This window comes from Oryza brachyantha, chromosome 2, assembly GCF_000231095.2.
Source record: "Oryza brachyantha chromosome 2, ObraRS2, whole genome shotgun sequence".
Classification (NCBI taxonomy): Eukaryota; Viridiplantae; Streptophyta; class Magnoliopsida; order Poales; family Poaceae; genus Oryza; species Oryza brachyantha.
This window is the reverse complement of record NC_023164.2, coordinates 5,024,219-5,094,194: the sequence shown is the minus strand read 5'-3', so window position 1 is coordinate 5,094,194 and position 69,976 is coordinate 5,024,219. Positions and strand designations below refer to the sequence as shown.

At 39.0% G+C, this 69,976-nt stretch overlaps 8 protein-coding genes across 9 annotated transcripts; 4 read left to right on the top strand and 4 right to left on the bottom strand.

The window, feature by feature from the left end:
* The first annotated feature begins 7,584 nt into the window (after positions 1-7,584).
* Positions 7,585-15,612, top strand: LOC102707935 (probable serine/threonine-protein kinase SIS8). Of its 2 annotated transcripts, XR_001549658.2 has the most exons (13): positions 7,896-8,780; positions 9,203-9,306; positions 9,392-10,233; positions 11,413-11,453; positions 11,900-11,968; positions 12,053-12,153; positions 12,274-12,352; positions 12,439-12,537; positions 13,474-13,542; positions 14,587-14,636; positions 14,722-14,898; positions 15,000-15,136; positions 15,210-15,592. XR_001549658.2 is itself a non-coding variant. In XM_006648400.3 (12 exons), the coding sequence occupies exons 1-12, from the start codon at positions 7,896-7,898 to the stop codon at positions 15,082-15,084; spliced, it is 2,601 nt and encodes an 866-aa protein (XP_006648463.3). In that variant the 5' UTR covers positions 7,585-7,895; the 3' UTR covers positions 15,085-15,612. The 2 variants fall into 2 exon arrangements, 1 of the variants encoding a protein (XP_006648463.3); XM_006648400.3 differs by having other exon boundaries at positions 7,585-8,780; positions 15,000-15,612.
* Positions 15,613-17,465: 1,853 nt separating this feature from the next.
* LOC102720301 (elongation factor 1-gamma 2) lies at positions 17,466-20,217 on the bottom strand. The gene is made up of 8 exons (XM_006647014.3): positions 20,121-20,217; positions 19,960-20,009; positions 19,351-19,500; positions 19,218-19,278; positions 19,078-19,130; positions 18,900-19,001; positions 18,320-18,821; positions 17,466-18,033 (listed from the first exon to the last, which is right to left on the bottom strand). Exons 2-8 carry the CDS (start codon positions 19,966-19,968, stop codon positions 17,654-17,656), a joined length of 1,257 nt encoding a protein of 418 aa, XP_006647077.1. The 5' UTR covers positions 19,969-20,009; positions 20,121-20,217; the 3' UTR covers positions 17,466-17,653.
* A 5,466-nt stretch (positions 20,218-25,683) lies between these two features.
* LOC107303587 (protein CYTOKININ-RESPONSIVE GATA TRANSCRIPTION FACTOR 1-like) lies at positions 25,684-30,850 on the top strand. Its single transcript, XM_040520853.1, has 6 exons — positions 25,684-26,006; positions 26,095-26,165; positions 28,361-28,466; positions 28,562-29,170; positions 29,310-29,687; positions 29,925-30,850. The coding sequence occupies exons 4-6, from the start codon at positions 28,961-28,963 to the stop codon at positions 30,381-30,383; spliced, it is 1,047 nt and encodes a 348-aa protein (XP_040376787.1). The 5' UTR covers positions 25,684-26,006; positions 26,095-26,165; positions 28,361-28,466; positions 28,562-28,960; the 3' UTR covers positions 30,384-30,850.
* Positions 30,851-38,571: 7,721 nt separating this feature from the next.
* LOC102707376 (cytokinin dehydrogenase 6-like) lies at positions 38,572-40,345 on the bottom strand. Its single transcript, XM_040520380.1, has 3 exons — positions 39,745-40,345; positions 39,261-39,667; positions 38,572-39,147 (listed from the first exon to the last, which is right to left on the bottom strand). Exons 1-3 carry the CDS (start codon positions 40,343-40,345, stop codon positions 38,572-38,574), a joined length of 1,584 nt encoding a protein of 527 aa, XP_040376314.1.
* A 4,079-nt stretch (positions 40,346-44,424) lies between these two features.
* LOC102707095 (cytokinin dehydrogenase 6-like) lies at positions 44,425-45,374 on the bottom strand. Its single transcript, XM_040520379.1, has 3 exons — positions 45,243-45,374; positions 44,820-45,064; positions 44,425-44,752 (listed from the first exon to the last, which is right to left on the bottom strand). Exons 1-3 carry the CDS (start codon positions 45,372-45,374, stop codon positions 44,425-44,427), a joined length of 705 nt encoding a protein of 234 aa, XP_040376313.1.
* A 5,066-nt stretch (positions 45,375-50,440) lies between these two features.
* LOC107303502 (CASP-like protein 2D1) lies at positions 50,441-53,040 on the top strand. The gene is made up of 3 exons (XM_040520253.1): positions 50,441-50,745; positions 51,591-51,702; positions 52,742-53,040. Exons 1-3 carry the CDS (start codon positions 50,540-50,542, stop codon positions 53,018-53,020), a joined length of 597 nt encoding a protein of 198 aa, XP_040376187.1. The 5' UTR covers positions 50,441-50,539; the 3' UTR covers positions 53,021-53,040.
* A 626-nt stretch (positions 53,041-53,666) lies between these two features.
* Positions 53,667-57,602, bottom strand: LOC102720018 (tetraspanin-2-like). The gene is made up of 2 exons (XM_040520852.1): positions 56,973-57,602; positions 53,667-54,353 (listed from the first exon to the last, which is right to left on the bottom strand). The coding sequence occupies exons 1-2, from the start codon at positions 57,477-57,479 to the stop codon at positions 54,048-54,050; spliced, it is 813 nt and encodes a 270-aa protein (XP_040376786.1). The 5' UTR covers positions 57,480-57,602; the 3' UTR covers positions 53,667-54,047.
* Positions 57,603-63,266: 5,664 nt separating this feature from the next.
* On the top strand, positions 63,267-67,691 carry LOC102706817 (putative GPI-anchor transamidase). The gene is made up of 10 exons (XM_006648397.2): positions 63,267-63,637; positions 63,864-63,905; positions 63,997-64,141; positions 64,351-64,580; positions 64,726-64,783; positions 66,113-66,190; positions 66,294-66,382; positions 66,901-66,982; positions 67,062-67,241; positions 67,309-67,691. The coding sequence occupies exons 1-10, from the start codon at positions 63,441-63,443 to the stop codon at positions 67,444-67,446; spliced, it is 1,239 nt and encodes a 412-aa protein (XP_006648460.2). The 5' UTR covers positions 63,267-63,440; the 3' UTR covers positions 67,447-67,691.
* Positions 67,692-69,976: the final 2,285 nt, after the last annotated feature.

The following is a 69,976-nucleotide window of genomic DNA, read 5'->3' as shown; positions in this document are numbered from 1 at the left end:
ATAGATTTCCTCTTTGCAATGCGCTAGTGTGATTTTCTAATTCTGTGACAACATACCGGCATTGTGCTACTATCATAAGAAACATCTTCCATGACAGGTCCAAGTATATATAGTCTACATATCAAAGGGACATGCCAATTGACATGAGTTTATATATACAGCACTACCGATTCGAATCCATTGGCAACAAGACCTGGAAGGGTTTACCTCAAATTGAGCAGTTCCTCTCTCAAACAGGTTTACCTGCCAAATGCTGCAGAGTCATACATCACAAAATAATGCCAGGATATCATACCATGTAATAAAGGAACTGCAAAACCAACTGCACAGTGACAAGTCAGCAACAACACAATAGGAACAAATGTGTAAATTTCTTCCCAGGTCAAGTGCCAGTGAAGTGAGGGCACATGAAAATGACTGGAATCAGGCAGCAGTTGTCAGCCACAATCCATCGTTGTTCATCTAGAATGGTTTCATGGTGACAGGAAACTGGCAGGAGACTTCAGATACAAACATCAGAGATTGACTGCAATTCGTTATGACAATGTAAAATAGCACGAGCTTTCACATGTTAATGGTAGAATCATTCTTTATTTTGACCTTGAATATTAACAGGATTGCTGGGGGAAAAAGAGACAGTTATGAACATAAACCGTTTAGAAATGGTTCACATAAAAAATAAATGTCAGGTAGCGAAAGATTTTGACATGCAGAGAATTTTGCATTGAACAATTTTGTGGCACGATCCCATTGTGAAATATCTGCATCAGTGCATGTACATCCAAACAACATGCTTTATATACAACCCAAAATTCATCCTTCTATCGCGGTTACTCAATTTCCATCCACTATATAGAAATCTAAATCAGGTTTTCCTTCATGAGGCTTATAATTGAATCTGTCATAAGTTAGGCACTTGACTTCATATAACGTTTTGACAGGATAGAGATCCAGAGATGAAATGAATCATCAATAACTGACAGCGAATGTCAGCAGAAGGGAAATGAGTAGGATGCCACAGGGTTAGGGTATGTGACTTGTTTGCATGTCTGTTTTCGCACTTCCATACTTTTCTTTCCTTGAAATCCAAGAAGGCAAAAACAAATCAATGCCATTCATGCTCTGGATACATAAAGTCGTATGTGTATCGTATCATACCAAACCACTCATTATCGTTAAATATGAAAATGTTGGCCAGTTGGCCACTGGGTGCAGATCTCTTCCACATCATAAAAGTCAGGTTATTCATCCTGAAAAGATTTACTTATTGTTTTATGTCCTTATCCTGCCCAGCCAGTGACCAAAAGATACATAGTTGTATTAGAGAAAGTTCGAGGATTAACTGCACAAAGCATGTAACAAAGTGTTGGAATTGGATTGTGGGCCTTAGCCCATAGAAGAAATAACTCCTAAGACAATTTTAAAAGAGAAAATTGCAAGAATACCATTATAATTTTGTAAAATTGCAAATATGTCATCCTGACCAACATGTCATTGACTCATACGGGCCCCGTATGTCGTTGAGATACCAATGACATATCTCTAACTTTGCAAAATTATAATGACACGTTTGTAAATTTTCCATCTTAAAACCTCACCTTACGAAAGGTATACATATGAACTTTAGTCACACCTTACTTATTCTAGAAAAGGAGACCTCCTTATATAAAAGAGTGGCATCCTAACCATTAATGGTCAACCAAAATAGGCTCTTCGTGTTTGCTTGCATAGCAGATGTGGCTTCCTTGTGCAGTTTTGTTTTGCCATAAATCTTACCGGGTTTATCTAGAGTATGTTTTGAAACTCTTGTTTATCTGGTTTGCATGGAGTCCGGATAGATTACGCGTGATTTATCTAGTTAGGTTATAAGTTGTTGAGATAATTTAGATGTCTTAATCACACGTCATGATCTATCTATAAATATTTGAGTCGATACTCCCACACAATATATGTGAAAACATCTAAGGTTTGCTACCTCCTCTATAATGTGCCGTCACAAGTCGTCTATTCCGTCTCGCTTGCCAACGTGCACCGGTAGATCGAAAGAGCAGATCTCCATAACCGTCGTCTTTGACGTTTTGCACTAAGAGGGTGATTAATGTTTTTGGGAAGCGCTACACACAACCGCTCGCTATTCGTCCACCATGGTGCATCTTTCTTCTTTGGTTGCAATGCGATGTCTTCAACGTTTGCCGCTACGTAGGGTGCATGCGACAACTGCTACAACCACTCTAGTTTAGAACCCGATTCCGAATCGGCCATATATTTCAGCGATGTTTCTTGCATTCGATCTATTCCCGTTTAGTCCTCAATTTACATGTTTAGTCAGATCAGATAGTCATGGGTTATCTATGGAGTGAATTAAATCTACGTATATTTATATTTACAACAATAAGAACCCATGTATTACCAAGTTTAATTACTTGCAGACCAAATCTGAGTCATATGCAATGCATACTGTCATCTGAAAGTCCAGAATTGAATCTGAAGCTTTACCTGAGAATAATTGGATTAAGAATATTATGGGGATTATAACAGTCCAGGTCCTAGAAGAGTTCCTTGAGTTCTTTTTAACTTCTCGCTGAAGATGAGCAGCGAGGTAGGTAGGTCGCCTGTCGTCGAAGCCATCGAGCGCGACGTCGCTCGTACGCCGGCGGGAAGACCGACCACCGGAGCGTGCGAGGACGACGTAAGCGTAGTAGCCGCCGTCGAGGGCACAGGGGGAGACATGGGAAGGGAGGAGGCAGGCAAGGAGGGATTAAGGGCAGCGCCTGGCCTGACCTTGGTGCTAGGGATGCCGGCGCAGAGGTCGCCGGAGGCGGCGCGGCGGCACTCGGTGGAGGAGCGAGACGGCGGGATGAAGCCCACGACGAAATTCCCATTTTCTTCTTCCCGTCTTCGGGCCGTAAATCAATTCAACGCGGGGGTGAGGGCACAAAAAAGTCCGGGTGAATTGGGGGCCCAAATTTTGCCAAGGAATTAACAAATTCTACTGGATGTGTTTATGTCATCAAGCACGTTATCTTTTTACTATGCATATGTTTATAGGAAAAAAAATTAAATTTGAAATTTGGAGTTTATTTTAGGAGTTTTTTATTATTGTTTATTTCCCAGTCTTGACTTTTAGATCGCTAAAAATACATATAAAAGTTACTTCCATAAATTATTTTACGTTTGTAAATATGTCGTTCAACTTAATCCTCCAATAAACCAAAAGATGTGCACCACGCTGCCATGCTCCATGCACTATGGCATACTCACTCATTAATATTCTCTCCGTCTCACGTTATAAGATTTTCTGGCATTGCCTCATTTGTGTACTAATGAATCTAGACATATATATATACAAAACATATACATCGTTATATGGATGAATCTAGGCAACTTATAATATGAAACGGAGGAAGCAGATAATATTGTTGGCTTTTAGACACATGTTTTATCATTCTTATTAAAAGTCTTACGTATTATTTTTTTAGTTCGTCGTGTATTGATTTATTGTTATCTGCATTTTACACATAACTATTCTTCTTTTACATATTTACACAAAGTTTCCAAGTAATACAAATAATCAAGCTAGTATAAAAAAACCGACGACATCTTATACTATATAAGTGGAGGTATTACTTGTTTATGTACGTCCCCTGTGTACACAAATTTGAAGGTTCAACAAAAATAGATCATTCTAATATAGGCGTATGCCATGCAAATGTTTCTACATTATAAATCATATAGGACCAAAGGTGGACACATGACTTCATCCATTACAAACATGTTGCGTACAAATATTACGCATTTATGGTTGCATTATATATAACACCCTCATCTTTTTATATCTGTTTATGCTTATAAGCCAAAATTTTAATTTTAAATTTTAAATTTGGAGCCGATTTTTGTTATTTCTATCGTATTTTATTTTCCATCATTGATTTTTAGCTTTTTAAGAACACGTATATAAAAATTTTATTCATAAATTATTTTTATTTGTAAATATGTCATTTGATATTTTCCCTGAAAAATCAAACCAATCACCCATAAGTATAGAAGTTTAGTGAGCTTAAAAACATTTTCCGTTGTCCTATACATTTTTTATATGTTATCAGTATAGATGGACGTGCTTAGAACTGGTGCGACTTTCATGTAATAGAACAAAATAGTGCAGCATGCCCTCGGAGAAAGAAATAGTGCAGTATGAACTTCCCTAGAAATTTTTGATGTGCGGATCATGTCTCTTTCACTTCGTATGCAAGTGTATTGGATCACACTAACCATTAATTGACCCCTCTTTCTCTCTCAATTTATTTTTGTTTCATAGATAATTCAGGTGCTTTCTTTGCTAATACCTTCATCTATTCGCTTCTGTTTATCTTCTATTTATACTTAAAGCTAATATTTTTAAATTTTCAGTTTAAATTTGAAGTATATTTTTAGGTTTTTATATTACTTTATTTTTTGGCTTAGATCACTAAGAACACCTATAAAGTTTTATTCATAAATTATTATTATTATTATTATTATGTCGTTTGGTATTTTTTTAAACAATCACCCCAACTACCCTTTTAATAGTTTAAGTGATCAATAGGTCGAGGCAACTTGTGTATTACTATTTGCTCAAGACAAAATAGGTCGGCTATGGATACAAATATATACATACGAACCCGTGTACACAAGTCAACTTGCAATCGCATGTGCACATAAGCACGCTTGAACCAATCAATAATTACATAGATTAATACCCAACTAGGAGCTACTACCATTACCATCTCACATGTAGCTGACAGCCATGCATGAGCCAGGATGTCACTGGCTCCCACCTGCATTTTCACTCACCAGAAGTTTTTAGATAGCTATATTTGAAGAATTATATCTTATATTTTTGTCAGTGGTAGTGCTTAAGATGAGCTGCCACACCGACGATCTAATGATAATAAGCATTGCATACTTTTTCATATGTACAAGTAAATTTTATAGTAGTGCTAACAACTAGATGCAGTAACATACTAAGAGCCAGTGTATATAATAGATTAACTATAAGATTTATTTCATATTTTCTTCTTCTAATTTTTTTCTCTCACTTATATATTCAATGCATTTATAAAGAAACATGGACAGAGCTAACTACGAGAACAAACCATCCTCACTTTTCATTTTCTCCCCCTTCATATATGGTTAGCACTTCACTAGATCATCCATATATGACATTCTCTATATCTCTTTAGAGGACGAAGAGAGATCATTCAAATATGAAGGTTCTTTCTCCTAATATGGATGACATCTAAAAATAGATAATATGATAACCGTTCTATTGGAGCTTAATTTGTAGTCGTCATCCTCTATTTTCAAGATAGAGGATAGGATAGATGAGCTGTTAGAGATATTCTTATAGCTAACTCCATCCATTTTTATATTTGATACCATTTATTTTGTATCTAAACTTTATCATTCATGTTATTTATTTTTTCGTAAATATGCAAAGTTACATGTCTTGCTTAAAATAAAGCAACAGAAGAGAGCCCACGGTGTATACGCGGCCAATGAATGTGGGTGTCTGCATGGCTTCCAAATTGGCCGTTGAAAGTCAAATCTGGCTGGGCTTGATACTTGCCGGCTAATGAATGCAACTCACCGTCGCCAGGAGGCAACCACTTTTCATTTTGTGCAGGGCTGAAAAACGAAAGGCAAAAAGAATGGAGGCTAAAACGGGGACAGATCGATCTTGGAGTAGGAGAGGATCAGAGGCATATCATTCGTCCATCTCTTAACGACATAAAAATAAAAAAAACAAACTTAATAAAACCCTAAAATTAACTTTTATATCGTTAAGAATATATATATAAGTTTATTCATAGATTATCAATAGTAGGTTTAGATGAAACCTAGGAACCGTAAATGATAGGTTTGAAGGTTTGATCTTTGATCTAGGCATGAACACCACAAAACTCCATATAAAAGTATAAATTCATAGCAAATATTCTTTTTATTTCATATTATAAGACCTTTTGATCTCGTCTAATTTATAAAATATATATATAGAAGATTATAATATAGAACGGAGGGAGTACATAGTTAAGGAGACGGAAAGCTTAATAATTGTGGCTGTTAGGATTTGAACCCTGATGGGTGGAGTTAACTCACGACTCTACCATCACCCTACATGTACTTCCTTCACATACACACGATTTTTTTAACAGGTTGAATATGTGTTAACTTGATAATTACTATGCCATAAGGCAAGTGATAGCTTCTAACGTAAGGATGTTTTTGCAATGAACCAGGGTGTCATCGTTTGGCTTTTTTCCAGAAACAATATATTTACAAACAAAAAGTATTTTTTAAATATTTTTTTATGTACTCTTAGTAATCTAAAAGCAAAGTCTAAAAGTAAAATACTATGAAAAAATCTAAAATTAACTCTAAATTTAAATTTAATTTAAGGTTAAAAATTTAAATTTTAGCTAAGCAACGAATCAATCAGGTTCTAATGATATTGGAGAAAGGACAGTAGACGGTCTGGCAGCATGCCGATGATTTTTTTTTGCTATTTTCATGATAAAGTGGAGTGAGAGGGAAAGAAAGCAGGTTAATGATACATATAGCCTATTAAGCTTAAATAGTTTGTAACTTTGAAATATTAGGAATATCTGCTATGTGACTAAAATTATATTTTTAGGTACTTGTATGTGGTGAAATTATTTCAGAAGCACATATTTTATCTACCTACCCTATATAATTATTACCACAAGTTCACAATGCATTGAGTTGCTTCATTTAGAATATTGTTTTAAATCATATACTCTCTCCATTCTAAAATATAAATATTTATAGAATTTAAATTTTGTATCACAACATACACATGTATGCACCGATTTCCACAATTTCAATCATTACTATTATCTCAGAGCTAATCAGATCCTCCGTGGACTATTATATCTACTTTAACCATTCATCTTATCTAAAATTTAATATAATTATTGATTTTTGTTATAATTTGATTTATTACTAAAGCAGATTTAAGTATGATTTATAATTTTATATATTAGACAAAAAATTGGAAGACGAAAGGTTAAACATAAATCAAAAATCATGTATGTCAATTAAAAAATAGAGAGAGCACCTAGACAGAGAAACTAGTCAATTTAAAATTTTTAAAAATAACCCCTGGAATAATAAAAAATTTTAACAACTTTTTAGTCTATAATAAATAAACTAAAAGTATTTATAGTTTGGAACTAGTAATACCAACAAACACTGCATATTTTTAGCCAGTTAAAATAATCTACCGTCAGTGTTCATCTCATCTTAATAAGTGTGTTAAGGGTAGTGATTCGTGCGCTTCCACAACTTTCTTGTAACAAAAAAAAAGAATCATTTTCCCCAAACCAGTTGCCAAATCACATCCAGGATTGGGGATTAGTGTCAAGCCTTCCAAAACTGAGTTTTCGCCCGGAAGCCTCTCGCGAATCAATCCCAGCCGCACGATCCGAACCCGCCACGTCAGCCACGCCCCCTCCTCACCGTCCGATCTCCCACCACTACACGCCGAGCAAAAAAGAAAAAAGAAAAGAAAAAGGAAAAAATGAGTAGAGTCTAGAGAGAGAGAGAGGGGAAGATGCCGATGCTTTCTTCTTCTTCTTCTTCTTCTTCCAGGCTTCGCCGTGGCAGCCGCGACCCCGCGCCGAGGGCACGCCAAGCACCGACGAGCACGTAGCGGCCGGCCGCCGCGCGATCGAGCTCCGGCGGGGCGGGAGCGGACGGGTAGATCGGCGGTGGAGGCGCGTTGTTGATCGGGTTGAGCTGATTGGTTGGGTTGGGTAGCGGATCGGATCAGGCGGAGGGGGAGGAGGAGGAGGAAGAGGAGGAGTCGTATGCCTCCGTGGTGGGGGTGGTGGTAATTCATGTCCCGCATGAAGCACCTGCTGCGGAAGCTCCACCTGTCGGGTGGCGCGGGCGGGGGCGGGAGCGGGGGAGGAGCGGCGGCGGCGGGGGCCGGGGCGCCCCCGACGGCCGACCACCACCGCCAGCGGCACCACCGGAGGTCGTCGGCCCACCCGCCCCTGCCGCCGCCGGTCGTCGCGGCGGCGGCGGCCGAGGCGCCGGTGATGGCTCCGGTCGCGGCTCCGGTGGCTGCGGCGGCGGAGCCGAGGGGGATGGGGGCGGACGCGACGATGACGCGGCTGGAGGAGGAGTACCAGGTGCGGCTCGCGCTGGCCATCTCCGCGTCGGATCACGCGGGGCTTGTGGACGCCGATTCGGTCCAGATCCGCGCGGCCGAGCGCATCAGCCTCGGCGGCGGCGCCGGGGACCGGGGCCCCATGGAGGCCCTCTCCGCGCGCTACTGGAACCACAGCGTCGTCAACTACGACGAGAAGCTGGCCGATGGGTTCTACGACGTGTGCGGCGTGCCGATGCATCCGCCCTTCCAGGCCAAATTCCCCTCATTGAGCACCCTCAGGGCGATTCCCGTCGAGGGAGATGCCAACTATGTGGCCGTTTTGGTGAACCGGGAGCGTGATCCAGCGCTCAAGCGACTCGAAGGGAGGGCTCTGGCAATTGCGGCGCAGGATAGGGCAGAGCACGGTGGAGTTGCGTCGCCAGAGCTTGTGCAGAAGATTGCAAACCTCGTGGTTGATGCCATGGGTGGTCCAGTTGACGATGCTGATGCAATGAGCGGGGAATGGAGCAGGACGAGCCGTGGTCTATCCTTTCAGCGCAATAGCATTGTTCTCCCTCTTGGTTTGCTTCGAATTGGGTTGTCGCGACACAGATCTTTGCTATTTAAGGTTAGTATCTCTGCAGAAATATACCATGTTCTACTTATTTTGAATCATTCACATAGGGCAGAGTATTTCATGTTTAAGAAAATAGGAGAACAAGTGCACGGTAACAATTTCCATCTCATCACACATTCACATTGTGGGAAGGTTGTTTGAAGTACCCAGGATTCTGATTAATGGTTATGACATTGAATATTTGGTGGCTTTATACTCATCTTCATCCATTTAGATTATTCATTTACTATCTCAGGTAACTTGTAGTCCAACTATGGAGGTCAGTCTAGTTCATCGTGGGCATTGCCAAATATTGACTTAGCTGTATCAGATGGATAATTGAAATGGTTGCGGCATATAACTTGGTTTCTTCTGCGAAATTTTTTACATTAGTAGGTTTCTGTTGGCAAAAAAAATGATCAAATTGGTTTCAGGTACTGGCCGATCGAGTTAATCTGCCATGCAAGCTTGTCAAAGGTATATATTATACAGGAACAGATGAAGGGGCTATTAACTTGGTTAAAATTGATTTTGACAGGTATTTGCATTGTATCTTTACTTTCTTTTAGTGTTTGATATTAGGATGGTTTTATGTTGACCTATAGCTGTCAATCCTATTGCAGTGTTGAATATATTGTTGATCTGATGGGTGCTCCAGGCACATTAATCCCTTCAGACATTTCTGGTAGTCAGTTTCAAGACTCTAACAATAGTCAACTGAGCAATGACGCCATTGAAGAGAGTGTTGCAGAACTATGCATAGCTCTTGAGCAGATTAGTTCTGGATGTGAGAATAGAAATGACATTGGGGGAAGTTCATCTGAACAAAAAACTGCTTTAGCACTTGCAACTTCACAGCTGGATGATATCTTCCAGACAGAGAACCCACTTAAACAAAGTGCCATATCTGACGAAGGTCAATTCAATATTCGACAGCAAATGAAAGTCACTGATGCTCCCATGTACTTGGTGCCCAAAGAAGTTGACCCTGAGTTTGCAGAAAATTTGCACAACTTGCTCCTTGAGCGCAGTGCATTGCTGCCCACCTATGAGAAACCTGAAATAGGCAAAAATACCACTTCTGAAGATGACAAAACTACAGGATGGTTGGTGATCGCTAAAACGAGCCAAAGTTTCCAAAATGGTCATGTAGCGGAAGATTCTCCACTGCAACATGGCAGTGCCAAAGAGCTAGCAGTAGTGAATTGTTTCCATGAAGATGCACAACATCCTGTGGGAAATACAGAGGCAATTGGCAACAATTTGGACCTGCACGATCATGCCATTGCTAATGAGGACCAAAGGATTTCTGAGGACCCTTTGGTAAACATGCCAGGAAGCAGCAATGCAAATTTGGACAAGTCAAGCTGTTCTAGTACAAAAACAATCAGCTCAGTTATAGATGATGTTGCTGACTATGAAATACCATGGGAAGATCTTCATATTGGAGAGCGCATTGGTCTAGGTATCTGCATTAATTTTAAGATCTTATATTACCATTAACCATAAGGCAGTACTCCTCCATCTTCATTTATTCATCACTGTTGTCCATTACAATTTTATCTTTGACCATTAACAACCATTAAATGACTAGTGAAAGTTGTATGGTTGTATATTTATACATCACACATCACTTATATAACATATTTTAGACATGCATAACCATTTTTGTAGAAAAGATGAACGGTCAAAGCTAACGAATAAATATTAACTGGTGACAATTATTTAAAACCAGAGGGAGTAATTAGTTAATCAAGAGGCAGCTTCTCCACCATTAAGGCAGTAAGTAGTTAATCAAGAGATAGTTTCTCTAAGGGAAAAATTACTGCATTTCAAGTTTACAATTAACAAATTACATGAATATATATGTAGAAAAAGTGAATATCTCTTGCCTTTTCCTGACACTAAATACTTTAATAAGAAATACATGCATTTATTTGATTGAAAATTAAGGCTGTTTATTGTCTCAGCTCCTTTTCAAGAGTCTGTTTTCAACAAAATTGGCTATCTAGTTCTTTAAATTTTTGGGCAGTTTGTCCAAATTGGTAACATCTATTATTCAGTGCCATCAACTTAAAAATTGAATTGGATAAACACATTGTTGTACTTGTTTCTTTGAAGTTTTGTATTGTGAGATCTATCTTGATTCACAGAGATTGTTCTATTTTAATGACTGGTTCCTGCCTGAATGGCCTCTAATTTCCAAAATATATGATATCTGCTTTGTATATCATGAAGCTTTTTTCTTTGATTCAGGAACTTGTTAATAGTAAAGTTTTAGAATGAAGGTCCTCAAAATTAATGAAGTTCTGCAACTAAAATACACTGCTTCCATTGCATTATAATTTGTTGTCATATGTCAACCAATGGTATTTTCTGCGTTGATGGTCAAAGGTATATTTTGGAGTCTCTGAGAAATAAAAATAAAACTTATTCATGATACAGAGTGTAACAAATTAGCTAGGTTTTGCATGACTTCACTTCATTATTCCTTTTAAGTATTATTTTTTTTGGTATAGTGGACTAATCTAAATTTTGTGTTAGTATTTTTTAGTTTAGTATAATGTTACTCTTTAGTGCTTTGGAATCCTTTCCATTGCACCATTACTTTCTGTGTTCTGAGCTTAAATTTCTTTTTTTTCAGGTTCATATGGGGAAGTATATCACGCAGATTGGAATGGCACTGTAAGTCACATTTGAAGAGCAATTCTTATATTATATGTTTCTAGTAGTATGAAGTGATCGTAAGGTCTATAGTTCTATATAGGAAGGCAGTACATGTGACATTCCTATAGTAAGACAGTTATACCAATTTCTAGGAATGAATCTGGACACCCAGCTGTCCAGATTCAACCCTAAAAGTTGTTTCTTTCTGGGCTGAGGGTGTACATGACTGGGTAACTACTCTGTCGGCATGAACTAGCTCATATAGTTACTGCAGTTGTAAAAGTGTACTTAAGTAGAGCGACCATTGGGTCCAATACATCGCAAAGAAAAAAAGGGAAATATCAGGTCCAGTGTACAAATTTTCACCTGGCTAGAAGAAACAAATGTATATGATTTCACCTTGGTTGCCAGCAAAATTTCATGAGTTTCTTTCTCCGCTAATTTAGTGTCCTCATTTATTCCAGGAGGTTGCAGTTAAGAAATTTCTTGACCAGGATTTGTCAGGTGTTGCACTAGATCAATTCAAATGTGAAGTGAGTTCACTTTTAATGCATTGCACCTCTTTCGGAATATGTGCAAGTTTTTTTTCCTCAACTGAGTGTGCATTCCTTTTCAAGGTTGGGATCATGTCGAGGCTGAGGCATCCAAATGTAGTTCTGTTCTTGGGATATGTGACACAACCACCAAATCTCTCTATATTAACTGAATACCTTCCAAGGTTTGTGCAGATTCGTTTTTGGTTTATTCAGTCAAAATAACCATCGACTCTTTCAACTTTTGTGGATGTCATATGAGTGAAAGGAGATATTAACAAAGATAACACACTTCTTCTCTCCAGAGGGAGCCTCTACCGCCTATTGCATCGACCAAATAGTCAAATTGATGAAACACGAAGGTTAAAAATGGCATTGGATGTGGTAAGCTTAAGGAAGCTGCTTTGTTTGCTTTTGTTGTTGATGCTTAATCTGTACAATTTTGACAGTTTATTATTGTATTCTTGCAGGCTAAAGGGATGAATTACTTGCATGCTAGCCACCCTACTATTGTTCATCGTGATCTGAAATCCCCAAATCTTTTAGTGGATAAAAACTGGGTTGTTAAGGTGACTTTCTCACAAATCACAATCTGTTTCTCATTCAATACAAAAATTCTTTCTAGTCTAGTTATTCTGTGTTCATCTTTGTATAAACCTGTACTGTTTGCTCATACCAAGGATCCAACATTGGCTCAAGTCAATATGATATTTGTTTGGTAACAAGATGTTCTGCTCTTATTTTTCTATAACAGTTTTTACATGGAACATTTGGATAAACCCTATACTCTTGATTATTATTTGATAAACAAACCTTGTGGTTACTGCCAGTCTTCCACTTATCAGCTTGTCTGACACCCAATTATCGAGTACCACCTTTATAATCCCTGTTTTTGGGTAATGGGTATTCTTAGGTAAGACCGTGAGGTTTCATAAGGGATGTTGCAGTGTTGCACCAAATGAATTCGTGGGCTGCTTTGGTTATGATCTGTTGCATATGAAATTATGGAGTCATCTCATGGTTATGGCAACAATCCTGTTTCTCATGTTTCACTACAGATGTTTTTTTTATGGATGGGATGGTTATGGACATGATCACATGGACCAACTCATTTCTTTCCTCAAACCATGCATTCAGAATTAGGATTGGATAGTCCATTTACCATTCTCATTCATCAAATTAAATGGCCCATGAAAAGGTGCTCAAGTGGGACTGATTAGGTGTTAACTGCTGTTTGAGCGATTGGGAGACATTTATGAAGGGGTAGTTAAATATCAAGGGATTGTTAGATTAGAGTGAGGACTGTACTAGTAACAAGTTGCCGATTCTACTATACAATAGATATATCTAAACTTAGTTTAGACTGTAGAACACATAGCACATTATTATCAGTATTCAGTAATACCCACTGAATTTGAGGAACTCATGATCCTCTTTAATTTACAGTTGCATCACAAAAAGCTTTGTAGCGCATAGACTAATATGCATGCATGTTTTCCATGCAGGTGTCAGATTTTGGCATGTCAAGGTTGAAGCATCACACTTTCCTGTCCTCTAAATCAACAGCTGGAACGGTAATATCCTGTTGCTTTTATGGCTTCCTTTTCACGTTTTATGTTTTGATTGTGTAATACCAATTAGATTGTAATCATGGTGTTTGAATATTACACTTTGCCTGCTAGGATATGCAAATTATCTGAACTTTAGACTTCAAAATAACATGTTAGGTTGATATGCCTGGTGCTGGTGTTTAGACACAATATTTGAGTCATTGGATAGTGTCAGTGTCCTGAAACAGAACGGTTTGTGCAAACAACGTGCATGGTAGTTTGCTCTGCACAGCTAATTTTGTGGATCAGTTCCATCCATGCTACTCCCTCCGTTTCACATTATAAGATTTTCTGCTCTAGCCTAGATTGATATGGATGCTAATGAATCTAGACACATCTATAAAATATATACATTGGTCCATGGATGAATTTAGGTAAAGTTAGAGAGGGAGTACTTTGACAGTGTCCATTTTTTCTGTTAGAAGTAGAGTCTCGTACTTTTTGAGAAAAGAGAACTCAATTATTTATCCAATATTACTTTGTTACCTTTAAAAGCAGTGAAGGATGTCTGTTGATGTACATCAATAAGTTCTCTAAGATTTACAATCTGTTTAATATAGACATAGTATTTGAGACAGTGCATGCCTAGAATTATACTGTTGTACTGCATCCAGATTCCAGGGTCACAACTCACAAGTGGAACTCACTGTAAGAGAGAAACATTAGTTGTTTATAGTTATCACTACCGTTGGCAGTAGCATCGTCTTGTTCTACACCAATTGGAAAATAGCAAATTTGATACCAAAAACATACCATGCTTGCTACAGTGCATTGTTTATCTTATAGAGGATGCATTCTCTTTCTTAAATTACTGGTTTAGACGTTTGGCTCTATGGAGAAGAAACTACTTCTTGGACTGGTTCTTCAATAATTTCTATTTTATGTGCAATGTTCCACAAGTGGCATATTTTGTCATCCCTCCTTATTTTTCTTGTTCATTTGGTCATATTTTCTGCAATTAACTAATTATATTCCATCATCATGACCTTATCTCATGGTGGTCTACAGCCGGAGTGGATGGCACCGGAGGTTCTACGTAATGAGCCATCTAATGAGAAGTGAGTTTTCTCATGACATCTTGGTCTTCCCCTGTTAGTTCCTGTCATATTGTCCTGCTGATTGAAAATTGAATGCTGGCATCAGGTGCGATGTCTACAGTTTTGGAGTAATCCTATGGGAACTAGCAACAATGCGTGTACCGTGGAGCGGGCTGAATCCAATGCAAGTTGTAGGAGCGGTTGGGTTCCAGAACAGACGACTAGACATTCCCAAAGAAGTTGACCCACTGGTGGCTAGCATAATATCTTCGTGCTGGGAAAAGTAAGACAACAAACCAGTCCAGATAACATGCTACTCTTCTCATTCCCTCCTACCCTCAACTTTTCCCACTGATAATGACTCCCCAATGTTCTTTTGTGCAGCGATCCAAGCAAACGACCATCGTTCTCCCAGCTCCTGTCACCGCTGAAACACTTACAGCGGTTAGTTGTTCCAGAAAACTGCTGACGTCCCTTCCTAAGAAAATATATATCGGCTCAAACAAAATACAACTATACAAGTATGTAAGCTCTACTACAGAAGCCAAGTTTTTCATGTTGAAGCTTGTGGAGATGTATTCCGAGTTTCTGCAGGCATGATGGATGAGCATGGACGAAGGTTCTGCGCATCCATTTGTGAAAAAAAAAATGTGACAAAACTCTCTGAAGCCGTGCAAAGGCGCTGCTGGAGAAATCATAGTGGGTTAGTCCAAGTGAAGAAGAATGTGGTGCAACACGAAGTGCTCTGTGCCATCGTAAATAATTGTTCAGTTCTGGAATTTGGAACGGTGATTCTGAAAATCAGAATCTACCACAAAGATAGGATGTTTTCGTTCTTTTTTCTTGCCTCATAATTGAAAAGGAGAAAAGATCAGGTTTTAAAAAATGGAAAAGGAAAAAAAACGAAACCCAAAGTTTTGTGGCGTCTGCAAAAAGTTGCGGCCCAGTATTTAACCAGATGCAAATCTTGTATATCATTTATACAGAGTTACTCTGCATCGTCATGAATATGCATCTTGTTACTTTTGGTCCTTTTCTTGAAGATAAATTCCATTTCTTTACTGTCACAATGTAAGGAGTGTATAGTTATTTAGTGGAGGTACTGTCGTTTTTCTTTCTTGTTTCTACCTCTGGATTGCGTACACGTTAGTATTGGATTCAGGTTCCCATAATTACGATTTACGCGTGGCGTTTCAGTGCATATAGTCCTATCTTGTACGAAAATCAATAAATTCGATGTCTCCTCTTGCCGTATTGTTTCCAACTCTTTAAGCAAGCTATCATGTTTAACAGATTACAAATCTCTAGTTTGATCCATGAGCTGCGATGCCCTAAACCTTAGACAGAGCAAGAAAAACACTAAACAGCAAGAACTGCACTTCTGTGTTGTAGGTCCCCTGAACCTTCGACAACAGAACACTTTAGGCTCCATTTGAATGAAGGGGTCACCTACATATTGGGCGTCCGATTTTTCGCACAAAAACAGACGTTTCCTTACTAATATAAAAGATGAAAAAGGTATACATTGGCAGTGTTCTTATTTATCTGGAGACAGAAGATTATATGATTTTTGTGGTAACTATTTAATGATATAAATGGTGGAATTAACTACGAGTTTATATAGAAAAGTAAGATGATTAACTTCATATATAAACATTTAAAAAATAATGCACGGTTTACTTGTTTGGAAAGAGCGTGTGCAAAAGCTAAGCAAAAATATAAGAATAATCCCGGAAAAAACGCAACCATAGTGTTTCGTGACTTTTAAAAAATATTTCAATCTATTAAATTGTTGAAATATAATTGACCATGATCGAAACATTTAGCTTTTATATATAAAACATCAATCTTTAATGTTTCAAAAATTGTTTCATTACTATATATATATATTAAAAGGTGTTTCGTTATATTAAAATATTCAGTTTTCACTTATAATACATCGACTCTCTATTTGTTGAAATATCAATAAATTCACTAAAAACAAGGATGAAAATTTGAAAGAATGTCAAAAAAAAAAACCCGCAACATTTCACTGCATTACGACGTAACACCAAATTATGAATAATGTTGGACTTTTTAAAAAAGAAATGCTGACACATGAATACATGTGTGTGCATACATATAGCTTGTGCAACCACACACTCCGATAGAAGGCTAAAATTTAAGTCTTCAAAATTCTGTTTTGAAGCCCTTCTAAAAAATTTTGGGATAAAAAATCCTCCCCTCAAAGAGTGCATGTATATTTGATTCCTAAAAACTTCAAAATATGCCACGTCATCTTTAGTGGGCCCTCGTCAACTGTTTTTTGACTAAAAACTGATTCTTTCATGTTGATCATGCGGATTGTTTCTTGGATTGCGAATCTCACCATTAGGCCAAAATTTGGCTCAAGTACCAACGTTTGGGAGTGCTAAAAAATTGGAAGTTGTTTTAGATATAACTGCTGGAGAAACGTTTTTAGCTCACAATACTAATATTTTCTCAATTCCTATATGAAAATAAACAGGAAAACTTCAAAAGAGATGTTTAATTGCTACACAAGAAAAACATTGGATTGTAGGAGACAAACCACTGAAAACATGATACCTCTCGATTATTTTCGTCCAAAATATTCATGACTGTCCATTCCATAGGAGTTTTAAAGAAAAAATTGAATCAATCCTTTATTTGAAAGGATTTCGTAGGAATTTTTCAAATTGATTTGGAATCCTCCAAATTTCATAAGTTTTTCCTATAAGCCAAAGGGGCCCCAAAGGGTTCGGTCCTTTTTTTTTTGCCTAATTTCCAGAAAAGCATGACATGTTTACCAGCAGACATGAGCAGCAGATTCACAAGAAATTGTAGCAGATATGAGAATATGAGCATCAGATTGACAAGAAATGGTGTGAATTAGTCTTAACTACAAGTTAATAAGGGCCAAAACTCTTAAAAATAGCACACAAAGAAACGACTAGTACACAATATAGACTAATTTAGAACGGTAAACCCAAAACCTAAATAGCTCATTCTCCTTGGTATCCTTGCTCTGATGATCAAAACTACTTGAAGCATTTGGCATCCAGCAACGCCTCACCCTCAAATGGCTCCAGGTCCTCAATCATGGCGCTGACACGCTCCTTCTGGGCCTCATCTGAGATGTCAACCTTGGTCCACTCATAGAGCTCCATGTCATAGACTTCATCCATAACGAACTTGGGGATCTCAGGGCCACGGAAAAGCCAGAGCCCCTTCACCTTGAATGGTGGCTCAGAGCCAATCACAAGCATCTTCCCAAAAGCATATTTGCGGCACAGGTCCATCCGCTGCAGGAATCCACCAACCTTGTTCATGGTCACAAAGGAGACGGTGTTCTCATCATTGTATTTGTAGTCACAGAACCACAGGGAGTAACCCTCTGGGTCATACATATCCCAGAAACCTGAAATATAAGAGAAGGTGGGTTGTAATTTAATATACTTCAACTCACTATGCATTCTTCTGCCAGATCAAAAGTTTAAGATAGCAGATAGTGATAATGGTAATAAAGAACTATAACTGGCTGAGGGTTGACAGTTATTAAGGTTGCTATCCTTTGTTATACAGCAAGAGCTATAACTGCTTAAGGATATGCATTTATTAAGGTTCCGGTCGATTGTAATGCATTGTGGTACTCAAACTTCTCAACATGGAATACTTTCATTGACAGTTTTTGAAAAGAAACTTACCCTTGATAGCAACCTCACGGAAGTTTGTTTTTGTGTTTGAGTACAACCTTTTCCACTCATCAAGGATCATCTTGCTTGGAGGAAGCAAATCAAGAGCATTCTTTGGCTTTGGCTTTGGTGCTTCCTCATCCTCCTCTGATTTCTCAGCTGCCTTAGGCTTTGGAGCTTCTTTTGGGGCCTCTTTCTTGGCTTCCTTTGGCTTCTGTTCTTTTGGTGGTGCCACTTTCTTTTGAACTGGTGGGACAACCTGTGCCTGCTTCACATCACCAATAACTTTCTTCAAGTTTGGCTGGTTAACCATAGTCCAGAAGTATCTCTCAACATGAGGAAACTCAGATGTGAAGTCCTTGATCATGATCCGAGAAAAGCCCAGGTAGAGGTTGCATGCCATTACAATATCGGCAAGTGTCACTGAGTTGCCGACAAGGTATGTGTTTGATGCAAGGTGGGTGTTGAGGGCACCCAATGATCTCTTCAAAGCAGCAATAGCTGCTTCCTCACCCTGTAGGACAGGAAACATTAGACCACAAGTTGTTCACAAGGAAAACACAAGAATTTACACCCACTTAGGCTTGCTTACCATAGGCACATAGGGAGCAAATCCTAGACGTGGGTAGAGCCACTTTCCAATATTAGCATCAACCTCTGTGGCAGAAAAGTCAATCCACTGCTCAATGTGGGCCTGAAAGACAAAAAAACTCTAAGCGATGGTAAAATAATTTAGAAAAATCTTAAAATGTCTATGAAAGAACACTCACATATTCAATCAGTGAAGACCCATAGAGTGGGTTGTCAGCCTTCGAGCGAGTAACTTGATGAATACAAAAGAGGCTTAAGAACCAATGGAGAAACAATAGATGAAACTATTCAAAGAATGCCAATTCCTTGTATCGCTTACCATATCGAGCAATTGCATTGCTCTCAAAGACAGGACCATCAGGAGTCTCTAGAACAGGAACCTGTAAAAGAAACATGTACAAATCAGACTCTGTGCTACTGTACTAAAAATTCCATAGTGCTTTTGTTCACACCTTTCCAATAGGGTTCATCTTGATAAACTCGGGAGTCTTGTTGGAGACACCCATTTGAAAGTTCTTCACTAACTCAACTTTGACACCACTATACTCCGCGGCAATGAGTGCCTTGAAGGCATTCTTGTTTCCACTCCCCGCATGCAGCACCTACCACAATTCAAATTACATAGTTGGTCACAAAAAGATGTTGATTAACTGCATTGACATGATACCACTACAAAAACAGTTTAACAAGCAAGTCCAAAACCATCCAATCTAAAACAGGATGCAGACACACATGAATACATTATAAGCAGAAAATATTGATAAGACGGCATTAAGCTATAATCAGGTATCAAAATTAAATCTTTAACGCCCCCAACTGTCAACACCCTACCAAAACCCTTCTTAGAACACCCAACCCTATCATAAGAAACATACTAGGTAGCAATGCGAACCAAATCAACTATGATCGCACAGAAAAAACAACAATATTATCGCAGAGACCACTATAACAATCTACATATACTAAAATCTCCGGAGGAATTCGAATCGAAAAACTCATCCGAAGCTTTTCGAAACTAATCAGCAACACAAAAAATAAGCAACGAATCATGAAGCACTCACGAGAGCCATCTCGCCGGGTCGCCGCAAGCTCCACTCACTCGATCTCAGATCTGCACAGCACAAAGGGAACCACACCCCCAAAAGAATTTTTTTTAACAAAAAAAGAATCCGCACGATCAGAATCGCAACGATGGCGCACGAGTTGAAACCGAAGATCTTACTGCGGCGGAGCGATCGGCGCGGCGGGAGATTTATCGGGCGCGGGGAGAGGCGGATCAAAGACGAACCCTAACACAAGCGTAGCCGAAGTAGATTCGACGCCGCCAACTTATGGAGTCGGAGGCGCCTCGCGGCCCCGCCTAGGGCTGCGGGCGGGTGATCCCAGCCGTCCGCTGCGGCGGATCGGATCCCGGCCCGCGCCGTAGCCGACCCGGCCTATCCTCTCCTCAGCCTGCTCGGCGAGTCGTGCTGGGCCTTGATGGGCTCGGGTGTTCGGTTAGTGGGCCGAAAGCGTGGTTTTGGATGGGCCGTATATGGGCCCACCATATGAGGTGATTTTTTATTTATTCTTTTGTGTGTCTTTTTTTTTTCCTTTGCCGCGGCGGGGGCGGCGCGCGGGTCGACGTCGCCGGCGGCGGCGGAGGGGGGCGGAGATGAGATGAGTCGCCGCAGGTGTACTCGGCGTTGTCATCGTCTTCCGCTCCTAGGTAGGCTCGGTTGGTTGGTGCGATCGAAGCTCTGGTGAGATTTTTTTTTTTCCTTTTCTCCTTCCCTGCGGCTCTGCGCCGTCGTTCACCACGTGTTCGGCGAAATGCTGCCCCCCCAAGCAACTCTTGAGGTCTGGGGCGTTCCTGCGTGGCGACGCTGGGGGGGTTGGGCGTTATGTGCTTGTAGAGGCTTCGGCGCGTTCCTTGTTCGGTTGTGGATGTGGTGGCCGGAGAGGGAGAAACATCCAGTGCCGTGCAGAATTTTCGGCGGTGGCGTTGGTTTTGGGCATTTTTACCCTGGTTGGCTTCTTTGCACGAGGCATGAACCTTTTCTATGAAGAACTAGTGTGGGGGGATTGGTCACGGCACTGGTTGCAAGAGACAATTACCCTTCACGTTTGCTGACCTATTATTATTGGAGTGACAGTGACTAGGAAGAGTTAGGATCATGATGTCAGTCAAGGGCTCAAGGCCTGGCGGCTGGTGTTGTGCTTAAGTAACTGGATTGGAGCGATTTGACTACTGATTCAACGATAGTGATAGTTTGCTTATGATGTCTATTAATAGTTTTGATAATTTTCTATTCTATATTTGATAGGTGTAAGTGCCGAATGAGACCAACAGAGATGGTGGAGATATAGCTTGCCTATGCCTAGTGATCATTTGTATCACATATAAATGCTGTGTGCAACTGAAAAGTGGCCACTTTGGTTCTTTATTCTTAGATTGATGCTCATGTATTCTCTTGTGCCTTGCTGCAATACTCTTAAGCATTAGCATATTATGCCATATTAAGGACGTTGCATAATTCTGATTCTGAAAGTTAAGCGGCCTCTTTTAAGTTGCATTTTAGATATTTGTGAATAGTTTTGGAGGGAAGGCCAAATTGGTCGTGATGGAGTTTACAAGGAAACTTCTTTTGTTTTTTGGTGCAGTACAAAAGTTGGACATACAGTGGCATGAAAATCAATCTTAACTTCACCTGTATACCTTGAACTACAGATATAGCTTGTGTCAAAATTTTTTAGATGATGTCAGATCACTAGTTTTAAACTTTTAATCTGATCAATAATTCAAGCATGTTCAAGACCTTTGTTTCTGAGATCACCCCATATATTTACTGCCGATCTAGAACATCAACAGATTCAATCTTATTTTTTATTAAATACTTTAAAAAAACGTAGCTCTCTTGTTAAGACTATATATGTTTGTCTATTTAAACCCAAAGAAGTCTGCAGCTGCTCTACCATAAATTTAAATAGTTGTTAACCAATACGAACCATTTCATACGATGCGATGTTTTTCTTTCAAGACATGTATGCTGTATTTTTATTTAAAATGCAAAAAGGATATAGATGGATCATTCTCTTAGCTTAGAATAATATCTAATTAAAAGCTTATAACTCTGCGTGTAGACGGTCTGAGCAAGTTCCACCAAGTGAAAGCAGCTCGTGTAGCTTTTTTTTATTGTTAGAATGTGAAAAAAAGGAAATGTGTATATTCTTTACAGAAAAATAGGAATCTAAGACCTCTGTTTTGGTATCTGGTAGCGTTCATGTCACATTTTAACAAAAAGAAAAAAAAGCACCAAAAAAAAACATTTTATATATTGCCTGGCATCAGAAAATGTACTTATGCACTGCTGCCTATCACCATATTCATATGTTCTAAAATCAGGACCTGGACGGTTCTCCTCATCCTATCCATGAGCTAGTCTGTTGTCTTGACTTGTCAATGTCATGTTTCTTTTCAGACTTTCTTGGATACACCTTTAGTTTGTTGTTTCAGTTTAGAAATATCCGCAATTATTTAAACTTTTTGAGACATGATTACATGATTTAAGCGTGAGAGAGAAAGTACGTGTAGTTACAGCATATGCCCTGTCGTTCCTTTCTTTGTATAAATGAAATTCAATGATGTGGTGGAAACACATGAGAGGTATATGGCACATCAGGAATGTTCTCCCAGCCGAGCTCTGAACACAATCCATCCCTTCAACTATGCGCATATAGTATGTTATTTGTTTATGTTTTTTTAGTTATTCTGTAAATGTCTTTATTTGCAGTTTAGTTTATTGCTTTTTTATTGTGTGTTTCTGTTGTATCAAAGTAGGAGCCTTATAAATAAGGGAAAAAATATTATAATTTTCATCCTTGAATTAGCAATCCCTTATTTCCCTTTTTCCTTTCTTAGCTTCAAAAAACTACCTGGCGCATCATTCATACTTAACATAATCTCAAAATTATGTGGAGAGACATTTAGCCAAAAAATAAGTGGTTGTGGCTCAGCCCTTCATCACACCCCTAGGTAACCTTATCCAGTTCTTCCCGATTAGTGTATTCTTTGCTTTCTGTCTTTTTGTTGTTTCTTTAATAGCAACCGCTCATTGCGGCTGTGTGCCGTGCAGAGTCACTTATTGCATTGCTTGGTAATCACATCAGAAAATTATCCTAGATATAATTTTCAAAAATGTAAATTATAATCCTATTTTAGTATTCTTTTGATTCATCGATTGACATGTTTACCAGAAGTTATTACTTTTCTGAATTTATTCCTGTAAGTGCCATTGCAGGTCTCCTTTCTCTTGATAAACTTGGTATTGCCTACTCTTGAAACATGGAATATGTTGTTTGACAATTGGAGACTTTTTTTCAAATACCTAGGCCTATCTTTTTCCTAATTAAGAGAAAGGTGCAAGAGTGGAAAAGGAAGTGATACTTCGCAACTGCCTGTTGTGTATAGAACAGTTTATTCACTGGTGTCCCACTGATAAACCTAATTCACCATGAACACCTCTCAAGTGGGTTATTGTACTTTAGCCTGCACTCTGGTATGAACACCTCATCATCTTCACTCAATATTACTATTTAGGGCGGTGATTGTTTGACCTTTTAAGGGAAAAAACCAAATGATATATTTGCAAATTAAAAATAATTTGTGAATGAAACTTTATATACATGTTCTTAGAGAACTAAAAGCTAAGACTGAAAAATAAATTACGATGAGAAAACCTCAAAATAAACTCTAAATTTAAAGTTGGGGATTCAAATTTTAGCTTATAAGCATAAGCAAAACGAGGGGGGGTGTTAGTTTTTTTTTTTTGCAGGTTTTTTTCAGTTTCCCTTTTCTCATTTCTAGCTCTAATTTTACCATGATTCTGTGAAATGAATAATTAGAGCTAACAGAATCATTTTTTGCTGGAGTTATGTGGAACATTTTATGTTTAGCAATAGTATGTTCTGATGTTCTTCATGAAATTCATTATTTGACTGACAGCAACCCTTCAGAGCTGAACACTGCGTTATTCGTCTCTTAGACCACACTGACGCCACTACTTTTTTTTTTCTTATTATTCATTAATCAAGCGCATGTATACATAAATCCTCTCACTTGTGTGTATCATGATTCCACACACACACAAATGAGGGTCCATGTAGGCATGGAGCATTTAGTGTCTTTTTGCACAAAGCCATGATCCCATTGGATTTGCAGAGCCTTGTGAAAGCTACGTTTTTGTTGGCCACGAGTCTATCATTGAGCTGGGCACCTTACATCTTGTGACAGTGAGTGAATTATTCTCACACACACTCTTGCTCAAGGAGTGATTCAAAAGGCCCATACGTATACATCTCAACCATCATACAACCTGAAGCTGGCCGCCTATCAAAGTGAACATTATCCAGCTATACGAGTGGTACAATAAGAATTTGGTAGTGTGGCCTGAAGTTTTCATCTAATTATCTGTGAACATATAAGGCCTATGTCTAGTGCCATATTGGCAAAAAGCTGTCATTTGGCTTATATGCTATATTTAACTTTTATTTTGTGGCACACTTTTCCAATATTTTACTGGACATCTTGAGCGAGACAGAAGTATCTTATGGTTTCATGTGATTGTTTCAAGGATCAGCAGTCATTTTCTGGTAGATCTATTCTATAGCTCAGAACTATTGCTTGCTTCCGTTAAGTTGAGAGAATCTAGCTAGCACGCATGTCTTGAACAGAAACATGGTTACTGTTAACTGATACTAAAGCTTAAGCTGATGAATTGTCACCATGAGTAGATGTATGATATAAATATGTATGGAATTTACATCTGCAGCCAGATTTTTTGGCATAAGAGTTTAAATTTTAAATTTAGGCTGGAACACCTTCAGTACTCTCAAGTCCTTTTGAATTAAAATAGCTGCACCGTGCATGACAAAACTGCTCATTACTCGATGATGAAGCAAGGACAGTACTATTTGCTATAATATGTATCATTTGGTCACTTCTTAACAGGAATATTGCGTCAATCATTCATTAAGATGCTTAAATATTGATTGCATACCATCTTGCCAATCTCAAACTTCTGCACTGATGCATAGCTGCACTCATTTTGCAGTACCTTTACTAATGCAGGCATTACCCTAGATAAATCATGAAAGCTGTGGATCCCATGCTGCGAAGACAACTTCTGCATTGTCTGAGGATTTGACGATTCACTACTGAACTAGTATGGCTGACAGTTTTTTGCGCAAACCAAGGCGAAAAGTTCAGTGGGAGTGATCTGGTCGTCATTTCATCAAGATGGTACGTACAACCCAGGAGGTACCTAGCTTCTCCAAAATACCAAAAAGAGCTCCAGCCTCCAGTGCCCATCTCTCCTACTTCAGTATACAATGTGCTTCTCCCACAGCTGAGGTGCGTCACCGATCTCGATGCATTTTTTTTCTCTCTACGCGGCGCGACACGTGTCCCAGGCGATCTTGATGATCAACTAATCCCCTCTGCTCTGCATTGTAGGTTGGTCGATCAACGATCTCGCCAAACGGGCGTTTTCGTTGTCGACGTCTGCCCACTTTGTACGCATGCATACCATGTATCCCCTTGCCGTGATCTGTACAATTCAGCTGACCGCGAAAGGATGGTGCACGCACATATACGTACAGAGGCGCGCGCGCAGTGGGCGCGGGGGCCTCGCTGCGCTGTGCTGCCCCTGCACAAATCTGCGCCATTAGTTGCTTGTTTGGGAGCGCTAGCTCCCCGCTGCTGTTTGTCCCCAACGGGATCACGAGAGGGGGAGGAACAAGTTGCCCAGATTTTGGACCCTTGCAAATGGAAGTGTGTGGGCTTGTCATGTGGGAAGAGCCGTCGTTTTCAGGGTTTAAGCTGTTTCTGCCCCCCTCTTGCTCATGGCAATAAGTGAGATTTGAGGGCGCATTAGGGGTTTATTGTAGCTCAGCTTTATTAGCCCATCAACTCCTCCGAGGTGATGAAAGGACAGGTTGAATAGTCAGCAGATAGCAGCAAAGCAAACATGGTGGAGATCATGGGGTCATATGTATCCTGTTCTGAGTCACAGAAAATAGTTGCCATAGTATGGGACTGGTCTCCTCTGTTCAGTGCAAATCAGGGCAGGTAAAATAGTATTTTAACTGATGATGGCATATGTGTCTAACTAACTAGCAGATTAATAAACATCCTGTTGCTGTTTCTGTTGCTGTAGGCACAGGCCGGGGATATATATTTTCTGAGATGGAATTTGATCCTCCGTGCTTGACACCTTTATTAAGTAAGGTACGTACTCTGTCTGCCACCAGAAAACCAGTTGATATAATATCGCGTGATACCCCGATTAATCTTGTTGGTCGATCAACCCGGACCGGCCGTACTTCCGGTGTTAGCTTTTGGCTTAGAGGCAAAACTACTACTGTTACATTTGCTGCTGACGCAAAAACCAAAAGCCATGCTTGCATGGGGCCCTTGGCGCAGGAAATGTCTCATTGCCTGCTCATGTCTTGATGTTTTTTTGTCTCCAGTGCGTGTGTGACTCTGAGAGAGAGAGAGAGAGAGAGAGAGAGAGGGGGGGGGGATCAATGGCCTGATGCAGAACCTATCCATTAGAGCCACTGCACTGATTCACCCGATCCTACACAGCCCTGCCCTCTGAATGGCTCCAGCTTTTGTTCAACCGATCTGTCGTTTATACTACAGTGATGTGAAACGTGCATGTACTGCATGTACCTTTGCTGCATGCGAGAGTGAGAGAGAGATCGATGCATGGCATGTGAGAGTTAGTTAACTTGGTAGCCCTAGCTAGATGTGACCATGTCACAACAATATACAGTGATTTTCATATATCTGCAATTGATGGTTGCTGATTAGACTAGCAATTAATTAGTTACTCGATTATACTCCTGTAGTAACAGGAATTTTATGGTGTAGGGTATGTTTTGCCCACTCTACGAGAGACCGATGTAGATACGTTTGCATGTATACTTTCATATAGTTACTCTACAGGGAATGCAGCTATACTCCTCTAGTCTTAGACCACTTCTTTGAAGCTATTTGTTAAGTATCTTTCTCAAAATATTCGTGTGGCAAAATCCACGCAATAATCTAAACCAAACAAGGTCTAAGTTTACGTTACCTTAATTTAGCTGGAGCGGAAAACAACTATATCTCATGCTACATTTATTTTTCTCCAAACTAAAAAATAAAAGTAACAATACACACAACTTGTTTTTTGTGCTCATACATTTCTTGTTCAACTTCTACTGACAAATGAGGTTTTCATATTGCTGGCAAGTTAATTAGTTACTCTATCTAGTCACATATTTGTAGTTTTAGAATTGAGAAAATTGATGTGTATATTCCTCTCGAAAGTGTTTCTATAGTATTAATAATTAGTCAAATGATTTTATTTTCCCTATTTTTTAAAAGAAATCATTTACTCCCTCTAATTTTTTTATATGACGTTTGAACTAACCAACATCATATATTTAAGGGAAATTTGCAAATATGCCATTATAATTTTACAAAGTTAGAAATATGTCATTGGTATCTCAATGATATGTAGGGCCTGCATGAGTCAATGACATATGAGTCAGGATAACTTATCTCTAATTTTGAAAATTATAATGGCATTCTTGTAATTTTCCTTATATTATATTTTTAAACATGGAGGGAGTATTTATGAGAGTGGTAACATTAATTTAGCAAGGTAAATGGAGAAGAAGGATGAAAAGGTGCACTGGAGTAGCAGGGGGTAGTTAATTTGGGATATCAATTGAGTTACTATCTATTCTTACAGCAATTCTGTTATCCTTGATAAAGTATCATATTTTCTAGTATAAAACTTATTACCTCCAGTTACTTTGTAACTCAAGTAATTTTTGGTACCTAGAAGTAATTTCTTAAGGATGATAAAATTGTCCATAAGTTGATATAATGCCATTTTAGAGTACGTTAAACTTTAGAAGTGTGATGAATGTACTTTTTATATAAACTAACACAATAGTTAGATTTGTGTGTGTATTGAAGATATTAAATGACAAATGAGAGAATGGAGGGAATATCTTAGAACGAACGTCCTTGAATTGAAAGAAAATTTGTAGTGAGGTCTATATACCAATGATCGTACCTTATCAAATTATACTCCAAACTAAAATCAGCAGACATGTTAATTGAATTCGTATGGTTTAATTAAATTATATTCCCCATCTTCTACATGTTATCATGGAATTAATGACCGAAATATTATATAACTTTGCCAATAACACATGCTCGAGAAGTGCTGTTAAAGAATTTTCACTTCAAACACCTGCATATATGCAGAAATAGCCATGCAATGCAATATTGCATTAAGAACTATTACGTAGATAGATTATGAGGCTAAACTATTTATGCATGGTAGAATATCTAGTGCAATTATGCAAACATTTATATAGTCCATCTGGGTGGTAATATTAATTCTTACTCATCACATGAAGATGAGATTTTGGAGCAACATCATACGACGCTGCAATCATCCTGCAGCATGGTCTTGAGGTGGCATGCAAATTCTTTTGTGAAAAGCAATGACTATTGCTGAGCCAGGTAGGGCACACTCTGCTCGCTGCCGCAAGCTGCATGCATGAGATCTTATTAATCGATCGGCTTGTTGTTTGGAATGAATGTTTTGCGTGTTGCAGAGTGCATGCGCAGTGTGTTTTTTCCCCCCACTGTTTCCCTTAGGTTTTCCTGTGCTACCTGTGTCCACCCTTTTCTCTCAGGAAAGGGATCACACATGGCATCCTTCTAAATCTTCCTAGGGCCAAGCTGGAGAGGGATTGATGGCAGCTCTTGGCTCCTCTTGCTTCCCTTTTGTTGAAAGGACATGCCCCTCTCCACTGTCCATGATCACCCCTGGGCCCTTGTAAATTGCCCCTCCAACAGCAGATCTCCCCTTAGCTAGTCAGCCACAGTGCTCTCCTCCCCCATCTTCCTTATATGCAATATCCCTGATACATACACTTGTGTTTGTATTGCCTGTAGCTACATCTTCCCAGATCTCCTCAGCTTCCCTGCCCTCTCTCTTTCTCCTCTCTGGTATGTCTACTATCTACATGAGCCAGCTACCTGCTACTCTCCCTCTAATGGAGGGGGATCAGGATCAGGGGCTCTTTCCAGCCTTCCATAGAGCCAAGGACCCTCCTATCCTGTTTCCCTTCATGATCGACAGCGCCGTCGAGCACCAAGGCCAGAGCTATGGAGATCAGAGCCTGAGGAGGCAGCAGGTTTTGGGTGAATCCAATCAACAGGTGAGCAGCTGGTTCGATCGATCACTACCATATATAGACAAGTAGATCAGTGATTCTTCCTTAGTATATATGAATCATGATTATATGCTGCTAGCCCTAGTGTAATCTTAGCCTTGCTCCTCTTTCTTTTCTCTTGCAGTTCAATGATCACGTGATGATGGGTGGATCAGACGTCTTCCTCACACCGTCTCCGTTCCGACCGACCATCCAAAGCATCGGCAGCGACATGATCCAGCGATCGTCTTATGATCTATACGATGTGGAGAACAAGCACGCTGGCGGCGGATCAAGCAGCAAGTGGATGTCGACGCCGCCGGTGAAGATGAGGATCATAAGGAAGGGGGCGGCAACCGATCCCGAGGGCGGGGCGGCCGTGAGAAAGCCAAGAAGAAGAGCACAAGCGCACCAAGATGAGAGCCAGCTGCAACAACAGCAAGCTATGGGTGTCGTTAGAGTGTGCTCGGACTGCAACACCACCAAGACCCCCTTGTGGAGAAGTGGTCCTTGTGGCCCTAAGGTGATTAATTTACTTCCTAGCTAGCTATTAACAACTGCCCCAACTCATGTGCTCATCTGTCTGTCTGGGTGCTATGCTATGCTGTATTTCCATGTGCATTTTCTTTGTGTATATATACATAGCATATGTTTGTTACACCAGCTAGCTAGGTAGCTACCTGATGCTTATGCATTTAAGATTATTGTTGATTTGATTTCTTGTTTGATTTGTGTGTTGTGTGTTTGCATGGTGGTGCAGTCCCTTTGCAACGCGTGCGGCATCAGGCAAAGGAAAGCGCGCCGGGCGATGGCCGCTGCTGCCAACGGCGGTGCGGCGGCGCCGCCGCCAGCAAAGAGCGCCGTGGCGAGCGGCGCGGCGGTGAACAAGCCGGCGAAGAAGGAGAAGAGGACGGACGTCGACCGGTCGCTGCCGTTCAAGAAGCGGTGCAAGATGGTCGTCGATCATGCTGTAGTCACTGCCACCGCCGCCAAGGCAGCCACGGCCAGCATAGACGCCGCCGCTCCGAAGAACGATCCAGATCACGTCGTCGGCGGTGGTGAGGAGAACGACGCCGCCGCCGTCGCGGAGAGCCCGGCGACCAAGGCCGCCGGCGCCACCGGCGCCCCTCCGGCGTTCTTCCATGGCCTCCCCCGCGACGAGATCACCGACGCCGCCATGCTGCTCATGACCCTATCCTGTGGCCTCGTCCGCAGCTAGCTAGCTAGCTCATCAGAAGTAGCTACTGGGTAACGCACCGTCAATTGATGAGGGCAACAACTCATCATCCGAAGAACTACTTACTACTCGCAATATTGTGTGGGCTGCTCACCTTGTGATCTTGTTGTTTTTGTGCTGTTGACATCGATCAGGATGAAGAGAAGATCGTGATCACATGTCTAAGGACCAAATTAATAAGCGATCAAATTCGCTAGCTAGCTAGCTACTAGCCGGGATCAGGGTTATGTTTGCAATCAGCTGAGTGATTAGCTTGAGGTTTTTTTCTCCCCTGCTGCTGCTAATTAATCAAGCTACTATATATATTGTGTTTCTCATTTAGTTTTCTGTATCGATCTGTTGTGTTTGGAGCTAATAAATAAAATAGAGATAGGAGAGAATCGATAAGGGAGAATTAATTGGGTAATTTTATAGTATTTAAGTATGTATTGAGAGACAGTAAAATTTTAGTGCGTAAAATTGCTCGAATAGATTTGGTAAGATCGTATTATATATACCGCTACTATTCATTGGGCGTCGTACATGCATGACTAGCATGTTCTTACTGTTACGTATGTCAGCTTACGTGCATATAGGAGATATGACGACCAGTCAGGCCTTTCTCACTTTTCTGGGAGACAAACATTCTCTCTATCGTGTCAGCTATATGCATGCATCTGGGACTGGGGCTAATCACTAGTGATCCCTTTATTTTGGAAATGTGTGTCATACACTGTACATATAACGGTATATACAGACGTGATACGACACCTCTTATCTATAAGCTATCTATAATATGTACCATATTATTAAAATTTTTAATAGAAGAGATAAAAACTATCTCTTAATTAATTTCTTAATTAAGAGATAGTCTCTTACACATATTTTAATATCAAGTGAAAATAAATTATAGGGTAATTTGTATTATGAGCTACAAGTTGTCTTTTAGAATGCTTAAAGATAGTTAAAGATAGCATACTTTCTCTATTGTTAGAGGTGGTCTACTGGCGTATCAGGTCGATAGTCGTGTGTGTATATATATCAGCTTGATAGACCCAGATCTAATAATTATATTGTTCCATAGTATTTTTGTCGTTATACTGTGCATAGAACTCTTACAGCTTGCTATAATACAGTATTACGTGTTTCCATCAATATATTCAAACAATATATAGTACTTCTCTTAATAATTATAGATTAGCTTGCGTGCTTTGATTTCTAATTAATTAACTTGAGCAGAATGTGTTGAATGTTTAGTAAAAGACATGCTATATATGGTGCTTGAAAGGTACCAAATACCATGTATTATATATGCTTATTTCCCTCGGGCACGGGGCACCTACAAGGATTTATTTTTCTTTGGTGTTCCATTCTCCCATATTGCTCTCGCATGCAAGAAAAAGCTTCATCAGAATTAGAATCCCAAAAAATTCATTCGCTCATATTAATAGAAAAGAAAGAGAAGAACATAGTATAACATTTGATGATAATGGCTCGTTCGCCCTGAATCAAGTATATCAATGATGTTTGTTTATCAAACCATGCGTGTATTTTCTATCTACTTAACTGATGCACGAATTATTCATTATAGTTAATAAACTCCCATGGATGTTTATGCATAATTCTAGCTAGCATCACCGAAAATCTCATTATTTGACTTATTTTAGAAAATTCATTTCAAACCCTTGAAAACTTTTCATACACGAATAATTCATTATATTAATATAATCTCATGCATGTTCATGTACAAGCCTGGTCCATTTTCGTAATAAGTTTTCAGCACAGTTCAGCTTTAAAATAACTTTGAAAATTTCTACTAACCTCAGATACTAAAATTACCGTATCAAGTGTGAGTATATATAATATATATGTATGTACTATATACCTGCCCTACCCTGAGTAAAAGCTAGTAAAAGTTAATGGCATGCATGGCAGCTCATGCCGCAGAAGTGACACAGGGACAGTGAGCGGCAAAGTGCCAGGGGTATCACTGCATATACGATAAAATTAATGCATGGATGCATGCATGATAATACGACATTGTTTTTTTTTTCGCTGCAACAATTAATATATATATTCAGTCATATGACAACACCGGTTGTTGTATATTTGTGTCGGTTTATATCGTAACATTTTTAGCTATAAGTTGGCTAGCTAGCTTGTCATCCGATTATATAAGTAAATATTTTCTCGCAAAAATAGTGGCAAGTTAATAATTAATAACAATTGGTGGTGCATTATCTAAAGGAGACAACCGATTCACATCCGGAAAAAGTCTGAGTAACTAGTGTAAAATGTATTTGGCAGGCTTTCGCAAGAATATAAAAAGAAAGAAGTTTAGCCATATTATTAAAGCATCTCTTATATTCAGTCATGTACCAAATAAATTACAACAATTAATTTTATACAGTTTGCCTCATAAATTTCACTTAAATCGGCATAGAAGAAGTACTACATACATAACACTTCGTATGTATAAATTTGAACTAAAAGTTGTTATATTTTAAGACGGATGTTGTAGCCAGGCCCATGCAGCCTCCCCTTCCCCCAAAAGATGTATGTCAGGTTTATGAGAAGGGGAGTGGAGCTCGATCCGTTTGGAGATTGAAGAACATGATTTTCAATCACCACTATTATTTTTCATTCATCCGCCCATGCCGAAAACAATCAATTTTTTTTCTTTAATTTGTAAGCTGGACCCTTCTCTAGGTTGGTCAGAGTTCCGAATTCTGAAGACTAATTAAACTCATGCATGAATGTCAATGTTTATATATATATCATAATGAAAAATGCAATAAATCTGGTATACTAGTGTGGAAGCTTAAGGCCATCTTCTTTTCAGCTATTTATTATTTGCTTCATCATGTAGATATCTATGAAAACATGTTTTCTCCAAAAATATTTTTCTGCCACATTATTATCACTTCTTTAGTGGCTGTTTTGGATCCAGGGACTTTATTATAGTCCCTTGTCACATCGGATATTTGGACGTTAATTAAGAGTATTAAAAATAGACCGATAACAAAAATAATTTCATAAATATAGGCTATTTCATTAGACAAATTTTTTAAGCCTAATTAATTCACGATTAGCAAATATTTACTGTAGCATCACATTTACTAATCATGACTAATTAGGCTCAATAGATTCGTCTCGTGAAATAGTCCAAAATACCAGTTGGGTTTTATTAATAGTCTATATTTAATACTTCTAATTAGTGTCCACACATTCGATGTGACAAGGACTTAAAAAAGTCAAGGGGATCCAAACACCCACTTAAGACTAAGTATAATAGTAGACTATAATTAACTATAAACTGACATGGAGGAAAAAGATAAAAAAAAGAAGTGGGATTAGCTCTTATGCAATGGGTAGCTATACACTCATTTCAAGAAAAATGCATTAAATGTAAAGGTGCATTAAATGTAAAGGCAGGAGAAATAGCTAGGAGATAAAAATTATAGCTAACCTTATAGTCATAATAGGTTCCGTACGATATAAACTTATAACTCTCAAGTGGTTTAAACTTGCTCTTAGAGATGAGATGTGGCGGAGGGAAAAAGATGCATACGTGATGTGTGGCTTCGACCGGATTGGCATCTTGGCAGCAGGGCCCCCTTGGTTTTGCTACAGGCATGCATAATTGTTTCTTCTTTGTTTTCTTTTGCTAAAGCAACCGGGGGCCCGGATCAGATACACACAAATTTGTACTCCCTTAAATCAAAAATGTTTACCAGTTTACAATAATGTTTAATTAAACTTCTGATAGTCAATTATATGTTAGAATACACCTAAAATAATCAAATAAGTTTATGATACTAGTACTTTCAAGAAAACTATATGTGTATATTATTTATTTTATATTTATAAAATATTGATGGTCGTAATTTAAAATTTTGACTAAATCTTTTTCTAAACTATAAATATTTTTTTACCAAAGTAGTTAATTAGCACATCTTGATTACCAAAAAGATCATGCATGCGCTGAACTAGCTACAATATTGTCATACATGTGTATAAGCGTATAGGGTAAAAGCACATTTTACTTGCTTAAGATATTTTAATTAGCCAGCGCTTAAACTAGGGCCGGATAATGAGCCAGCTCGGTTCGGCTCGTTATCGTAACGAGCTAAAAACCCAGCTCGGTTCGGCTCGTTATAAAACTTAAGCCGGCTTGTTAGGCTCGTGAGCCATGCATAAAAAGTTAACCTAAACAATTTTTCGATATGTTATACAAGCAAATTTTCATTTCAAACATGCAAATCATATGAAATTGTATTTAAATATTAAAGTTTGAACCAACAAATCACATGGTGAACCTATGAAGTATTGAATATCTGCATTTCATGGTGAAATCAATGAACGCCGGTGAATCTTGTGTCTTTGGTCTAGCTCGTTAGGCTCGCGAGCAGCTCACGAGCTAGCTCGAGCTGGCTCGTTATCTCTAACGAGCTAAAATGCTAGCTCGGCTCGTTAGAAAAATGAAACGAGCCAAGCCGAGTTTGCCATGAGTCGAGCGAACTAACGAGCCACGAGCTTTCTGTCCCACCCCTAGCTTAAACTTCCATAGTATATTTGGCTTGTTTCGAATCCCGATATTTTACATCTTTTTCTCCTTCATATAAAACATGTTTAAATTTAGAATTTTGTAGAAGCATTTATGACAGCATGACCTGCACTAAAAAAATAAATTAACCTGGTAACTTTCATGCATTTTTAAATCCTTATGTTTAAATCAAATCCTAGATTCTTCTAATCTATGCTTGATTAAGTGGGTAGTTACTAGTTTGATTGAGTACTTCTCTTTTTCTAAGTTTTTACGTACATAATTTTTTGGCTAACTTGTCCATGATTTAGCTAGTAAAATTACAGCTAGCCATACTTTAGCCAGCAATATCTTGGCACATTTTTTTTTGTGTCAATGACACACAGGAATCATGTGGTGGAGAAATAATCTCGAACAAGTATGGCGGCGTTCGGCGATGGGGCAGTAAGTGAACTATGAAAAACGTAACGTAACAATAGATTAGTACATGATTAATTAATTATTATAAAAATAAAATATACTAATATGCCTTCAAAGCAATTTTACTGTAGAAAAGTTTTGTAAAGTAACACCGTTTAGTAGTTCGGGAAACGTGCACAGGAACCTAGATTAGATAACTAGTGCCGAACGTGGCATATGTCTACGTGTGTGTATATATATTTAACTTAAAATAGGACTTGTGCAAAGAGGAAAAATAATAAAACAATGACATTACGAGTATAATATACCAGCTGCAATAGCTTATGGGATTAAAATAAACAAAAGTAGTTTAGGGGTTAGAAAAGCTACGATACCTAGACCCGTGGCTACGAATGCGTAGGGTCGTTATGAAGTGTACTAGGAAATACCTGATATATACTGTACAATCCAATGGTACATCGGCCATGAGCTTGTCAGAATCTTGTGTATCAATGCATTTGGACTTTTGAGTTTGTACTTGTCGATGAATTACACTATATATAAAATATTTCTTTACGATTCAGTTACGAACAAACGCGACGGCACGACGACAACACTGTTTCCGCTACTTTGCCGTCAGCAGAATAGTTCGGCTCCGCGCTCGTTCTCGTATGATAATCGTACGCGCCCCAGAAAAAAACCAATTCTTCTATTTTTATGCTTAGCATTTGACCATCGTCTTATTTGAAAAAATTTAGAAAATTAGAAAAAAATTAGTCACACGTAAAATACTATTCATAATTTATCATCTAATAAAAACAAAAAATATCAACCGCAAAAAAATTTTAAATAAGACGAAGAGTTAAAGATTATAGGTAAAAAGTGAAAAATTGGTTTATTTTGGGACGGAGGGAGTATGCACAACCTTTTCTCTTGTTGATACCCTTTCATTCCACAGTGTGTAGTACCATATCACTGCTTTAATTACTTTTCTTCGTAGAGAAGTACTGCTAGCATTCCATTAGTTCTAAAATATGATCACTTCTATATTGTTTAATAGAACTTAAGATTAAGCACAAATGAAGGGATGGGCAGGGAAAGGAGGCATTTGAGGATATATAAGATGAAAAGAAGCTTGAATGTGAAAAAATAATTATATTGTGTATAACAAAGTTTGAATTCTATAAATATTTATATTTTTTAGAATAGTACCACCTAGTTTCATTTGGGAGTAAAGTGCACAACCGGTCTCTAAACATGTTCACATGTGCCATATACATCCTCGTACTCTCAAAATACATATCTAGATCATATTTTTTTTAAAGTGTGTCAACCGCAGTCCCAAAATTATCATTAGTTCTCTAGAATCTCATATGTCACTGACATTGCATGCCAAACGGATGTTGAGGCCGGTGGCGTCGTCACTGACTCAACGGTAATGGACAATTGTGGCCTACTTAGAACCTTTTGTTTTTTTTTCTTCTTTAATTTCTTTGGGGTAGCTTTTTCATGGAAAAAAACCAAACGGCATATTAAAAAAAAAACAATAACTTGTGAATAAAACTTCTATATGCATATTCTTAGTGATCTAAAAGCCAAGTCTAAAAAATAAAATTAAGTGAGAAAACCACAAATCAACTCTAAATTTATATGCATATTCTTAGTGATCTAAAAGCCAAGTCTAAAAAATAAAATTCGGTGAGAAAACCACAAATCAACTCTAAATTTAAGGTTAAAAATTCAAATTTTAGCTTATAAGCATAAGTAAAAGTGAGAAGATGGGAGTGAATTCTTGTGTAGATTTAAATTATATTGCTACGAGAGATGTGCCAAATGATCAATACCATTTTTTGGGGTTCAAAACCGGATGAGTGACATTTATTATGCTTACTATTACGTACTACATTTGTTTCAAATGTAATCATTTTTAGGTTATTGAACATAGAGTAAAGAGATATCAAAAGTTTTTTATAGTCACTTCATTGTTAATTTTTAAATTTATTAGATTTTCTTTCTAAGAATCTAAATGACTCTGTTATTATTCAAATGATTGAAATCATAGAAATCAATTAAAAAAATACTTGTATTATGATACCAAATTTGAATCCTAGAAAAATTTATATTTTATGGGCGATGGAGTATTTGTCATGGTTGAATTGGGCTGGATCCAAACATGGGCTGTACGTACAAGGATGGAACATGGGCCAATTTTTTGTTGGTTTGCTAATTGCTACTGCCATAATTCTTAATTTACAATATTTTAGGTTCTCTTTTCTTGTCCCTTTCCCCCCTAAAGTGCAATAGCACTCAATAGTCAATTTCTTACAATTGTGTGCAGCATTTGTGTTATCTAGAAATATATTAGAACTAATTATTTTAGGGCAAGTGTTTGTGGCCCCCTTTTCATAATATTTCTGCCCAGGTCAAAAGGACTGTTTTTTTATGATCCATTTTTTTATACACATAATGGATGTCTTACATAAGCTTATTCCAGAATCAACCATTTAATTGTAACAAAAGGGCAAGGTACTAGAATATGTGAGAACCAAATACAAAATTGATACGAATTCTTCCAACTATATATTAGAGAATGCTCCTTTCATTGACCTATAGAACCTATAGACTCAACTTGAATCAACAACTCCACATATGAAAATACTTGCATCGAAATAAGTGCAAGGAAGCAATTTGAAAAGCCCTTCCAAACACCAAACATCACCATACCACGCAAAAAAGAATATAAAAAAAAGAAATCAAATCCCTATTATTTTCTCAACAATCAAATTACACAAAATGATTTCAAACAACCCTCTGTTACAATTCATTCATGTGTGTGCGTGTTTCACTTACATGCATTCTCAAACAAAACGAAACCTAGAGTGTTAAGGTTGCAATTACAAATTAGAAGACATCCTAACTGAATCAGCAATTAATATACAGTTAATTTTCCTCCATGTATCTTGTAAAATCAAGCTGCAATCCCCCCTTCAGGAGTTCTTCGGTCCTGATCAGTGTTTCAGCTGCTCACAAGCGACTTCAAAACTGAATCCCCAAGAGGACTTATCCATCTCTCTTGAACACCTAAACTACTCTTCTTATCTTTAAAACCTTTTTCTACGGGGTTTTTTACCACTCTTGATAATTACCTTGAGATACCAAAAATTTTAGTGTAAAATTCTGACACCTTAAGATATAAGATATATTGTACCTACTAAATTACCTCGAGATGTTTTTTTTTTGTGCCAGCTATATGATTGTCTTCATCGGTGAGAAAATTTTCTGTCCTGGCGAAAGTATCCCATGAGGATCGTACTTTGCCTTTAGCTCAACAACCTTGTTCCATTTCGCCCCAAAATGCCGTTGCCACCCATCTTGTGACGTGTAGTGTGGCAGATACTGCTTGCATCCGAAGCCCTCGTTGTTGCAGAATGCCAGCACTGCTTCGTTCTCCTTCTCCAGCCTCACCACATCACCGGCAGCCACCGCAGATCGGAGCAACCCCACGGCGTAGAACACGTCGTCGTCACTGGTAACTGCTGTCATTCGATCATCCCATGTATGCTTGTTCATAGGGTACATGAGAATGACCCCAACAGGGTTGGCGCCAGCAAAGACGCCCTTGAGAACACCGGCGTCAAAGTCAAGGATGCGTGATCGGGGCACAAAGAAGTTTAGCCATGGGTGCGGCACTTCCCACATGCCAATCGACCGGAGCGCTCTTTCCTCCTCTCTCACACGATCAAGGAATTGAACGTAGCTCACATCTTTTGTAAATACGAATCCTTTCTCAAAGCTTAGTTGCTCCAATATTGCTTCCAACTTCTGTGAGAAAACAAAAATAACCGTGAATAAAAGTATTCATCATTCCATTTGAGGTGGTAGATTACAACACTTGCTTTATGATATTCAGGTTACAAATAGATCATAATTCCCACCTGATCAACAGATGTGATTGTCGACTCGTTGTAGTAGATAGCAACTTCAATAAAGTAGATCACGCCTGACGTAGACTCCGAGGCGAGTCCAGCAAGCCTAGTAATATCAGCGTCGGAGAAGAAGGGCGTCGACTTGGGACCATCAGTGAGTGTCCGATTAAGCTGGACTTGCCCTTCAACATAATCGAAACTGGCTTCGCCATCCTGTTTTGATATGAGCAACTCCTGGTCTCTTGTGAAGGTGACCACATCCGAGTAGACGAGCCGGGCCCACCGAACCCGTCTTGGGGCCGGCTCGAGCCCGATCCGGGCCCTGGTTATGATACCAAACTGGCCCAGCCCACCCAGCGCCGCGAAGAACAGGTCCGGGTCCTTGTCCCTTGAGCACGTCACCATGTCACCCCTTCCTGCGTCATCATTGTTAACAGTGTTGATTAGCCGCTTAATCATTGGATTATTAGTGCTGATTAGATGGTATAATTACCTGTGATGACGTCGAGCTCGAGCACGTTGGCGATCTGCGGGCCGTGCCGGAACGCCTGGCCGCCGATGCCGGCGTTGGAGAGCGTGCCGGCGACGGTGATGCGGAGGTAGTCCGTCCACACGCGCGGCGCGAGGCCGTGCTCCAGCGTCGCGCGGAGGACGTCGGCCCACAGCTGCTCGCCGCCGGCGTCCACGTACGGCGCCGCGCCGCCCGCGGACACGTTCACGCGGCGCGGCGCCGCCGCCGCCGCCAGCGCGCGCATGTCGACCACGACGCCTCCCGGGGCTAGCGACTGCCCGCGGACGGAGTGGCCCTGCCCGCGCGGCGCCACGGGGAACGGCGACGGCGAGGACGCCGAGAACCGCACCAGCTCCGCGATGTCGGCCGGCGTGGCAGGGTGGAGCACCGCCTCCGGCGCGGCCGTCACGATGCGGCCGAAGTCCGACGACGCCCTCGCCGTCCAGTTGCCGTCCACGCGGAGCCTCGAGGCGACACCGAGCGCGAAGAGATCACCGGGAAGCTGACCGGAGACGGAGACGGAGACGAAGACGGACAGGCAGCTCGCCATGATCAAGAACGCGATCAAACACCTTCCCGCCATGTCCCCGAAACGCAATCGGATTTTGCAAACTGACAAGTGCAGGCAGCTCGGACACTTCGCTGCTCAGTTCAGGTGATGAACTGATTAGAGAGACGATTAGCTGAGCTTGTGTGTGTTAGGTCAAAACTCCATGACATTTATATAGGTAGCAATCGGCCTTGCAAACTTTGACAAATGTAGGTAGTGCAGAGCACTGCATTGATCTGTTGCTAGTATTCAGAAATTGATTAATGGATTGACTTCTGAGAGGAAAACAATAATGGTTAAGAAAAAGCAAAACTTGATCAGTCTCACACCTCCTAGTGTTTTGACTTGCAGAGAATTCTTAATGATTTGTCTTTTAAAGAACAAGAGTGATAAGGTCAGGGGCCAATATGTATTTATGTCTTGCAGGCTGAGTCACGTAGTTTCAGTGCTTTTGTTTACTGAAGATTAAAAAAAATTGTCAACCCTAACTTAGGGCCAAATCATAGTTATATATCTCAATAAAACCAAATAGTGATTCTTAGAGTAATTTTATGGGAAATACCTAGCTTTATTTTTCTCGAACACGCAAAAGATAAGAAAAGGAATTGCATTGCACAAACAAAGCGAGACCGGCCTTGTGCAAGGGTCTCTATGTACAAGCTTGGAAACACCTAACTTTATGTTATCTTAATCTTGTAATCAACTGGTGTTAGAAGACTAACTAATCTCTGAAGACAGAAATTAAAGTCGTGAATTTCAAAAGTAATTTCACGGAAAACACCTGGCTTAATATTAGCTTATATTCGTGATTAATATGTCAACAAGTCTTACAAACAAACCATGATATATGCAGATAAACTTAGGTCTTGTTTAGTTTTCAATTTTTTTAAAAAAAAACATCACATCAAAATTTTAGACATCTAAATAAAGCATTAAACATAGATGAACCAAAAAACTAATTGCACAGTTATGAAAGAAATATTAGTCTAATTAGTCCATGATTAGTTATAAGTGCTACATTAACCAACATGTGCTAATGACGGATTAATTAAGCTCAAAAGATTCGTCTCGCGGTTTCTAGGCTAGCCGTGAAATTTATTTTTTTATTCGTGTCCAAAAACCCCTTTCGACATTCAGTCAAACATTTGACGTGACACTTCTCCCGAAAAATTTCTCAATCTAAACACCCCTTACATTGACTCTTTATTCCTTATACATCACATCGGTTACATTCAGAGTATCCTTTCTGTTTGACCTGCTGATTTGTTTTTGTCTGCAGATTATAACTGGTATATCAATCTGAATTTAGAGTTCATGTGTAGTCAGACCAGAAGTTTCTACTGAAAATTTCAAAAGAGGGAAAATAAATTCATACTGAATATTTGAATTATATAGAAAATGGCTAAGTCGGCAGCTTATGTACATTAGTATAAACAGGCTAATGGATTGAGATCTGTTCATATATAGTTTGGGAGGATGCGTGAATGTTGAGGCTTAGGTCACGTTTAGATGGCAAAAATTTTTAGAGGAAAGGTCACATCAAACGTTTGACTGGATGGATGTCGGAAGGAGTTTTCAGACATGAATGAAAAAACGAATTTCACAGCTCGGCTGAAAACCGCGAGATGAATTTTTTGAGACTAATTAAGCCGTCATTAGCACATGTCGATTACTGTAGCACTTATGGCTAATCATGGAGTAATTAAGCTTAAAAGATTCGTCTCAAGATTTCTCCCATAACTGTATAATTAGTTTTTTGTTTCTTTCTATATTTAATACTTCATTTAAATGTCCAAAAATTCGATATGATTTTTTTAGAGAAATTTTTGAGAACGAAACAAGGCCTTATATATAATTTTGGACCAAATCAAATCTGCAGATATGTCAACTCTATGGGTTAGTGGTGATCACTACAGAACTGTCTGTTCTTAAAGAAGTTGCTGCAATCAAGGCGAACAAGTAAAGGTAATTAACTAGGTAAGCTAGCCATCTCTTAGCTGGTTCATGCATGGGCCTAACAAGAAACTGATGAATGATGTGCTTATTTGTGCAGGTTTAGTGAATATGGTTGTACATGTCTATTGATTGGGAGACAGGGGATTGTTTTTTTGCTTTGGTCAGAGAAAGCTTTAAAAAGGCATTTCTTTTCATAATTTATCTTATTAATTTTCCAGTATAGTTATTTTATCAGATTACTGACTAGATGCTGAGGCCCCGTTTAGTTCCTAAAAATTTTCCCCAAAAACATTACATCAAATCTTTGGACACTTAAATAGAGTATTAAATATAGATAAATCGAAAAATTAATTGCACAGTTATGTGAGAAATCGTGAGACAAATCTTTTAAGCCTAATTAGTACATGATTAGCTATAAGTGCTACAATAACTCACATGCACTAATGATGGATTATTTAGGCTCAAAAGATTCGTCTCTCGATTTCCATGCCAGCCGTGAAATTCGTTTTTTCATTCTTGTCCAAAAACCCCTTCCAACATCCGGACAAACGTTTGATGTGACATATAAAAATTTTCATTTCACCAACTAAACACCCCAATATATTGTTCACGATGAACACCAAGATGAATGATGACAATGTTTATTTTCACGTGCCTGCAGCAAGCCAGCAACTACCCTGTTAACCGACCGACATATAGGCATCTAGCCTGGTTGTTTCCAAGAGAACAAATCACAGTAACATCTACTCCCTCTGTTCGTTTCTACAAAACGTACTTCAAATTTAGAAATCCTTTACGATTAAAATGAGACGTGTGTATTGGAGACTTTGTCAATGACTATTAAAACAAGTAGCAAAAAAGAAGTAGAGGTTGTACTTCAAAAAGGACACTAGAATATCACTATGATGAAAAATGGCTTTGCTTTCGCAGTTTGACAACCATTTTATGTCCTTATTCTTGTTAGACCAAATTTGTGTGGATTTCAACGATAGATTGGTGAAGAGTGAACATATGGCCAAAATTAAGGCCTTAGTAGCTGGGACTGTGGCTCATCACATATTATACCATCTCTGCATTAAAATATAACTATTTCTAAATTGGTTAGCAGAGATTAAGGTTGTTGAGAAAAAGATATTGTGATACCCCTTAAGAAATAAGAAATGGGTGGAGTAAGAGACAGGGGATATGTCAGGGATAAAATGAGAAGTGATTGGTATGATAAATAGTATTATAAATAGTGTCAAAATGCTTATATTCTAATATAATATTTAAATCCTAAAAATGTTTATATTTTAAAACAGATGAAGTACTGTATCCGTGACATCTTTATAGTATTATTGTTGTTGCACCCTTGGTGGTATGGTTTCTGTTTAACCATAATGTCGTTCATTCGCAATATTTCACTTCTCCTTGTTTACTATTCTTGTCCTTTTTTTCCAAAGCATAACACATAATCAATAGTGCGTGCAAAAGTGTGGTCTAGTCAACTACTAAAAATAAGGATTTTTGGGGAAGTGATTATGTGGCTGAATCGTTTCATAATATTTATGTGATTATGTTATAATCTTAACGATTATGCAATTTCATCTTATCATCTATTTTGTACATAGGGGATGCCTTACATCAGCCTATCAGAATGAACAATTTAATTATCACGAATTCCTTCACCATATTATAAACTGCTTCTTCCATTGAGAAAGATAACCTATAGAGTCAAGTTGAACTACAACACAACATATGAAAAATGTTGTATCAAAACAAGTGCAGGAAATCAATTTGAATTGACACACACAAAAATCAATTTCATAATTTTCTCAAAAGTCAAACTACACAAAGTGATTTCAAACCGCCCTTTTTATTTTCACCGTATAATTCATTATCGTTTGTGCATTACATTTACATGCCTTGATATATAAAAGAAAACATGAAAAAGTTAGCAGCTACAACCTAGAACAACATCCCAACATATAAGTCAACTATCCTGCATGTATCTTCTAAAATCAACATGCAATCCCTCTTCTTGAGATCTTTGGTTATGATCGGCATTTTAGCTTCTCAAATGCAACCTAATTTGCATCCATCCTCCTTTAGTTTAAAACTAAATCCCTAACTACTTAAACTACTTCTCCATCGGTCATCAACTCGTAACTGACATCTCACATAGCCACTAATGCCACCAGCACCGATGAAGAGAAAATCCTTTGCCCTGATGATAGTATCCCATGTGGGTCATACATCGCCTTTAGCTCAGTAACCCTACTCCATTTGGCCCCAAAGTGGTGTTGCCATCCATCCAGCGATAAATAGTGTGGCAGATATTGTTTACACCCAATGCCCTCATTATGGCAGAATGCTAGAACCGCCTCATTCTCCCTTTCTAGATGCTCCACATCTCCAAGAGCCACCGCCGACCGGAGTAGCCCTATGACATAGAACACATCGTCATTGCCAGCCACCGCCATCATACGCTCGTCCCACATGTTCCTGTTCATAGGGTACATGAGGATGACACCGATAGGATTGGTCCCACATGTTCCTGTTCATAGGGTACATGAGGATGACACCGATAGGATTGGCACCAGCAAAGACACCCTTGAGCACGCCAGAGTCAAAGTCAAGGATGCGTGATCTGGGCACAAAGAGGTTCAGCCATGGGTGTGGCACGTCCCACGTGCCGATCGATCGGAGTGCTCTTTCCTCCTCCATCACACGATCAAGGAATTGTACGTAGGTGACATCCTTTGTGAACACAAAACCTTCCTCAAAGGTGAGCTGCTCTAGTATTGACCCTAGTTTCTGCAAGAAAACCACAAAAAATCCATTAGTAAAAATATTCATTATTCTCTCCATGGTGACCCAGTGCAAAAAAATATTATTGAGATAGTTTCTACTTATTCTAAATGAGTCATAATCCCTTACCCAATCTACGGATGTGGCGGTCGACTCGCTGTAGTACATACCACATTCAAATTGCCGTCGAATTGCCGTCCACGCGGAGCCTCGAGGCCACACCGAGCGCGAAGAGATCACCGGGAAGCTGACCGGAGACGGAGACGGACAGGCAGCTCGCCGTGATCAAGAACGCGATCAAACACCTTCCCGCCATGTCCGAAGTGAAGAGTGCAGGTCAGAGATCGCTGCTCAGTTCAGGTGATGAGCTGATTAGAGAGATGATTAGCTTAGCTTCTTGTGTGTGTTAGGTCAATACTCCATGACATTTATATAGGTAGCATTTGCCCTTGCAAACGTTGACAAATGCAGGTAGTGCAGAGCATCCCCCATTGATTTCCTTTCAACTATTCTGAAATTAATGGATTGACTTCTGAGAGGAAAAAATAATGGTGCCTGAAGCATTGTTAATTAAAAAACAAAACTTCATCAGTCTTGTTATCTGCTGGTGTTTTGACTTGTAGAGAATTCTTAGTGATTTGTTTTTTAAAAGAACAAGAGTGACAAGGGCAGGAGCAATATATATTTCTGTCTTGCAGGCTGAGACATGTATAAACTATGAACACAATGGCTAAAAAAATCTAAGCTTTAGAACTAATCTGGTAGTTTCAGTGTTTTCTTTACTAAAGACACAATTTTGTCAACCCTCACTCAGCGCCACATCATAGCTATATATTTCAATAAAGCCAAAAGGTAGATCTTTACTGAAAACAATTTTAGAGCGTGGAAATTTTGTAGTAATTTTACAGAAAACAACTAGCATTAATTATGCCATCTTAATTTCATAATCGACTGGCTTTAGGAGACTAATCAATATATCAAATTTAGGGAGTGGGCTTAGAGTAATCTTACAGAAAACACCTGGCCTAACATTAGCTTACCTTCCTAATCAGCTGACATACATGACTAACTAATGTGTCAACCATTATCACTAAGAAATTATTGAAATATGAAGGTCAACTTAAATTGACTATAAGTTTCCTATTCATCCCAATGGGTGACATTCATTGTGGCCTCTCTGTTTGACCTTCCAGTTTGTTTATGTTCTGCACATATAACTCACCTATAGACTCTCTGAATTTGGGGTTCATGTGCAGCCTTATCAGAAGTTTATACTGAATATTTGAAACAAATAAAAAAATGGTGAGTCGGCAGGTATGTACATTAGTATAAACAAGCTAATGGCATGAACTACTATAAGAATTGTAGTTTGGGAGGATGCGTGAATGTCGAGGCCTATATATAATTTTGGACGAAATCAAGTCTGCAGATATGTCAACTACATGAATAGTCTCCATGGGTTAGTGGTGATCATTTCAGAACTCTCTGTTCTTTAAAGAAGCTGCAGCAAGGCCAAGAAAACAAAGTTAAGCAAGGCCATCTGCTCTGCTGGTTCATGCATGTATTAACTATAGAAACTGTTTTGTGCAGGGTTAGTCAACAGTGGCTGCACACGTGTATGGAGAGGGTGAGAGACGGAGACAGAGATGTTTTTTCTTCAGAGACATTGGTGAGCTCTTTTATTTAAAAAAAAGGTTTTTCCTTCCAACTTCCAGTATTCTTGCTAAGTTTATTAACTTGTCGATATCATTCTTTTGCCTAATTACACAAAAGATGTGCATGCTCACACACCGTACTTACATATCCAAGAATACACCCCCCGTTCAGCTGGGATCCTCTACGATAGCAATGTACTACTGCAGAGATGAACAATGCAGTGAATTTACACTGGTTTTTAACCGTTAAATCAGAAATGGATGGACTAGATTTGATTGCTACAGTATTTCTACAGTGATTGCGCCCAAAGCACCGTGGCTACGGTATTTATGTCGCTGTTCACAGAATTTTTCACTGTGCAGCTCACATGAACATGAACAGTGATCCTCTGCTTTAATGCATAGGATCCGGACCCTGCAGTGACAGTTAGGTACTGTTTTTTTCAGCTTAAGATTATTATAATATAGATTATTGAGTTAGATTATTATAAGCTAGATTATTATAATCTATAGTAGAATAAGTTGTGAGTTGTTTCTTTTCTAGATTATTAGAGCGTGGATTATTGGGTTTGCAAGTCTAAAGATAGAGTGGGGTGGCATGGTGGGTAATTTTTCATCCAATAAGCTAGAAAAAGCTCACCTAAATGAGCTTATCAGATTATAGTAAGCTGGGCTCTTGATTATAATAAGCTACTTTAATAAGTTGTCTGTTTCTTTTAGCTTACTTCCAATAATCTGGATTATAATAATCCCAAGCTGAAAAAAATAGGGCCTTAGGCTATGTTTAGTTCCCAAAAACTTTTCCAAAAACATCACATCGAATCTTTGGACATCTAAATAAAATATTAAATATACATAAACATTAAAACTAATTACACAGTTATAAAGGAAATCGTAAGACGAATCTTTTGAGCTTAATTAGGACATGATTACCCATAAGTAACCAACATGTGCTAATGACGGATTAATTAGACTCAAAAGATTCGTCTCGCAGTTTCGAGGCGGAATCTGAAATTTATTTTGTAATTAGACTACGTTTAATATTTTAAATGAGTGTTTAAATATTTAATGTGATGTTTTTAAAAAAAATTTTGCAAACTAAACAAGGCCTTAGATTTCAATTCAAAGTTTCAGATTGCAGTTGTATAAACAGTAATTTTCGAGGAATTCATGTCTAGATCTGAGTTGAACAAATATTTGTAAAGAACAGAATGGAGAGAAAGGACGAGTGCTCAGGCCCAACACGGCCCATCTAGCCCCGGCATCCAAGTGAAGTGGTGGCCGGGCCAACAACAGCAAAGCCCCTGAGGCGCCTGGCCCGACGTCATCATATCCAGGTGCTGACGTTTGCACACCATGCACACATTCTATAAAAAAAGTGCTTCCTCTCGCACTCATTCTGTTGGCCACTACGAGTATCTTTAGCTCTTTTTGGATGATGATGATCATCTATGCCCTTTTCTTTTCTCTCTCTCCAGAAGGGTAGGTAGATCGATCGAGTCGGCCAGTGGTAGCTGTGTTCTTCTCAATAGCTTTATTTTTATTTTATTTTTTCTTTTCCGTGTGTGTTCTTTCGGTCTTAATTGATGCCTTTTTAGAAAAAAAGATAACATCTCATGTTTTTAGTGCATTTTAAACTTTATAATAGTTGATTTTATCGTCTATATCATTACATAGCTTACCACAAAAATATAAAACATTTCTCCAGGAAATTACGCACAGCCTAAGTCAGTAAAATCGTGTGAACACAGAAGCCCATTGTTGGCCGAGTTCAGATCGGCTTTAGCTTGATTAATTCCTGAAGCTTTGCGAGCATTTTGGTGGGGGCATGCATGCACACCGTGGCAGGCGGAGAGCCATTCCGGCGAGCTTCCGGCCGCCTTCTAGCTCCAGTGGAGCGCCATGGAAATATGCATGGAATGGAGGCGAGGCGAGTGGGTGAACATGTGTGCGCGTCTCGCTGTGCGCGTGCTTCTCGCCTCCCCCACCACCACTATGCTCATTTGATCTTTCCCCCACACCAACCACTCCAACCGCGCACACTAATAATTAGCTATAAATCATCTATAGTCAATGTAATAGCCAGTTTATACAATAATTATCTACAAAACATATACTAACTTATTAATATTTGGTCTCACCTGTCATATACATATTGCGTCTTGGAGTCTGTGCTACAGCTGGCTACAAATCTATAGCTCGCTGCTCTTCTCTCCTCTCTTATCTTCTTAAAATATGTTTAGGTCACCTCCAACAATAGAGATAGCATATTATCTCTAAGCATTCTAAAAAACAACGTGACCATTACAAAGTAAAATAAAAGATATTTTAGTTTTTATAGTTTGGTATAAGTAATGTGAAGCATGCTAAAATTAAATCCTTTTTAAAGAGGGAGCAGATAATATTTGATGAAGCATGTTAAATTTTCTCCAAAACCAACGTGTTTTGAACCATTACAAAGGAACTTCATATTGTAGTTCATAGGACACTGAAATTATCGGCAGTTTAATTTGTTCCAAAGAGCCGATAGGGCCACAGCGACGACAGATCTGAGACGTTCGTCCACCATCCAACGACCCAGATTCACATTCCCCGAAGTGGTGTTTGGTTTCAAGCAATACTTTGTCACGGTTTGTTACGTCTAATTTTTCACAACTTTAACGAATTTCGTAGCTGTTTGGTCATAAGCCACAATTTAACAAGATTCCTTCCATCAAACTAGATCCCACACGTCAGGGCACGTACTAAGACTCTCTCTATATTACCACACAAGCAAATATGATGAGTGATGACATAGAAGAAAGAGAAAATTTATTGTTATATATGGCAACGTCTTAAATTAGACTATTAACATTCATTTAAGAAAATTGTCTTGCATATGATAGATAAAAAGAAAAAAGAGTAATAAAAATATTATGTTGTATTGATAAAGAAAAAGTATGTCGTTGTGCGTGTATCGCTGATGTGGATGAGAGAAAAATTAGTTTTAGTCTTTATCCTTAAATATGCCCTCGATAACTCAAATAACTCAACAAAAGTATAACAAAATTGCCTTAGGTTCGTCATATTGTCCAAGAATTTGATAACCACGGCTACTATAACATCTTTTATTGGCTCATAGTAATAAGTGTAGCCGGGAAATAAACATATTACATCTGTCACATAATAAGCGTATTTCTATAATTTAAACTTGCATCATAAAGATTGATTTGTAGAGTATTTGTTATCACATCAATCATCTCATATTTAAATATCTATCTATTTTACCGCTGTACTCGCTCCATACAATCTTCTTATTTAACCAGACATTTAAACAATTTTATCTTGGTATTCACGACATTTACTGACAGTGACATTATAATCACTTATATGTGATCCCTATGTGTATGTGAACCGAATATAAATGACAATAATAACACTGCAAAATATTAGAGGATCCAAATTATTTTTCTTATAACTAATTTATCTCCGTAATCTAAATATAGGAGTACCAAACGATTCCGCTGCCTGTGCTGCCATGCCGTCCCTTCCCCGGCAACGCAACGAACCCCGCCCGATCCCGTCCGTCCATCACGCGATCGGACGGCCCACGCCTCATCCCGGCTACGCTGCCGAGACGCGATGGACATTCCGTGGGCCCCACCCGTCACCACCCCCAACCCCACTGCGCTGTTCACGCTCCCCTATATCTAGTAGCTAGCTTGTTTGGACACTTGCGCGCAAAATCCTCCGCCCCGAGTCATTTCACGCGTGCGCGCATCGAGACAGATCGGAGCAGCAGCAGGAGGAGGAGGAGGAGGAGGAGGAGGACTCTTCGTCGCCGGAGATGACGACGAACGGGGAGAGAAGCGGCGTGGCAGCGGCGGCTGGGAGGAAGGAGGAGGTGGCGGCGCGGCCGTTCAGGCTCGCGGAGCTGGGGCTCCGGCTGTGCGCGGGGCCGCTCGCCGTCGCGTCGCTGTGGGAGATGGCCACCAACAAGCAGGTGGACGCGACCTACGGCGAGGTCAGCTTCTCCGACGTCTCCGGCTTCAGGTAATTAACTAATTAACCATGTAGTAATTTATAATTATCGTATTGATTACTGGGGGTAGTAGTAACACTTGCTCTCGTTTTGTTTATTTTTTTTTTCACTCCTGAAATGGAATTTTAACTAATGAATCCGTTAGACTTATACAAAAACATAGGAATAGAAGAGCGATATGAATTAATATTAATACTGCATACGCGAAATAGTGGATTAGAACATACATGAATTTCGTAGTATGTATTGTTTGGGATGTAGGAATGGAAGAATATAGGATCCTTATCAATAGGTTAGATTTTTTTTTTCCATGTGAATACTTGGGAGATAACAGTGTTCCTCCAGAAATCAAAGGTAGCAAATCATTTGAACCGAATGCATTTACGGTAGCCAGTGCTCGGGGCTTTACTTGTTTTGAATGAAAAAGAAAGGATTTAAATTTCTAACAACAATTCGCATGAGTGTTATTATGTTCGTAAGAATGGAGTGTATGAAAAATAAAGGAAATGTTTCTTAACTACATGTTGCAAAAAGAAAACAAAAAAAAATTACATCAAGTCTAGCATCTTGAGAAAATCCGTATTTATTGATGTGTACATATATTTCTATTCTTCGCTTTTTCATATTTCTACCGGTTAAAATTCTTCAAACCAAACATGCCCTCGAAAGAATCCTATATCCTGCATGCTTCCTACACTGCTACACATACCCTACACTTCGACATGTATATATGCTTTGTCGTCCCTATTGCTCCTGATTATTCTTGTTTTGAAAAAAAAAATACGGTATAGTTTCTTCTTCAGATTATTCGCTAAATATTATTGGGATGCTGAAAAATTCCCTTTTTTCTCTCCAGGTATTTGGTCTGCATCAACGCCATCACGGCTGCGTACTCGGTGGCCTCCATTCTGCTGTCATCCTTCAAGTTCATCACTCGCTTTGATTGGCTCATTTTCCTCCTGGACCAGGTTTTACCCAAAACCAACCTTCAAATCCCTCTTTGTATTCGTATAATCGTATAACTATGTTTTTTTAAAAAAAACTCCAAAGAAAAGGAAGAGAAAATAATAAATCATATCATTTGCAGCAAAAATAAATAAAAAGAAGTATCCAACCAAATAAAATATTTAGCTAAGTATTTACATATCAGGGGAATATTTGATAGTGTTATTTTCTTGACGATATTTCCATTTCTAACAAAATCAGGAGAGTACTTAATACTACTACAACTGTTAGGACCAGATTAATTAATAAGTTGGTTGGTCAAGGGTAAACTGTACATCAATAACTGGACATTGGAACAAAGATTCTTATTATGGGCATAGGATAGACCGAATGAGAAACCTAAAAGGAATATAATGATATAATATTGACAATAACACGTCATTCTATCTTGATCTTGACTCAGACTTCATATGCATATTTCTTCCTTTTAGCAAAGTAAGCACATTTATGCACCGGTGGCATGACAAGAAATCAATGGCATCCTGGCTTGTGCTAGGCATAACACCAAGTCACTATCGATGTAGAATTGTAGCAGCAACAGCACAGACCTAGAATCCAGTCCCAGGTTCTACAAATCCAGTTCCATCAGGTCTTCTCTAAAATAATTAAGAAACAGTTAATCATTTCATCAAGGATACACCTAAGCAAACACATGGTTTGTTTGAAAGAAGCAAAAGTGATGCATTACAGGATTTATGCTTGTAAGCTAAAATTTAAATTTCCCAACTTTAAACTTAGAGTAGATTTTAGAGTTTTTTTTTTATATTTATTTTTTCGTTTTGGTTTATAGATGGTTAAGAACTTGTATATAAAAAAGTTATTCATAAAATATTTTTATTTACAGATATATATTTTTTAATAAGCCTAACTATCACAGATTCTAAGGCGCACTTAACTGCTGAGCAAACAATTAATGGCAGAACATAAAAATTAGATCTTTTTCTTTCCAATTTTATGCATAAAAACTGAACCTTAGACTCGTCCCCGGCCGGGCCGGAGCAGGCGTCGGCGTACCTGCTGCTGACGTCGGCGTCGGCGGCGGCGGAGGTGGTGTACCTGGCGCGGGAGGGCGACCGGGAGGCGTCGTGGGGGGAGGTGTGCTCCTACTTCGGCCGCTTCTGCGGCGGCGCCACCGTGTCCGTGGCGCTGAACGCCGCCGCGCTGCTCTGCTTCATGGCGCTCTCCCTCATCTCCGCCTTTAGGGTCTTCACCAAGTTCGCCCCGCCTTCTCCTCCCTCCTCTGAACCCGACCAGCTCGCGGAGGAGCAAGGCAAGCAGTAGCGCAGCTGCAAAACACACTGTACTTATTGCAGTTGCAGGCTAGTACTGCTACTGGTTAGACTGTTGCTACGTGCTTGTTCGTGCAGAGTTGATAAAGGTGTTCGGTCCAGGACTCCAGGAATGGATGCCCTACAATCTGCTGCGTGTTGTCTGAAAAGGAATGGTTGCGTGGATGTAATCTAGTGCTCAGAATACATTGAAATAGAACTAGTACATTTTGTTTAGATGTATGTATCATGTATACCTTCTTCTGTTGCTGGAGGCTGATGTTCAGATTCGAATCCCATACTGAACAAGTTCCCAAAAATTTTTCTTAAAAACATTACATCAAATCTTTGGACACCTAAATAAAGCATTAAATATATATGAGTATTAAAAGTTAAGGGAGAAATCATGAGACGAATCTTTTGAGCCTAATTATGACATAATTAGCCATAAGTGCTACAATAATAAACATGTGTTAATGACGGATTAATTAGACTTAAAAGATTCGTCTCGTGGTTTTCAGACAGAATCTGAAATTTATTTTATAATTAGACTACGTTTAATACGTGTCAAGAACTTGATCTGATTTTTTTTCAAATTTTTTTTACGATCTAAACAAGTGAACGAAAAAGACGGTTGTTTTGTTTCGAGATTTCACATATGCATCTGGTCTACTGTACATTGGACTGTGGCCATGTGAATTGAGCAAGTACCTGACAATCTGACATGCACTGTGTGACCCTCGTGTTGTGTACTCCGATGGCATGGCATCCAATGATGCTAGCCTCAACGATTGACACGCAGCATGCCTGGTACTTGTCCCCTGAACTGAACATGACCATCCATGATCCACACACACACATCCATCAACATGAGGTTCAGAAACCAAGCAAATCACGAAATCACACCGAAATACCGATCACAATCTGGCCATAAATCTGAACTACTACATCGATCTCTGATTAAAACGAAGTCTGAAACGGAAGGCGATCTGGAGGAGGGCATGCATGGCAGGCGTTCTCTGAGCTTGTGTGGCTACTGGCTACCACTTGTAGCGGCGGAAGAGGGCTTCGGCATGGGCGTTCTTGTAGGCGCTGCAGCCGACGAGGTAGAGGAAGACGAGGGCGACGGCGGCGACGACGAGGGCGATGTTGGCGCGGCGCCACTGGTCGCGGAGCGCGGCGAGGAGGCCCGCGCGGCAGGACTCGCACTCGTAGCACAGCTGCGACGGGTCGTTCCCCCACACCGCGCAGTCCGGGTCCGCCGCCGGCCGCGCCGCCGGCCCCGCCCACACCGTCGGGCTCACGTAGTTGTACCCGCACACCGCCGGCGGCTTGCAGCACCCAGACTGCAATGCACCAAACACAAAGATTATACCATTACAATAAAAAAGTTAATTACCGGCTCAAAAATCTTTTGGGTCCGTCCAGTAAATTTTAATTTCATCAATCAAATTCGGTAACTGTTTGATGGATTGATGATAATTTGAAAACGTGCACTTAAGTAAAAAAATCCATACACGTCCTCTACTTCCGTCCCCATGCACAAAAAATCAAATGTTTGATCAATAGTAAAAGTAAAATCTTTTTACGTTATTAAGAACCAATATAGAACCAACTTATACGACAATTACATGTAAACATATATTATATTTAAATATATAGTCCACCTCCTACACACTCATTGGCTTAGAGTTTGTATGTGGTTGGCTGTAAATTTATATCTCATTTTTCTTCTCTTATATTCTCTCTATTTCATGTAAACATAAATATGATGTGATAATTTTTAGTGCTCGCTTACATCTTATTATACTCACTCTAAGTTTACTACAGATTTATAAACTATTATTACAAAACTACCACGGTATCAATGCCATCGAAATTACCCTTTTCATAGGAAATCCATAAGAATTTCAACATACATTAGGACCCTCTTGTTTCACTTTCTTTGACAAATCCAAAGAAAACCAACGTAGCTCTAAATAAAAATGTTTAAACATATACTATGCTTGTTTGGGAAGAATACTATCTTTTACTCTACTTCTGTATTTCAAACGACATGCTTCGTTTTTTTCTCATGTTTTTCAATCCTACTTTTTGCACATATAATCGTATCCTATTATAAGTTTTCCATATTCATGTATTTTTCCTTTCGTGCGTTTCAAAGGAGCCCACATTTTATCAGTTAACATCTTCTAGGTTGCATCAACAAAGTCAGCAAAAAGCTCAAGTTTTTTTCTATGAAAGATGAAAACAAATATATCTTGGCACTGTGGAATCTATTTCTTAGTACATGTAGATCTGAGACTACATTTTCCCCCTTTTTTTGTTTTTACCAATGAAGCATCAAAGGATGGCTCCAGGGTCCAGGCAGCTGGCAGATCGATCCTTCCTAGAGAGATCCATGAGCCTCGAGGCTTTGAGTACCCAACAGCTAATCTATCCCATCATTCATCCTAGAAATAGAGAATAAAAAGTAAAAATTGAGCTCCAGCAGATCATCTATCTCATCATCTATTTTTGATGTCATCCATATTAAGAGAGAGAAACTCTATATTTAGATGTCTTCTCTCCAATCCTCTAAATAGATATAGAGAATGTCATATATAGATGATCTGTTGAAGTACAAAGGGATATAAAGGATGAAAGTGTTTTAGATGATCATCCAAATAAAGATATGGATGACTAAATTTACGTAAGCTGTTGAAGGATGCTCTAGTCGTTACTAGTAAAATGTGCAGACACAGACAGACAAACTCTGCATAGATGAGGACGCAGAGAGATCGATGATTGCTCTTAAAAACTATTAAGCCCCATACATTGGCAACACAAATTCAGTAATGGACTCTATAATCAACAGGACTAATCGCACTCTCCCATGCACCGGCCCATGAACTCCTGTCTCTAATCTTTTTATGAAGAAATTAACTGTCTCCAATCCTGTCCCCAATAAGAAATTATTATGCATATATCTGAATTCTCTCCTTTTTTTTTCCCTCTGGCAAAAAGAAAAGTGAAAAGGACTTTGTGCATGATCTCTGCAGATAAGAGCAGATACAAGCCAGCTACAAAAATATTTTAATAAGATAAAAGATGAGAGAGAGCAGCGTGCTACTAATTTATAGCTAGGTACAGCATAGACTCTAAGACACAATGTGTGTATGATATGTGGGACCATGTATTAATATTTTATAGGCAACTATCGTATAAATTAACTATTAGATTGACTATAGATGAATTAGAGCTATTAGTTGACTATAACTATTGAACTTGCTATAACAAAAGTACGAAGAATTTTTGTTAAGCAAAGCACATCCGACCAAGAAATCGCCCCATTACGCAACTATATTCCCCTGTCCATGTCACTGCCTGATTTGTACCAAAAAAAAGGCTTAAATGCATGGACCTACACATGGATTCCCCTTTATATATCACTTGCGTTTGCACACTGAGTGACAGCGAGGTACACCGATAAATTCAGTCCTGCTTTCTTTTTAAAGTTGTATCTGATTCTTCTCTTCTAGTAGCATCTCCTATCTCTAGATGCTGAGAGAAGCTGATCCTTGTAAAAAAAAAACTGAAAAGTTCTACGATTTGTTTCAGCTAGATGTCCTAGCTACTGCTAATGTATTCAAACTGAGAAAAAGGATGTGTTTTTTTTGTAATTTCATCAACTAAGTTTGTAGTGGTAATTAATTAACAGATAAACATTACCAGTAGTTACCAATAAGCCTGCTTTTCTTATACTTATAAGCTAAACTTTGAATTTTTAAGTAGTTGTATTGATTTTAAGATTTCCTTTTATAAAAATTTATTTTTCAGCACTATTTTTCGGATCATAAAAATACTTATATAAAATTTTTATTTATAAATTATTTTTCCGTTTAAGAAACGCCAAACAATCACCCCAGGTTAATTAGGCGAAGGGGTGATTAATTAAGACGGTAATGATGGGATAAAAATGATACCTGGAGTGGCGAGAGGTGAGACTGGTAGAACTGGTCGGCGGTGAGGAAGCCGGCCTGGCGGGCGAGCTTCTTGCAGGTGTCGGAGACGACGAGGCAGGCCTTGATGCGCTCCCACCGCGCGGGGTCGTCGGAGACGTAGCCGCGGAGCCACATGGAGAAGCCGTCGAGGTGGTACTCGTCGTAGGCGCGGCCGACAACCGGGTAGGCGCCGGAGCCGCGGGTGACGGCGAAGGCGAAGACGAGGAGCGCGACGAGGAGGGCGATGAGCGACGCCATGGCGAAGAGGTAGAAGGCGAGGAGGCGGCGGCGGTTCCAGTAGGCGCCGACGAAGCCGGCGAGCGCGGCGAGGAGGATGAGGCCGCCCAGGATGGCGACGGGCCACCGCGCGAGGCGCGCGCACTCCTCCCCCTGGGCCGAGGCGAACCAAACGCCCGACGCGATCACCGGGACGGCGCAGATCAGCGCCATCAGCGTCACGCACGCCGTGATGTTGTTGCTCACCGCCATGGCCCTGTAGGCTCGAGCTCGAGCTCACAGCTGCTGGCCCTCGGTTTCAGCTGCTCTGAGCTGCCGACCTCGTGCATGTGCGCGCGCGCGTGTGGGGGTGGGTTTGGCACAGAAAAGGGAAGAGGAGGAGAGCCGGAGAAGAAGAGCTTGGGGGAGAAGGTGGCGGGGGATTTGGGGGAGAGTGGGGAGACTGGCAGATGGGGCCAAGGAAGGTGGGTCCCTTGTTGACGTGGCTTTTCAGGTGCGATGTGTGTGCGCCCGGGATTGGATGGACGGTTTGACAGCGTGGCGGTTCTTTGTGAGGCTCCCAAAAAGTTTTCCACTTTAAAACATTTGATTAAATTTTTGGACACATAAAGGAAGCATTAAATATACATGAATATTAAAATTAATTACGTAGTTATGATGAAAATCGTGTGACGAATCTTTTGAGCCTAATTATTACTACTCCGTCCTAAAAAAGGATTTTTTGTGTTTGGTAGGTTGAGTGTTTGATCATCCGTCTTATTTAAAAAAATTATTAAAAAATTAAAAAAGTCACAAGTAAAGTACTATTTATATTTTATCATGTAGTAACAATAAAAATATTAATCATAAAAAAATTTAAATAAGACGAAGAGTCAAAAATTTTATCCAAATACACATAAATTTGTTTATTTTGAAACGGAGGTGGTACGCAATTAGTCATAAGTGCTACAGTAACCCGCATATGCTAATGACAGATTAATTAGGCTCAAAAAATTTGTCTCGTAGTTTCTTTGCGAAATATATAATTTATTTTATAATTAGACTACGTTTAATAGCTTAAATATATATCCGTATATCTGATGTGATGTTTTTATAAGACCTCAATCTCCCTCCACAGTGTGGACGAGACGGACAATGCAGTGGGCAACTGCAGTGTCTCCAACGTCCATCTCATCTTGTTTTTGCTTATTCGGTTATAGGCTAAAATTTATATTTAAAAAATATTTTTATCATTTATTCTAACCTTTACTTTTTAACTCGCTAAAAATATATGTTTTTTTACATAGATTAATTTTAATGCGTTAATAAGCCGTTTAGCTAATATGCTTATAAAGCACCAACCTTCCATCTCCATCGGCTACGTTGCAGTGTACTTGCTTTTTCTGCCAGGTTGAAGCGTTTTTTACTTTAGAGAAAAAAAAAAGAAGAGTAAGAAATCTCTATGCAAATGAGTTGGTTGAAGCCGCCGTGGCGAGGCAAACCGGGATGGGGATCGATCGCGTCTGGGTGTGAAGCTGGCCTGGCCGCCTTCGAGGAGCGTCTAGCTCTTGCCTGCCATCGTCATCTTGGCAAGAGGCCACAGCCGTATCTCGTCATGCATGGCGGCACGGTTGTATGGATGCATCGCGTCACCGTTTGTTGTAGGATGTGTTTGTGTTTGGTCGGTGGTTACGGTGGAATGTGATATGGTTATTTATGTTTTTAGCGATACGGTGATCCAATTTAATTTTATGTTTGGTTAGATGGATAGGATAATCTAATTTTTTATTTGGATGAGGATGGACATATTGAATTACTAATAAATAATAATATACATTAATTATTATAGATTTTATCATAAATAAATTATCAATAAAATATATCTATTACATTAATTAACACTAATGTAAACATGTTAATTACTGACAAAACAAGCTAATTATCACTAAACAATCACTAATGATAATTGTTAGAACACCTCCAATGCGTAGGGCTTAGTGAGGTGCTCAACATAATTAAGCTAAGCACTATACTTAAGCGGCTCACTTAAGTATAGTGTTTAGCTTAATCATATTGTCAAGCATCTCACTAAGCACTATACATTGGAGGTGCCCTTAGTGAGGTGAATGAGCTCATCCAGCCAATTTGGCCGGATACACCCATCCAGCATCTTTATAAAATATTCTCTTTCTGGGCCACCATATTTAGTTTCGCCCATGAACCAAACGCATTAAAAACCCGAACAATTATCTTCCATCCAAGCATATCCCACCAACTAAACACACCCTTAACGGCACACTACTCGGTCTCTCGCTGGTACGAGTAGTTGTGATGTTCTTTTGCAACTATGCTAGCCTCTTTTTCTATGTGCACGCTTTCCAAACTGCTAAATCGTATGTTTTTTCCTAAATAAGTTTCTATAAAAGTTTGTTTTATAAATCAGATTAATTCATTTTTCAAGTTTACAATAGCTAATACTACTTAATTAATTATTCACTAATGATATTTCTTGTTTTGCCTGCTCTAATTAAGTCAAACACCTTCCGCTACTTGCGAACACGCCCAATATTCCATAACTTTTGGATTAAATAACTGGAGTAAAATAGACAGACACCCCTACTTAAAACTTGTATCAAGATATCATCAATTTTCATGAATTTATATAATGAATATACAAAACACTGATGGGTTTAGTTTATCACTCGAGAGCTAGTGTGCATACGATATAGGTGAAAGTGCACAGGCATCTCTAAGTGATTTTTGGTTGAATAATAACGAAGTGGTTAAGTGGCTAATGAATTCATTGAGATAAGTGAAGGAAAGCACTTGAGATTGAACATGTTGGATCACAAACCCCCCAAGTGGATTTGATGGAAAGATGGTAAAAATGACCGAGCTATTTAACTTTATTTTTAGTATGAATTTGAGTAACATGGAAGTCATACTATCCAGGGAGTTACAAATAGTGTTCTTTTGAATCCTTGTGCACAAATATCATTTTGGGAGAGACACAATTGACACAACACTTTCACTCTTTAGATAAGTCCTGTCAACCAGTGATCAAAGGTCTGGCCCATCTAGCCAAAGGGTTTGGCTGGCTGACAAAAAAAAATATAGAAGTGTTGGCCAAAGGGTGTAAGCTCGGAGTAGAGCCCCTGATAGTCGGGTTGTGTCTAACGAGATGATGATGTGCGTGGATTTAAAAGCCCCTCCGCCCTAGAGCTTTTGTTTGGCAACTCTACTTTATTTTTTATGTCATGTAGCTATTCATGAGAACCTATGATTCTTCATAGTGTTGTTAAGTGATTCAAGATATTTTGGGCTACTTTTTAAGAGGAAGTGAGCTAGTTGTCATATTTGAGTCTTGATGATTGATCAGGATGCTGCTTTGAGCTTATTACTCTTGGAGGACGACATACCAGGAAGTGAGGCATCACTTTTGAGTGTTCTTCGTGTTGTGGATTGTCCTAAAAAGTTTGTGAAGGTGCACCTTGTCTCCGCAAGGAAAAGAGATAACTTTTAGTTGATACCAAACTAATCTTCATGATCGTTTGGTGTGGCTTAGGGTCGAGAGAGATCTAGCTTTGAGGAGCTCCTCAAGAGATAGTAAGATATGAGTAGTCCGAACTTGATAAAACTCGTCCTTTCTCTCTTTGATTTTGCCTCGTGTTCCTTTGAGTTAGGTTGTGTGTGGTTTCTAGCTTTGTGTAAAGGCTTCGAGCTTTCCTTTAGTTCGTAGAGATTTATTTTTGATTAAGTTAAATCTCCATTGACTAGAGGGTCCGATTAATGTTGTTTTTTAGCGATGTTATTAAATATTTTTAGGAAGCCTATTTACCCTTCTTCTAGGTTTTGCTTCTAGGTTCTGCATTGCTTTTCAACAGGCTCCGAGCTCGATGCTAACACCAATATCAAAGCGTAAAAAATATTATATATAAGACCCTCTACTACACTATGCCTCCAAAATCAACTCCTGTCAGTCCCACTGTATCAGTGGGAATAGGAGGTGAAGAGAGGGTGATTAGGACAACGACGATCATCAATGTGGTCATAGGTTCATGTAGGCGTGATATATGGTGCAATAGTAAAAGATTGATACAATGAGTCTGCAAGATGTAAATGTTCCTATGAAGATGAACAATGGACCTCAACTTATGAGAGCGTTAGGAGTTAATTTGGTGACGTACTGTATAGGAGTGGCGTAAAAAATATAACATTTCTTATAAACATGGACGACCACATCAGTCACCGAGTTACACATTTATATTTTGGGTCCTTATATGATATATTAAACTAAGATTGAAAACCAAGATGTATATTTTATAAGTTTGTAGATAGATGATACTTCGGTCTAAATTTTAAGGACTAGCTATATATTTTATTTAGAAGAATTTTAATATGATTTACAATGTAATTTACTGCATCAGCCCACGAAGCCTCTGGTTTGACTCATGCACCACATGGAATATTTTGTGTTATAGCAATCTTTATGCAAGACACTGGTCATGGTTTCTATACCCTCCATATCATAAAGAAAACTAGTAGTAGCTACTACTCTTACAATATAAACACTATAAATTAACATGTGAATTTAATGTTACCAATATCTCAACATGCTTTGGGTATTGTGTAGAAACCATGTCTCATGTACATGACACGATTTTCTTCTCTTTTTCGTTAACTCACATGATACAGTATCTTTTATCCTATGTGACAACTCATTTAATACTATGAAAATTATCCTAGTCATTGTACTGTGAATGTTACATAACATAATATGACAATCCACAAATAGAAAGTTTTTAGAAGACAAACCGTCTATAGTTCCGATTACTTTTCAATGTCCATCCGTATTCCCAGAAATCCTGGCAGTAATAAGCTTGCACCCCATCTTTTTATTTCTGACTATGCTTATAAGCAAAAATTTGAATTTCTAACATTAAATTTAGAGTTGGTTTGAGTTTTTTTACCGAAGTTTAATTTTTAGTTTTGGCTTTTAGGTCACTAAAGTTACATATATAATTTTTTTATTTACAATTTAGTTTAGTTCGTAAATATGCAACTTGGATTTTTCATGGGAAACAAACGGCATATTTGGCCTTTTCATATATAAAAGTATTTTCTTAATGTTTTCGCTTAAGTCGTGGCCTAACTTGGGGGTGATTGTTTGACTTTTTTTTAAAAAAAAACCAAACAACATATTTGCAAATGAAAAATAATTTATAAATAAAACATTTATATAAAAGCCAAATCTGAAAAATAAAGTTGGTGCCAAAGTTAGTGTCAAGTTAAAGGAACTATAATCTGAAAAATAAACTTTTGTATCTATGATTCAGCTACTATGGTCAAACTCAGTGTGAAATTAAAGGAACTCAAATAAAAAATAAACTTAGTCCATAAAAGCACCAAGAGCCCATTCTGTTTTAAATTTCGTCAGCCCAACGTTTGAGCATCTCCAATAGATGACTAAAAACTTACCCCCAATAATTTTGGATTGGGGTCATCTCAAAAGAAATTGGCCTTAAAGTAACTCCTAACTCCAACAATTCCCCTAAAATTGGATTCTAAAAATTTATTGATTTGCCACTTAGAAAATATTAGCATGGGGCAATCGTTCTTCTCCGGTTCCCATGGTACTATGGTAATTATTCTTCTCTAGTTCCTATGGCATTGTTTTAAGTAATTCTTCAAAGTCTCAAATAAAAAAAATCACATATGAGAAGTATTTCACATGCTAGTAACTAGTAGCATATAGCTATCACAAAGAAATGTTTTTTTTTGTCAAAGGTATGCATATCAATGACATGGTTAGTCATTGATTTTTGGTGAGAATACCAACAGTCCAACACAGTTATTGTGAGATTGAGAACCCTACTAGAAGGCCAAAATTTAGTTCAAGAAATACCTGGTTTTAGAAATGCTAATAACTTGAGAGCTTTTTCGAACAATTGTTAAAGTAACATTTTAGCTTTCAATGTCAGTATTTTTAGAACTTAATTGTTGGAGATGCTCTAGCCCCAAAGGCGACCAATTATGGCCCATTTAAACCCCCCCTCCTTTTTGCTCGCGAGGGCAGGGCCCACCACCGACTCCCCCACTCCTCCGGCGACCAGCACGGCGGCCCCGTTCACGCCGCGCCGCCCAGTGAAGCGTGTCCCGTGGCGCTCGCCTCGCCTAGATTCCCGACACCCCCTGCGCGCGCCGCCGCCCCCCGCCCCTCCGCCGGAGGCTGGCATGGCGTCCGGCAGCGGCGGGATCCGCGGGCCCTCGCGCCCCCCTCGCGTGCTCCTCCTCTTCCTCCTCCCCGCGATGCTGCCGCTGATGCTCCTCGCCATCTCCATCTCCTCCTCCTCCGCGGCGGCTGCGGCGGCGTCGCCCGGCGCGATGCACAACAACAACTGGGCCGTGCTCGTCTGCACCTCCCGCTTCTGGTGAGACCTCGCCTCCCGCACCGTTGTTTACCGCCCAGTGGTTGGGAGATCCAGCTGTAGTGGCCTGGAACTGGAAGCATGCTCGTCTAGTTCGCCTATCAAGGGGAAGCGAGGGGGGCAGATTAGTGCATTCTAGGGCTTTTGCTTTCAGTTCCGGATGCTGCTTAGTAAGCGAATTTGAGTTCTAATGATGATGCTCTAACCTATTATTGTGAATGATCTCCAGGTTTAATTATCGACATATGGCGAATACTCTGTCTCTATACAGGTAGCTTAATTAATTATGTTTGTGCGCCTGTTAGTCCTTGTACTATCTAGAGATTATTCCTTATTAGCAATGCATGGTTTGATTTTTACAGAACAGTTAAGAGGTTAGGAATACCTGATGAGCGGATCATACTTATGTTGGCGGATGATATGGCTTGTAATCCTAGGAACAACTATCCTGCCCAAGTTTTCAATAATGAGAACCACCAGCTTAATCTCTATGGCGACAATGTTGAGGTGAGTTCTTTTACTCTTGAAATATGGCTAACGAAATGCTGAATCCTAACATCCCAATACTTCAGAACAGTATACATTGTAAAATGCTCACTTTTGGTGTATCTAATGAATGCTATTGCTGGCAACACTTCATAATGTTCATTCATGATTGTCGAAAAAATATCATCGGATTTAGTACTGATTTTACCTTTTGGGTACCTAACGCACAGGTTGATTACCGAGGTTATGAGGTGACAGTTGAAAACTTTTTGAGAGTTTTGACTGGCAGACATGAAAGTGCTGTACCAAGATCAAAGCGTCTTTTGAGTGATGAAGGAAGCCATATTCTTTTATACATGACTGGACATGGTGGGGATGAGTTTTTGAAGTTCCAAGATTCCGAAGAACTTCAGAGCCATGATTTAGCAGATGCAGTGAAGCAAATGAAGGAGAAGCATAGGTACGATGTGATCTATCTTGTGTGTTTTTTCAAGTTTTTCCCCCTTTCCTCATTTATATAAAATCTTTTTTGGCCTTTGTTTTGCTCTCTTCATTTCATACTTCAGTTTTTCAAACTGCCTTTTTCTTTTTGATCTGCATTTCAGATTTAAAGAGTTGTTGATAATGGTAGATACATGCCAAGCTGCCACTCTCTTTTCACAGGTCTGTCTCAGTGTCTTAGTTACTATTTCCCATAACATTTTACTTCAAGCACCTTTGCTTACAAGAAGGGTTTCTTTTTGTAACTTGTGATGATATTTGGTTGCACCTTCATTAGGGATGGGCACCAATTTCCCAAAAACTGGAGATTGAAGAAAATTGAGACAAACCGCATTGAAGTCCAGTTTTTTTGGTTGTCTGTTTCTTAGTCGATTTTATTTTTGCTGTAGATAGGGTTCAGTATTCTGCTCGGTTTTCAACAGATAGAAACCGAGCGCACCATACAAACCAAAGTGCTGTAGAATCCACCCCTTGTTTTCCTGTGAGTTGAACGCCAAGCCAATAAAAAGCCTATCTCATCCTAATCCCACGGCCCAACACGGGAGGTGGGCTGGTGCTGACCATAGTCAGCCACCAGGTTAAGCGCTTGCCACTAGGAAGTAGTGATCCTGTCGCTCATGCGCTCCCATATACAAGCTATTTGGCCCTATGTTCGTTTAACCTAAAAACAGAGAAAACCAAGCCAAAATAGTTTGCCTTTCTCATATCTATTTTTCTGTTTTGTCAGTGCATAATTCATAGTGCAAAATGTACTTGAACTGCTTATGTGAAATTTTCTATATTATGTTATATTGCTTAAAACTACTTCTGCTGTTCACAAACAAATGTAATTTGGACATCAATACAGTCTCTAAGATGGAACTTTGACTGTTAATTTCCATTATGAAATAATAATAAAGGCATTAAAGTTATAGTATAAGGAAACTACTTCTTTACATGCACCATTTTCACCTGTTTAATTAAATATTTGACAAGATATTGATACTGACTTACTGAGTTTTAAGACTTCGACTGGATGCTCTCCCAATACAACGAGTACTTGCGTCCGGAGGGAGCATTAGACAATAAAAAAAATCCCAAGACTCCATGAAGTATTGTACAGAGAGAGTAGGATGAACACATACTTTCCAGTTTCCACTTACTACATTTTGATACACTGATTTATCAATTGATAGTGTTCACATCATTTTTCGGAACACTAGAGGAGTCCTCCACTGGAATAAATTTACAAAGAAATAGAAATAATATGGCAAGAAAGGTTTCGCAGGAACCAATACACTGCCTTAAATAAAAAAAAAAGTAAAGATGACCATCTAACAAGGATTTGTAGATAACAAACCAAAACTGTTTTATATGCAGATACAAATGAGTAAAACCTGATATAGAAAATTTTGTTTAGTCAATGTCAGCTATTTCCTTTGGCATGGTCAACATTTTTCTGCATATGAAAACTATATATGCAGCTGTACCTGACATATTAAATATCTGCAGCTTCAATCACCTGGTGTTTTGGCGATTGGTAGCAGCATGAAGGGTGAAAACTCTTATTCTCATCATCTTGATTCAGACGTGAGAACATGCCTTCCATTTACAACTGTCATATATTGTTTGCAAACTTTTGTGCCTTATCACTGGCCATAAGCTGACCAATCTGATATTTTGATTGTGGCAGATTGGTGTTTCTGTTGTGGATAGGTTTACTTTTTATACACTTGCTTTCTTTGAGAAACTCAACATGTATAGCAATGCCTCATTGAACAGGTAAAAGATCAGTGTTCTTGAAAGATTTTTTCTTGTTAATTTTATATGATATTTCTTTTGTAGAACTTTCTTGTATGCATATAATTTTTACCACAGGGATGTGCATTAACTGTGAACCATTTGATTAGTGTATCTATATTACACAAGATATATTTATTATTTATGTGATTCAAAATGCAATTTTCTGGGATGTGCATTAACTGCGAATAACATGAGTCATCTTTATTATGGAATATATATCTAGTATCTTTCAATGGAGTTACTGATCTTTGGGAGTCCAAACTGTGGAATAGTTCTAAATATATTCAGCCTTATATTTCTAAAAGGACCGTGGAGTATTTGTTTCTTGTATTCTGTAACTAACCCATGTGGAATATGCTTAAATATGCCATCTTATATTACTGAGACTCTTAAAACATGTAGCTTGATAACATCCAGTTACGAAATAATGTTCATCTCGTACATTGAAAATGGTATCTTTGTGATACAATTATAACCTTTTCATTGTTATGCTACAGTCTTTTCAACTCCTACAATCCTTCCATGTTGTTGTCGACTGCGTATTATCGGATGGATCTTTATGAACGGCCATTAAATGAGGTAAACATAGGTTAAAATTTGTTTCTAATACACCATTCTTTTGTTCAGAATTATTTTATTCTTTCCTGTCTTTGCTCAGGTCCCTGTGACAAATTTCTTTGGATCAGTCATGAAAACTATCCACACAGATTCAGCCTACTCAGGGTTCGTAGCTGCAGATGATGTTGAAACTATCCTGTCCACTGGAGATAATCTACTGAACCATGTTATGTTACGGAATAAGGCTAGCCAAAGAAGATCAAACATTGAAGAAATGAAAGTGAGTTTGAGTAAACTTTGATATACTTTTTTTTCGAAACTAATGCGTAGCAAATTGTAACATGCAGGAAGCACAATTAAGGTCCCATGGATGGACCGATGTTCTGCTGGAACAGCTTGATGTCAAGAATGCTGACACTATTGTTATGTATGGTCTGGGAACAATGGGTATACTGTTAGCGATTTCAACCTGGTTATCAATGTAGAATCAATCAAGTATGAAGTGTGCTGTTCACACATCATCCTCTTCTAGATAAATGAATTATCTTAACCCCTGGAGAGTGAGGTCAAGAAAGAAGAAACTTTGGAGGTTAACTTTTTGTATATTTTTCTTTTCGGAAATGTCCATTCAGCTGGGACATGATTTTGTATTTAGTTTTATATGCCACGTTCAACTTCTTGTCAGGGAACTCATTATTTGCCATTCTTTTCTATTTAATACTTTTATGCATTTGTATTACAATTCTTCCATAGCATATCCCACAAATTTGATTATATTTGCAACAAGCTGATGAAAATGGCACTGCCCACTTACGTATGCTCACTGGCATCTATACCTTTCATTATATGATTTAGAGAGATTGAGCTTTAATGTCCTCTGTGAAAGGTATTTAAGACTGTTAGTGCAACCATACTATCATGCCATCCTTCTCATTGTTGTATTTAAATGCACCATGGATGTTGGCTTTGATATATGAATCATGCGTGTTTGTCATATGCCCATTGTTACACGACATAGGCTGTGCCCTACGTTGAACAGAATAAAGTGGTATTATTATATTCCTCGTTGTAATTGTACCTGCTGTGGTGTAACTCATGTTTCCTTACATAGTTACATGCTGCTTATGGCACTAAAGTGATTCTCTCATTCTTGTAATTGACTTCTGAGTCTGACTTGACCCCTAATAATTCATTTAGCCTCTTAATCCTCAAATTGAGGTAAGGATGTAATATTATGGAATCTAACAGGTATCTACATGTCAAACTTTGTTTATTTTGCTGATGACTTTGTTCAAATAATCTCATTTACAGCCTTAGGGAGCATTGGGTGCTATATGAAAGGGTTTCTGGAAAATTTCCTATGAGATTGGGAAGCTCATTTTTTTTTTCTGTGCTCCAGAGCAAGCTGAGCTGATGTAGGTTTTAGCTACATTCCATGCAAGATTGGGATCAGGCGTAAGGGGATGCTTTTAACTATCACCTGATGGGTTTCACCATTTGTATTGAGCTTGTTTGCATGAATTCTGTCATCTTCCCCGTTTATGGGTCTTGATGTATTGAAGTGGATTTATTATTATTGACCTTATTCTGGTACTGGCAGTGGCAGACCCTATTATCTGTTGTAACAGTTGTGATGGTGGTCCATAGTGGCAGTAGCCGAAATGTCAATCTCTCATCAATATTATCATATTATTGGGGAGTTCTATGTACCTATTATAGTACCAAAGGAAGCTAAGATAAAGTTCTGATTTCATCTACCAGATCTGTTATCTGTCATCTATTCAGAGTGACTGGAGTCCAGTACAGCTCCATTGCTTATTGTACAATAAAATGGTGCTTATATGTGCAGTTTTGAACACATTACTGTGTAGTACTTTCTTCTGATCTGTGGTGCCAAATAATTGTCAGAGCTGTTATGATAGAGTAGGCTTTTGCTACCTCAGCTGTTCTCTATTAAGGCATGGTCCCAGGGATCTACACTCCACCTCAACCAGCAAGCATGCTAGTTTGTTAGATCTTCTGTGTTGGATACCACATCTTTCAGTAATAACTGTCAATGTTTTGATGAATGAACAATATTCTGTGGGATATCTTACAGCTCAGTTGCTAGAATGTCTTCTCTGCATAGCTGCAATGCCGTGTTATATTGTCATTGAATTTGTTTTATGTATCGATGGACCAGTTGGTGGTTTGTCAGTTGTCACATGAAGATGAATAAGGGTATACCTGAGCACTACGAAGGCATCTGAAATGGCCAAGGGAGGAAGAGAACCATTTCATGGAAAGCAGTGGATGAACTACCTGAGCATATGGATATGTGTCATTTTCTGGTTTCAGAGGCGAATTCTTGGACATTTGTGACAGTTATGAATGTCTGGTGCATGGTCCTCCAGGTCCCATTGGAACCGTTATTTGAAGACAAATCTTGAATTGTTTGCATTAGGGTGTACTGCTGGGGTTTCATTCGGTTAAACATCATACATACTGTCAACTATGTCAACCGCCTGCCATATGCGGATATGCCCATATCCCTGACCTTTTGTGGAATACAGTATGTTGTTGCACGTAACGTCCATAATTCTAGTCTGGAAGTTTGATGAATCGTCTGCTCATATTTTTACTAGCTAAAATACGAGCTATCCTGGGAATGCCAGGAATTGTGATTTGGTGAATATATTGGCTGCATATTTTTATGGTCTCTTTCTGGAAGCAAATGTGACGTATATATCAGTATATGTAATGCATTCCTTGCCACAAGAGTATGGCCTAATTATACTGATTACTGAAGGCGATCTATTTAGGGGGTTAGTTATGCATAATTAATTATACCAATTACTGAAGGTGATCTATTCAAGCGTCAGTTATGCAGAATGGACAGGCGAAGGAGGAACCATCGTTGCAGATAGGTGCACAAGAATAAAGAACCAGTTGGGTGGCCACTTTTGCTTGCATTAACAAGGTACTTATAACTATACCGTTCGTTTCTTCTGCATTTGTACTGTCTCCATCCCAAAA

Excerpts from the sequence above, each read along its gene's own strand:
- LOC102707935 (XM_006648400.3), top strand. The coding sequence starts at position 7,896 with ATGTCCCGCATGAAGCACCTGCTGCGGAAGCTCCACCTGTCGGGTGGC. Across the intron at positions 8,781-9,202 it reads ACAGATCTTTGCTATTTAAG|GTACTGGCCGATCGAGTTAA; the intron begins GTTAGTATCTCT and ends AATTGGTTTCAG. Across the intron at positions 14,899-14,999 it reads ATATCTTCGTGCTGGGAAAA|CGATCCAAGCAAACGACCAT; the intron begins GTAAGACAACAA and ends TCTTTTGTGCAG.
- LOC102720301 (XM_006647014.3), bottom strand. Across the intron at positions 19,131-19,217 it reads CAATGCAATTGCTCGATATG|TTACTCGCTCGAAGGCTGAC; the intron begins GTAAGCGATACA and ends GTATTCATCAAG. Across the intron at positions 19,002-19,077 it reads GGTCTTCACTGATTGAATAT|GCCCACATTGAGCAGTGGAT; the intron begins GTGAGTGTTCTT and ends TTTGTCTTTCAG.
- LOC107303587 (XM_040520853.1), top strand. The coding sequence starts at position 28,961 with ATGTCTACTATCTACATGAGCCAGCTACCTGCTACTCTCCCTCTAATG. Across the intron at positions 29,171-29,309 it reads TGGGTGAATCCAATCAACAG|TTCAATGATCACGTGATGAT; the intron begins GTGAGCAGCTGG and ends TTTCTCTTGCAG. Across the intron at positions 29,688-29,924 it reads GTGGTCCTTGTGGCCCTAAG|TCCCTTTGCAACGCGTGCGG; the intron begins GTGATTAATTTA and ends ATGGTGGTGCAG.
- LOC102707376 (XM_040520380.1), bottom strand. The coding sequence starts at position 40,345 with ATGGCGGGAAGGTGTTTGATCGCGTTCTTGATCATGGCGAGCTGCCTG. Across the intron at positions 39,668-39,744 it reads CGAGCTCGACGTCATCACAG|GAAGGGGTGACATGGTGACG; the intron begins GTAATTATACCA and ends ATGATGACGCAG. Across the intron at positions 39,148-39,260 it reads CAATCACATCTGTTGATCAG|AAGTTGGAAGCAATATTGGA; the intron begins GTGGGAATTATG and ends GTTTTCTCACAG.
- LOC102707095 (XM_040520379.1), bottom strand. The coding sequence starts at position 45,374 with ATGGCGGGAAGGTGTTTGATCGCGTTCTTGATCACGGCGAGCTGCCTG. Across the intron at positions 45,065-45,242 it reads GCGTGGACGGCAATTCGACG|AAACTAGGGTCAATACTAGA; the intron begins GCAATTTGAATG and ends GTTTTCTTGCAG. Across the intron at positions 44,753-44,819 it reads CCTATCGGTGTCATCCTCAT|GAACATGTGGGACGAGCGTA; the intron begins GTACCCTATGAA and ends CCCTATGAACAG.
- LOC107303502 (XM_040520253.1), top strand. The coding sequence starts at position 50,540 with ATGACGACGAACGGGGAGAGAAGCGGCGTGGCAGCGGCGGCTGGGAGG. Across the intron at positions 50,746-51,590 it reads TCCGACGTCTCCGGCTTCAG|GTATTTGGTCTGCATCAACG; the intron begins GTAATTAACTAA and ends TTTTCTCTCCAG. Across the intron at positions 51,703-52,741 it reads TCATTTTCCTCCTGGACCAG|GCGTCGGCGTACCTGCTGCT; the intron begins GTTTTACCCAAA and ends GGGCCGGAGCAG.
- LOC102720018 (XM_040520852.1), bottom strand. The coding sequence starts at position 57,479 with ATGGCGGTGAGCAACAACATCACGGCGTGCGTGACGCTGATGGCGCTG. Across the intron at positions 54,354-56,972 it reads CTCACCTCTCGCCACTCCAG|TCTGGGTGCTGCAAGCCGCC; the intron begins GTATCATTTTTA and ends GGTGCATTGCAG.
- LOC102706817 (XM_006648397.2), top strand. The coding sequence starts at position 63,441 with ATGGCGTCCGGCAGCGGCGGGATCCGCGGGCCCTCGCGCCCCCCTCGC. Across the intron at positions 64,784-66,112 it reads CTGCCACTCTCTTTTCACAG|CTTCAATCACCTGGTGTTTT; the intron begins GTCTGTCTCAGT and ends AAATATCTGCAG. Across the intron at positions 67,242-67,308 it reads CAAACATTGAAGAAATGAAA|GAAGCACAATTAAGGTCCCA; the intron begins GTGAGTTTGAGT and ends TGTAACATGCAG.